At 48.2% G+C, this 70,998-nt stretch overlaps 1 protein-coding gene across 7 annotated transcripts; it reads left to right on the forward strand.

Annotated features, from left to right (window-relative positions):
- The first annotated feature begins 748 nt into the window (after positions 1 to 748).
- RHOBTB3 (Rho related BTB domain containing 3) lies at positions 749 to 29,213 on the forward strand. Of its 7 annotated transcripts, none has more exons than XM_080573723.1 (12): positions 749 to 883; positions 1,355 to 1,547; positions 9,255 to 9,447; positions 11,711 to 11,859; positions 13,406 to 13,517; positions 14,326 to 14,691; positions 17,074 to 17,207; positions 18,304 to 18,415; positions 19,620 to 19,793; positions 20,986 to 21,152; positions 22,475 to 22,571; positions 25,394 to 29,213. In XM_080573723.1, coding segments are annotated over exons 1-12 (1,815 nt in total). In that variant the 5' UTR covers positions 749 to 881; the 3' UTR covers positions 25,510 to 29,213. The 7 variants fall into 7 exon arrangements, with proteins under 7 accessions (XP_080429849.1, XP_080429850.1, XP_080429851.1 ...); XM_080573724.1 differs by lacking the exon at positions 749 to 883 and having other exon boundaries at positions 1,250 to 1,547; positions 19,620 to 19,688; positions 19,764 to 19,793; XM_080573727.1 differs by lacking the exon at positions 749 to 883 and adding an exon at positions 2,876 to 2,973 and having other exon boundaries at positions 1,436 to 1,547.
- The last annotated feature ends 41,785 nt before the right edge of the window (positions 29,214 to 70,998 follow it).

Genomic DNA, 70,998 nt, shown 5'->3' on the forward strand with positions numbered 1-70,998 from the left:
TCTTTTCTTTTCTTTTCTTTTCTTTTCTTTTCTTTTCTTTTCTTTTCTTTTCTTTTCTTTTCTTTTCTTTTCTTTTCTTTTCTTTTCTTTTCTTTTCTTTTCTTTTCTTTTCTTTTCTTTTCTTTTCTTTTCTTTTCTTTTCTTTTCTTTCTCTTCCCTTCCCTTCCCTTCCCTTCCTTTCCTTTCCTTTCTTTGCTTTTTTTCCTTTCCCTTTCCCTTTCCTTCTTTTTTCTTTACTTTTCCTTTTTCTTTTCTTTTTTCTTTCTCTCCCAAGTGGTTTGAGGAAGGAGTGAGAAGAACCAGAGAACATTTTGGGCTGGAAGGGACCTTAAAGCCCACCCAGTGCCACCCCCTGCCATGGGCAGGGCCCCCTGTCCCCAGCCCAGGCTGCCCCCAGCCCCATCCAGCCTGGCCTTGGGCACTGCCAGGGATGGGGCAGCCACAGCTCCTGGGGGCAGCCTGGGCCTGGGCCTCACCACCCTCAGAGGGACAAATTTCTTCCCTATACCTCACCTAAAACTCCCCACCTTTGGTTTCCAGCCCTCACCCCTTGCCCTATCCCTACACCCCCGACACAGAGACCCTCCCCAGCCTTCCTGCAGCCCCTTCAGGACAGGATGACGGGACGCTTTGGGTTGTCATCTTCCATTTTAGGTTAAAAAACCTAAAAACCTGCGCTAACAACCGGGAGAACCACCGCTCCGTGCCGACCACCCCGCCCCCTCCCCACCCCCCGGGCCCCGCCACAGCCCCGGCCCCGCTCCCGCAGCCGCATGCGCGGGGCCCTCACCTCGCCCCCCCCCCCCGCCGCGTGCTGGGCGTGACGTCAGCGTGCGGTGCCCGTGACGTAGTGCGGGAGGGAGGGAGGCAGAGCCGGGAGCATGTAGGGGGCCGCGCGGGGCCGGGGGGGGGGGTCCGGGGGGTACCCGGGGAGATGCCGGGGGGGGGGGTCCGGGGGGTACCGGGGGGTACCCGGGGAGATGCCGGGGGGGTCCGGGGGGGGTCGGGGGGGTCCGGGGGGGTGGATCGGGGGTGCCGGGGGGGTCTGGGGGGTGCCGGGGGGGGATCAGGGGGTCGGGGGGGCCAGGAGGGATGCCGGGGGGGTACCGGGGGGTACCCGGGGAGATGCCGGGGGGGTACCGGGGGGTACCGGGGAGATGCCGGGGAGATGCCGGGGCGGGGTCGGGGGTGCCGGGGGGGTCCGGGGGGTACCCGGGGAGATGCCGGGGGGGGGTCCGGGGGGTGTCGGGGGTGCCGGGGGGTGCCGGGGGTGTGCCGGGGGGGTTACCGGGGTGATGCCGGGGGTGATGCCTCGTGATGTCGGCGCGGGTGCGGACGCGCGGTGCCGTTGCAGGTCGGTGAGCATCGTGGCGCTGGGCACGGAGCGGGAGGCGTCGGCGTCGGGCAGCGCCGGGCAGGCGGGGCTGGTGCGGAGCTACCTGCGGGGCAGCGGCCTGGTGGCCGAGCTGGGCAGCCCCGCTCCCAGCCGGCTCCGGGCTCGCATCCTGGGCGGCGTGCCGCTGGAGGTCCACGAGTGTCCGCGATGGGTACGGCGCGGCGCGGGTCCCCTCGGTTCCCCCCCCCCACCCCGGGGTGTCGTCGCCCCGAAACGCGGGGGCATCCCCGCTGGGGAAAGGCTCTGCTCTGCCCCCGAGGGTCTCCCCGGGACGGCCGATGCCGTGCTGGGGTCTGCACGGCTTGTCCTGACCGACGACAGACGGCTGGTGCTGCGGCACGAGGGCTTATGGCAGAACACCGAAAAAAAAAAAAGCAATCTCAAAATATCGGGAAACAGTGCAGCGGCCCGCAGAGGGATTTTTTTTTTTTTTTTCTCTGTAAGACTGAAAAGGCTCTGAGAAATGGCAGGTTCTGTTACCTGTCCTCTGGCTAAACGCGCTGCATATAAAGTCCTTTAACTTCTGCTGTGATGAATTGTCACGTCCTAACGTGATTTCTCCTGTCGGAAAGTAAATAATGAGGGTCCTGACACTCTACCGTGTTGCTGGAACTTTTGCTAACGGGTGGGATAACTTAATTAGGGGTACGAGCAGGTCGATGATTATGCAAGAAACGACACTGATGCTTTAGAATACGGCATATTTACTAACACCTGATTGCCTTCCAAAAAAAAAAAAAAGCTTTAACAGCTTTAACAAAATAAAACTCTGAGACAGTAATTGGTCTGAACTTAATAATTTTATCCTGAGGGTGATTTTTGCAGCCCTGTAAGGGAAACTTTTTTTTTTTTCTTTTAAGGGAAACTTTTTTTTCTTTCTTTTTCAATCTACAGGAATCCTACCAGTGCAGCAATACATGATCAGGAGCCTGTAATCTTAAAACTTCATTATCCAATTTAGCTATCATTCTGTTCTCTATTTCTCACCGCTTTTCCTTTTTTTTTTTTTTTTTTGATGGGATGTCTGATTTATTTATTTTTTAAATCTTTAAACATGCATTTCATCTGCATGTGTGCTTTGTTCAGTTCGTTGGAGCACAGCAATGAGTAGAAGCCGCTGAATGTAAATTAAAGCTGTAGGACTTCAAAGGGTGGTTCAAAGGACTGGAGCTTGGCAAGGGGGGTTGGAAGGCAGGCAGCGATAGCTGGAGAATGGTAGGAGGAGAAAAGTGTGCAGACCTAGATTAGAGATGCATTTTTCACGTTCTTATGTTGTTTTATGTCCATTTGACCTTGTAGAGAACAAGACTCTTCATTTCTGGACCCCTTATAACTTTTGGCCTTGAAAGACTATCTTGTTATTGTCTGTGGCAATATGTTTTTCGGCATTGGCCTTTTGTTATTCCCATTCTCAGCTAAAGAGGCAGGGGGCCTATTACTGGGAATAATGAGGAACAATGGGCATTTTTTGTTCGGCAGAAGACATCTCGGAGGGTTGGACTGGACTCCTCAGAAGGTTTTTTGTCCGGAGTGAAGCTGGCTGCTTGCTAGGAGGGAGCAGGACAGGACTGTTGTTGGTAGGCTGCATTCTTGAGGTTTGTTAGGTCGTTGTGGTCCGTGCAGGACTATTCTTTGCTAGCCCAGGGAAATACCACGTTACAGCTCACAACAATGACCGGTGGTGCCTCAGGTGTGGTTGTCGCTAATGTATCATATTCCTCACGGGAAAGGGTTCGTACTTCGTGCAGGGTACTGAATCCTAGAGGCAGTGGCGTAGTGGGCTTTGCATTGTTTCATCTAAGCGTAACTTCCATTTCAGCTAGGGTTTGTATCATATCTAGATCGAACCCACACGATCAAAGCAAGCCAGCGCTGCCCATAAGGCTTGGCAAGCGAGCACACTGGTTGCTGCAGGGTGGCAGGCTGCTCTTCACCCCGTGCACGCCTCCCTTCAGCTGTCGTGATGTGCCAGCACCGTGGGGGCAAATTTACCTGGGTCCCATGGCGTGGGTGGGCGCTGCTGTGAGACAGATCATGGCACGGGGTGTGTTTGCTGTCTTAGTGCACGTGTCCTGGCCAGTGTCTTCTGTCTGCAGGAGGGGTCAGCAGCTCGGGTGGGTTTGGCTGAACCCTCAACGCCTTGCTGCATTCCCTAAGTCTCTCTGAACGGGTTGTGTCAGGGTTTTCCAGCAGCTCCCAACGTGCTTTTTGCCGTGATGGGCTGGAGAAATGTGAAAAGTCTGGTCTGCGTGACGAACACCGCTGCAGTGGCATCCTTCTGTGCAGTGGCATCAGCGCTGCCCTGGGGTCCTGGTATTTGGTGGCTGGAGGTGGCCGCCAGACTCCTGAGCGAGTTTGAGCTGTTTTTGGGCAATGCTGCCCATACGAGAAGTATGGGAGCTAGTGACTTGAAAGGAGTAATTTGCAAGAGAAGTTTAAGGTTTGCTCTAGAAGAGGTTGCTTTGTCTGGCAAGCTATGGCTGTATCGGATTTGACAGTCCTGGGAAGCGAGTTGCCATTTTATTGGCTTGTGTGTACTTTGCAACTTGAGTCACTTTATGCTGAATTTTGTTGTTGTTCTGCATGCGTACAGGTAAAAACTGCAGAAAAAGTGCGGACCAAATCTGTAATATCTGATGGCCAGTAAATCTTCAGCTTCAGAATGAAGCATAGCATAGAAACAGCAATTCATATTTTGATTCATTTAGTTGTGATGTTGGAAAATAAATGGCAGGATGAATGGCACTGTGAGTCTACCACCTACCTGTGTTACCTCTGCTGTACTTTCCTCTCTCGCCTGGAGCAGTGCTGTATGGATATTAGAGTGATTCAGTCCTAGGCTGGGGTCTTACTCTCTTTTTTATTTTTTTTTCCCTCCGTAAGCCACCTGTCGTTGCTTTTTTTCCTAGGGAACGATACCTCCAGAAATTTGTTGTTTCCCCCATATTTATAGTCTGCCCAGTTTCTGAAGGATCTCTGACAACATCATGTTCCTAGTAGCAAGTACGTCAAAAAAAAGAGCAGCTGGAGGCTGAGGGGTGCCTTGTGCTTGATGATGCTCTCACAGGGCATCATCAAAAGCGCAGTGGGATGCGCTTTTTTTGCGTCTGCTGACCCACAGCCGAGCTGCAGACCTTCGTGGGGGTCGATGGTGCTCAAATATATCAACTGCAGTTTTGAAAAGGTCTTCTGTGATAATTTTTTAAGAACTGCTTTTCCACAGTCTCTTTCCATGAGTCTAATCACATTTTTATGACACTTTTTTTTTTTTTTTTTTATTCCACCAACAGTACTAATTCCTTGAATTAGTTGTCAGTTCATAATATGTGATCGTATACTGGTAAGTTATTTTTCATTTCTGTGGTCTTTATTTTTGCTTTTTACAAATATTCGTGCATTATTTTGTGAGAGAACCACACAGAGCAACGCTAGTCTTTGTGTTTTCTCTTCTTTTTTTTTTTTTTGGTGGGCTGGTGGGGAACAGGGATACATGTTCCTCCCGACAGCCATGGTGTACCCAGCGTGTGCTGGGGTGCTCGGAGGGAGCTGGGCTGCCCCGCGCCAGCACCGGGCGCTTGGTCCTGCTGGTGCTGGTGCTGCAGTGGGGAGGGTGGTGGTTCCCTAAAGGCGTTCATACATTGTTTTTTGACAAAGCAGCTATTGTCCTCTAAGGGGCCCATGTGATGGTCCGTAGGAGAATCACATCTTCGTTGCCCCCAAAGGCTTGGTTTTCGACTTTGCTGCTTGACAAGTACGATTTACTAGTGGAAAGGGTACCTTATGAGAGAGGTACGTAGCAGAGACAGGTAAGGGGAGAATACAGCTTCTTTTCTAGGAAGTCCTGAGAGGAACAGCAACAGAGCTACGATTATAACTGAAAAGGTCATATTATCATAACGCTAGCTATGCGCTTATTCCTTTTGTCAGTGGCTGTCTTGGGAAGTGGGCTGTGCCAAGAGCAGGAAGCACGATGCTGCTATGCGAGTGTCATAGATGGAGCCTGGAACTGAGGTCATTCCTGCTTCTGAGCAGTTGTCCACCATCTGAGTGAATTCTTCTGCCATTTCTGTAGGAAAGCTTTCCTAAAAGCGATAGTCAAGGAGTGCTTAACATGGCTAAGCCTCCGGAGATGCCCTGTCTCAGTGATGTACTGGGAGAGCAACATTTTGTCAGAGATGTTTTTGAAGAATTTTCCCACCATGGGAGCAGTAATCTGGATGGTCTACTCTGCATTTGATGCAAAATAATTGCCATGAGACCTCTGGGAACATGTCTTTTTGCTCCGTGTTTGTAAAAGTAACATCCATCCCGAAGAACGGACTTTGGGTGTGTGGGAGAGCTTAGGGAAACTGCAGGAGGGCGATACAGATGGGTTGTTGTGATGCTTTGGGTTGGCGCCTCCAGCATTGTTCTAGCTTCTTTGATGCGCTCCACACTGGCTCTCATCCTGGGAAGGTGCACTCCATCCCCACAACTCTGTCAACGTCGCCAAAATCCTTCTTAGGATTAGCAGAGACACACAGTGGTGGCAAGGGGTAGTGGAGGAAACCACAGACTCCCACAAACCTGCTGCAAGATGCAGCTGTGCACACCTAAGAACCTGCTGCAGCCTGCTCTGAGAGCCCGTAGGACTTTTTTCCCTAGCAGTTCGACAAAGACGTGTATTTATGCACCCGTGCAGTTGTTTTCAGTAAGGGTTTCACCAGGTTTCCACACACCTGCAGAGCTGGAGATGTGGCAGGGTACAAAAAGGGCACCTAGTGCATTACCCATAAGCTAATGATTAAGCTTTCTTGTCATTGTTGTTTTGATGTCAAAAACACGTTTTTAGTATCATTTTCAACAGGAAAAGCATATGCATTTTCTTGCTGTATCATACTGACCTCTTCACCACTGTTGTGTTACCTGCACAGGGTTGCAGTCAAACACAAGTCTACAAAGTGCTCTGATGAGATTCTCATCCATGGGAAGAGCCCTAGAGATGCCACTAGTTGGGGTTAGGTCTTGGAGGGTGTTCCAGGATGGTCTTTTACTGGATGATGCTCTCTTTGGAGAGCTGGGATGAGAGCTGAGGCTGGAGCAGTGTGTCCCTGTGTGTTAGATTGTGTTGTGTCCAGAGCTGCCGGTAGGGCTGATGCCCAGTTACGTGCTAGGGTTAGAGATGGTTCTTCCTTGGGCCATGCTGAATTCATATTCACCAAAACCTCATCAACCTTTCCAAAATCTTTCTTTGTGACATGAAATGGTGTCAAAGTGCATTGGAGGTTTAGCTCTATAATGGAGGCAGCTGTACAAACCATATACAGACGTGTGACAACGTGTAAATATTACATATTACATCCAGTATGAAGCTTCCACAAATATTTTTTATTATGAATGCATTCGCTTGTTGCAGAGTTTTTGTATATTTGTGCACCCTTGCTCTAGTCCCCGGTGGTGTTATTGATCCCCAAGATCTTAGTGATAGAAATGTGCAAGCCTGGGCTGAGCTTGAACACAAGCAGACAGAAGGAAATCGCAAAGCAACAGGCATGCTTTCCATCTTCTCTCATACGACAACTAAACATTTTATATTTATTTTGGACTGTATTTTATTTTTCATTAAACCTTTCACGTGGTAAACGTATGCAACCCTACCAAAATGTTTATGTTGAGATTTTCATCAGCTAAAAAGTATTAGAGCTGCCCCTTGAATGTTCTTGATTTTTTTCCTGGCAGTGTGATGATGAGGTGCTGTGAATGCCCATCTAGCTGGCTGTCTCAAAGCACTGTACCTGGTAGTCTCACTGCTACAGGTACTAAACTTGTGTTACTATGTTAACTTTATATATTCATTAGGAAGCAAGTGTGTTCTGGCTACTGATTTGGATGTTTTTGGTTTGGCTGGGCTGAGGTTTGAGGTTTTGCTGGTGCCTGGGAGCAGCCTGTGAGAAAAAGGCGTGGGTTAAATGTCAAACAAGAGGCTCTAGAACCCTCTGCAGTTTCTAGGGGAAATAGATATCTATTTGTTGTGAACCAGGAGGCAGACAGAAGCTGAAACACATAGTTTGAGCCCTTTGATGAGACTACACTATGAAATAGCCGTGTAAGGAAGCTAACCATCATCAATTGAAAGAGGGTAGGTTTAGATTAGCTATAAGGAAGAAATTTGTCCCTCTGAGGGTGGTGAGGCCCAGGCCCAGGCTGCCCCGAGGAGCTGTGGCTGCCCCATCCCTGGCAGTGCCCAAGGCCAGGCTGGATGGGGCTGGGGGCAGCCTGGGCTGCTGGGAGGTGTCCCTGCCCATGGTAGGGGGTGGCACTGGGTGGGCTTTAAGGTCCCTTCCAGCCCAAACCATCCAGTGATCCTGTGAAGTGAATCAGGATTGAAGCTGATACAAAGCTGGATTAGCAGAGCCAAGTTATTTTAGAGTAGAGTAGAACGGAACAGAACAGAAGAGAATAGGATGGAATAGAATAGAATAGAACAAGATTTTGTTAAACCATGGTGAAAGTTTTCCTTAGCCTGGGATTATAATAATCTCTAACATTTGACTTAAGAAAAATCCACCAATAGCAACACTTTTAAAGCTCATGTCAGCACAGTGAATCATTATGCTATAGCTATTCTTTATAACTTGTTAATTGTCTATGGTTCTCTTATTCCAGAACAAGGACACCTACTAAAGAAATCAGTGGGAACGCCTATTAGGCTTAGAGTTTATTTCTCAGCTTAATTATGTGTAGAGAAAAGCTCTGAATTGTGTAGGATGTGTGCTGACAGGCTAGGCAAATATTTGCCAGTTGATAGACTTCCAGCAAGTTCATACTACCTCTTGTACTTAAGAGTACTGCAGCTCATTCAGCACAGATTTGAAACAATGACTCTCTTGGAGTGATCCCATTGATTTCCCCTCACCCAACCCAAACTTTGAGTCACGTTCTTTTGTCTCTTCTTTTATGTCCATTTCCTCCTCTCTTCCACGTCTTCTGCGTTTCATCATTGCTCGTTTCCATTTTTTTTTTTCTCAAGATCATATTTTCTGTTAGCTTTGCTTCATGCTGTATAGTACTGTTCTGAAAGGTTATACTATTTTAGATTTTTTAATTGATTTTTAGTTCTCTGGAAAATTTCCAGATTTCTGTCAAGAGTTTTCAATTGAGCAGATGTGCAAGAGCCGTTGCTATTTCTGAGCTAGTGTTTGGTAAAGCAGAAATTCTGAAATTGGAGATGCCATGCAAGTGACTATATGAGTAATAACTAATATTACATGTAGATGCAGCACAGTTGTGATTTAATTCAATACAAAATAATTTTAGAGTGTAAATCTTACTTTTACAGACCAGAGTAATGACAAATTGAATGAGAAATTGAAAAAGGAAGGTTAGTTATGTAACATAAGTCCTTGTACTGAAGACATCAGCACTTGTTTTTGCTCAGAAGCTTTTGTGAAGCAGATAAAAATTACACTCAAATGATGAAAACTGTATCTAAAGGTTCATAAGTACATAGTATTGTTCTGTGTAACCCTCTACCTAAAATATTATTATGATTAATGGTTTTATATGAACTGCTACAATTTTTTACCACTGAAGTTTCTTTTATTTCCTTAATAGAAACATTTGAAAGTTAAGTATTTTAAACAGCAATGTTTCTTCATGCAAATTATATCCCTAGATAAATACTATCTGAATAACTTGTTTTGCAAACAACAGAATTACAGAGCATCAATTCTGGTCTTTGTTGCATGTCTTCAAATGAGATATTAGACTATCAGTTAAAAGCACTCCTGTAAGGTTTTGCATTAAATTATATTGAATAGTTCGTCTTTTCATTTATAGACAAGGGTTTCGTGACTTTTTTTTTTTTTTTCCTGTTTAGGATATATTTGACAGCGACTGGTACACTTCTCGCAGTCTTATTGGAGGAGCTGATATTATTGTGATTAAATACTCTGTCAACGACAAGACTTTGTTTCAAGAAATAAAAGACAGTTATGTCCCAATGATAAAAAAGGCGTTAAACCACTGTTCAATTCCAGTAATAATTTCTGCTATTGGTGCAAGAAAAAACTGTAAGTATCCGATCTTCTGAAGCAATAGTTAAAACGCCACTTGGAAGTTAGACATGTAGTAATTTCAGTAGAAGCTGATTGTTTTTCCAGGTTGCTAACAGAACAATTAACCTGTCAGAATGACAGTAATGTGCTCGTGTATTGTGGTTCTGTAGACTGGCGTGTGGGCAAGAACCCTTATGGTTAATTAACCCCAACGACAAAAGGCATCCTATCCTGCTTTGACCTCTTCGACGACTCTTCTTGTGGAGTCATCAGAGATGGGGATTAAATCTAGTGTTTAGGATTAAAGAGTCATAAATTTGAGTGTACGAGACGAGCTCTGTAGTTGTGAGCTCTCTCTAGCCCTATTGCAGGTACCACATATCCCCAGCATTAAAACTCAGCGCATCAGCCTGCAGCCACTGCTGAGGTGGTGGAAAAATCCTCTGCATCCTCTAGGGTGTCGTCAGAGGAGCAGAGACACAGCCCTTTGGTACCACACTGGCTGAGCAGGAGGCCCACAGCGAGGGCAGAGCACACTGACTGTACCCTGGATGTGTAGCTAGCAGGGAGGTGCTGCTGTTTCACACTTAAGGAAACCGCAGTCACACAGGTGTGGATTGACACCTCGGTGTCCTGCAGCCGACTGGGGCAGTGCTGGTGAGAAGATGTTTACAGTTTGGGTAGACATGGGTAGCTTTTGTCTGCTTATATCCTGAAGTAAAGTGAAAAAAAATAGCACAGATACTGACAGAATAACCGCACAAACTTCATTCTCTATTTCCAGGTGTTTTGCATTGTGGTTTTGCTGGTTTTCATACAGCCTGCTTAGTCACGGGGTCTGATTTTCTTAAATGTTTTCTTTCCAAGACAATGAGTACCAAACTTGTGACTTGGTTTTACTGTATGAGTTTGACTAAAAGCAATGTTTCTGAGCATCTCTCCAGCTAAGAGTAAGGGATGTGATTTATGAACATATCTATAATAATTTACTTTGTGAAATACATGTCATATTGCTTAATATTTATTTATATCTTCTGTGGACATAATGCTTAGTTTTGCCAGCATCTATTTATGTACCATTTTGCTCAGCGATTGAGGTGGGATTGTTAAAGAACTCTATAAGAGTTAAATCTTTCCCTTCTTTCCCTTTCCCTACTTTCCCTTTCCCTTCTTTCCCATTTTATTTTGTTTTGTTTTGTTTTATTTCCTTTAGTAAGTCACTAACAGCGATAAAATACTTTTAAGCTGTGATCTACAAAAAGGCAATAAGTCTGCCGTTCTAGAGGTAAGGTCCCGTTGAACTAATGCTGGGCTTCCCCGATTCTTTCCCTTCCTTGCGCTTGCTGTCGGAAGCACGGCACGGCCAGACTCCGCCGCTGGCGTTGTCCTTCCCCAGCCTCCCTCTGCCTGCCTCCCCTTGGGGGAGGCCAGGGGAGAGGCCAGGGCTCCCAGCCGCAGCCTGGGGCGAGACCCGGCCACTGGGGCTCGCACTGAGCCCCTTTGTTTGGGGGAGGTATGCGCAGGCCCAGTGGCTTGCTCGTACTCATTACTAAGATTTTAATCCTTTGTAGTAGCAAGTGCCGCTGCCAACAGAAACAAAAACGGCGATGTTAACGCATGTTGCCCGTGGGCCAGAGCAGTGGGAACAAGCGTAGAGCATGTGCGGCGTATCTGGGAGCGTGTTTTTGCAGGCAGCTCTTGCTGGAGTCGAGCAAAGTTGAGCCCGGGTGGCTAACAGGTTTTCATCAGTTAAACAGCACAGTCTTCAAAAATAGCTGCTTTGGCATAAAGATTTATGTAAAACCTGAAAATAAATCGTACTCTACTGTTACGTGTGTGCTCATAGCAGCCAGGACTGTTGGTGGAAATTTTTCCTTTCCTTGTCTGGAGTGCGCGGAGAGGCCGCAGTGCGACAGGCTGGAGGGTGGCAGCGACGCGTGGTGAGGCCTGCAGGCTGGCACAGCACGTGCCAACCCCAAACCAGCGTCCTGAAAGTCCTGCTCAACTTTTCTGCCTTGAATTGAGTTCAAATAGAATCCAAGTGGTATTTAAAGTAATGCTAGTGTAGGATAAACTGAGTTTTGCATAGCAGATGGTGTTTTGAACGGACTGCAAGAAGTTGTTCGTGTCGCTGTGATTACAGATTGCTTACCAGAAAATTGCTGTGTTTGACTGTTTTTTATTTTCTGAGCAGAACATCCTCACAACTGTTTAGGGAGATGAGTAGTCCGGGTGGTTGGACCAAAATGCCTTACACGCACCCCTGTTTTCTCCGCAGTGCCCTGTACCTGCCCGCTATGCACCTCGGACCGGGGGAGCTGTGTTACCACCTCCGAGGGGCTCCAGCTTGCTAAGGAGTTCGGAGCTACTTACCTTGAGCTGCACACTCTTAACGACTTCTATATCCAGAAGTATTTCGGGGGTGTGGTAAGTGATGGGCCGCAGGGCTCCCAGCATGGCGCAGTGTGGGCCTGATGGGCCTAATGGGCCTGACTGGCCATCTGTAACTGCCTCCTGGAGACACGAGGGAGGCCGTGGTGCATGCTGCAGGGACTCCCCGTACCCTTCTGGTGCTTTTTTCCTGCTCTAGCTTGATAGACCCCAGCTGGACAAGGCACCTTTGACAACCCGATGTGTGGGTTTGAAAGAGGAGACCTGCTTGGAGCTGGTGGTTTGAGCGGGTGACCTCCGCAGGTCCCTTCCAACTGTTATTCTGTCATGTCCTCATCTCTTTTTTAAGTTTTACTGTAATTGCTCAATCCCTCTGTTGCCGTGCTCATAAAATGAGGTCAATAAGATTGCTAAAGTGGCTGATTTTTTAGCGTATTCTTGTGGTCTCTCAGCAAACAGTCATGGCACTGTCAGTAATCCTGAGCAGAACCTGGGGTCAGTTGCAGTAAAGTCAAACAAGGCAGAAGCTCAAAAGCTTGTTAAAAATATTTCACCTTTAATTAGCATTTTATTTTTCCTCTATCCTAAATGCAGGGAGGTCCACAGAACAGTTTCAAACCACAGTCTTTCAGACTTCTCCATAAAATTGTTTCACATTTGCATTTAATTTTCAACCTTATGAGACATTTTAAGCTCAGGGTTTTGTTGAACCTTTTATTTACTTCCCTGGTAGCATTTGGATTTGAAGAAAAAAAATGTAGTTCCTTTAGCCCAGTAATTTCACATGGTGTGACAGTTGTCCCTGACGTATAAATGCAGTGTGCTTCCACGGGATTTGATAGTAACTTGAAATATCTGGCACAAGTTAGCCAGTTTTTATTGGATCCATTCATTCCCAACTAAAACCAAGGAATCCTCACAACATCTCATCCAAGCAGAATATTCTTCTAGTTTTCATAAAGCACTGTGCGTGCTACTGGAATGCATTGGGTGCTAAAAGTGTTTAACACATCCATTACCTAGAACCATACCACCATTTATGCCTCTTTGCTCTTTTTAAATGGATCATTTCGCCTGAGGTACATTTTTATTGCAGTGATCACGCTTGCTGTCTCTTGTAGTAAAACACTGTGCTCACACAGGTCATATTTTAACATGGCTTTTCCAGAAGGCACTATAGCATTGTGTGGATTGTAAGCTGCAGAGCTCGTATAGGGTTTGTTGTTTCTATCACTAGCACCTGATCATTAGACATTGAGTCTTATTCTTCTCTGCAATTGTGTAATTAGCATCTAGTAAAGATGATAAACTGAATATCTTTGTGCCTGTCATTTTTGAGAAGTTGAAACACAAGAGAAATAACCATCGCCATGTGAATAAATAGTCTTTTAAATTATGCTGATTTCAACCACCTTTGGTATCTTCTCCTGATAAGGAAGTGCCAGGACTCTGATAACCTGGGTGGCCCTTCCTAATGGCAGTAACTTCAGTCCTGCATGTCAGGTCCACTCATTGTCCTTAGTTTCATGGCTAGTTTGTTCTCAAATTAATAGGATTTGTTAAATTGCATTTCATATTTTAGTTGGAATATTTTATGATCCAAAGTTTGAATCAGAAGTCATCTGAAAAAATGAAGAAAAGAAAAAAGACCCAGAAGTGCCATCGAGTGCAACCTCCTCAGCTTGAACAGCCAGGTGCTCGCTGATGTATGGTCTCTGCTGTATTGTCTGCTATGTGTGTGGTGTTCTTTATGCAATTAATACTTTGTCGTAATTATTCTGAACGGTGCTATCTGTCATCAGCTATGCTGGTTATGATGCTCTGGTTGCATTGTCTCTTAGTGATAGTTTAATTAGTATAGGGAGAATTGTGTAGCAACATGTAACATAGCAATGGGTTTCTAATTTATTTCAGACACAAATAATAAGAGTCATTTTCTGGTGCGCTTGATGAAAAAAGGCCGGTGTACAAACTAATAAATGATTTATGTAAAAGATTAACATACAAATTATAAAAGGAAGTCATTACATAATGCTTTATTGTTCTACAATATCAACAGGTAATATTTCTATTTGCCTTAAATAAAACAAGGAAAAATACTTGAGTTCCTCCTGCATGCGATTTCCAAGCATCTGATGCACATATCCAGAGAAAGGATTATTGAAAAGATTTTGCTTCTAAATATGTAGCTGTCTTGTCTTGCATGTACTAGAAAATGCACTTGGATCCTGTAGCTTTGGGACTTACAGCCAAGATTTATTTCAGTCATAAGTGCCTTAAAAGGTTTTGTAAGTTGGTAGACATGCTTTGCTAAACGAATTCTACTAAATATTTCCATTTTAGGAGTATTTCACTAGGCGTATGCGAACTGCATCAAATATTATCTTTTTTTTTTTTTTTTTTCCAAAAATTGTCCTTGATTGGATCAGATTTCTGGTAAAATAAGTGTTCTACAGTTAATAACTGCTTCAATTTTACAGACCAGCTCCTTAACTTTTGCAGAAAAATTGCCGATCTTAAAAGGAGAGGCCTCGCATTACGACTCTGACATGCACAACTTGCTGTTCTGCTGCCAGTGCGCGGATGTGGCCTTTTACTCAGAAGACTTCAGCAAGGTGATGGAGGCTCACAAGGTCATCCTGTGCTCCGTGAGCCAGGTCTTCATGCTGCTCTTCAACGTGAAGAGCCCCGCGGACGTCCACGACTCCTCCATCGTGCGGACAGCACAGAGCCTCTTTGCAGTGGACACCGGGGCCAGGCTGCTGGTTCCTCGCGGCGCCGCGGAACCCAGCCCCCCAGCCAGGGTGATTGTTAAGGACTCCGTCTTCTGCTCCTGTCTGTTGGACATCCTGCACTTCATCTACTCAGGTACCTGGCTGCCTATTTCTGCCGCAGCACACGCCTTGCTTGGGAGCACGTGCGCTAAAGCAAGGGCCGTCCTTAGGCTGCGTTTGGTGTGCATGCGCTGTGCCACATCGCTACACCTGCTTGGCTCCGAGGAGCAATGGCTGTGGGAGAGAAGCCCATATTTCCGTTAAAAATTAAATTGTCTGTCACTCCAGATCTATTCAGCATGATATTTTACTTGTCTACAGCCATAAGCTAAGATCAGTGATGTTTCAAAGCTTTGCCAACAAAATATAGAACTCATGACAGCTGCAGGGTTCAGGCTTTGAAAGTACTTTAAGTGTCTGCATGCTCCACACATTAAAGAGAATGCAGTGTTACAGAAGTAAATCTTACATGCTTTTTCTCTTCTGGATATGGTGCTGTTCAAAAGAAGGTAGTGACGTCTGGTTTCGGTGCAGAGAACTTCTGTATATTGCATATGATTTGCTGCTAATGAAGTCGAGGCAGTGATCTCATCTAAACAAAATTACCCCTAGCTATTTATTAAAATGGAACTAATTTTTTTTATCTTTAAAAATATTACTTAGGAATCGTCAGATGAAAGAGAATTCTTTTTTTTTATTTCATTTTATTTTTATTTTTTCCAGAGGTACCTGTTATCCTTTACAAAATATTCTGCAACCTGTCAGTACATAAGAATATAGATTTTTTTATCTGTGGAAAGAGTTAGCAGGCTTTTTAGTGATGCATTCTGATGTTAATCGTAATAAAAAAGACCTAAATAAATATATTGTTAGAACTCTATGTATAAGGAAGCTTAGTTGACGTATGTAGATCCATACCTGCTTAACACATGGAAAGGATTTTTCCTCAGTGACTGAGACATGAGTACAGGCTTACAAAGATACAAGGGAGGCTCATTCAGCTTTCAACCTGGAAAATCTCCCCATTAGAGCTTTCAAACAGAGTGTTGAGCATGGAGAACAGATGCAGTTGTTTTTTGGTGTGAATAGATTCATTATTTTATTAATTGGTGGCATGACTAGAGGATAATACTTGGAATTTCAACACATGAAAGATAAGTACAGTGTCTTTATCTGTTTGAGTTGTTAATTTACCATTAGCGTTTGCTGATGTCTGTGTATTTTTTTATTTTTGTTTATGGGAACCAAAGGGGTGAGCAGCTTCGGACAGAGGTGGGTGAAACTCTGCTCAACGTCACAGCTCCCAACCTGAAGGGAATTGCCTTAAGTCTTTGCACAGTTTGGTACAACTGAGCAATGGCAATGACTTCTGAAGACGTTTAAGGCATAAGCTGAGAAGAGATCAGGCCATGAGACAGTGTCATCATTTCAGCCCGTTAGGACTGTGGCATCATGCTCATAAGATTACAGGCACTTACTGTCCTTATGCAGGAGCTGTTAGAGCTGCAGATGCTCCATGCCCTTTCAGCTTCTGAGTGCGCTTTCCACCTTCGGTGAAGCAGAGTGCTGTGAGGGCAGTGCTGACCTGTTCTTTATCCTGAGCTTTTTTCTGTCTCTGGACCTTCCCTGCTGCAGGGCCCTGTGGGTCACAGAGGGAACATACCCAAGAAGTGCCTCCTGTCTTTGAGACTTACCCCAGCATAGTGTTTGAGGATAAACTGTGTTTTTTTGTTTGTTTGTTTTGTTTTGTTTTGTTTTGTTTTCCAATCTGGCTACTGTCACCTGATTTGCATTTACAATTTGGCAATGATGTATAGTATTTCTTTACCATAAAGAAATTTTTGACAGTTGGGGCCAGACTCTGTGCCTAAGCCAACTATGAGCCTTCACAGGTCATCACAAGAAACGCTTTTTTTATCTCTGTCCAACAGTTTTAGTTTTTGAAAGAAAACTATGGAGAGACCTAAGAGCGTATTGTGGTTTTGAGTCTGAAAACAAGAAAGAAAGAAGTTCCACTGCAAACTTCACTCTGTTTTCAGTTACCAGTATTCAGAGTGTAACTGGGCATGGAGCTTTTCTGCTTCAGACACCTACAAAGCAATGCAAACAGTGACGCTGGTTGATTAGACGCTATAGAATCCTAATAAATAGCGAAGCATTCTATATTTTTTTCTGAATATGTATCTTCAATACATAATGGTTGAGCTGAGGGGAATCACAGAAAATCATTCTGAAAGCAAGAGTGCTGCCTAACCCATGCTATCTGTGCCTGGTGGCATTGTTGTAAAAGCCATCTCCAGCTTACCATGAAAGCTTGATTGTAGCAGAATCACATCTTCCAATTTCTGAGCACATCTTGGCAAAAAATATAATTTTTGCAGGATGTGTTTGGTATTGATAACAAGTTTTCTCTGCCTGGTAAGTCCTGGGCCTTAACTATTTATTTATAAGCCAACTTTGCCTGGTTTTGTGACAGGTGCTTGCCAGTGGGAACGACTAGAAGAGGATATAAAAAAGAAGTTGAAGGATTCTGAAAAAACTGAACATGTGCTTGAGAAAGTTAAATGTATCCTGAAAACTCCAGGGAAGGTACACCTAAACCCTCTTGGGGTAACTGGTAGTATTAGTTACTTACATTCTTAGAAAATTCTTCTATAGGCAAGATTTCATTGTCAGCTTTGTTCTATATTTGTTTTAGCTTATGTTTTCTTTTGCTGTTTTGTCAGTAGGTTGTTCATATACGTTTACCTATTTATCTCTGTGTTTAGAAAGACAGAGATGCTGACGTACTGTGCTGGATGAATGTAATCAGTAGAAAGCACATAAGCAGGTCTCCTAACAGGATTACTCATATTTACAGCTTCACAAGTTGTCTAACAATATGATTATGTGTTCCTAATTCTCATGTAATAGAGGCTGCCCAGGAAAGCTTTGCTCTCCTGAAAATGTGCCAAAAGTTATGCTTCTGGAGGAGATTGGGAGAGTTGATTTCCCTTATAAATGATGTGATGCGGAAATCTGTCTATTGCTTAACGTATGTAATTCAGTAACTGACTTCACAGTAAAATGTTATCCATGTCACATTACTTGTGTCAATAAGAATTTACAGTATAAAATTAGTTTTAACAGCCATTTACACGTAGCGCTTATAGATTCCCTGATACTATAGGACTTGCATAAAACATTTCTGTGATGTGTAAATGGGAAATCATCTTGCACCATCTTGAGATAGCATAATATACAGATCAAAAAGTTACCAAGTGTTTTAAGCTTCTGATTTCTCAGTCGTAGCTTGCCAGTCACACGTGTCCACAGCTAAACTATTAGTAGGGTTGGATTTTAGAAGTCTGGAAAGCTTTTAATGTAATAAGCCTGAGCGGCTGTTTTTTTTTTGTTTGTTTATTTGTTGGGAGGAGGGTTGTTTGTTTGTTTTCCTTTGGGGCTTTCATCATGCCTTCAGGCTACTTCTATTTCACATTTCTTCAAAAGCACGAGGGCTAGAAATGAATTGGAACAGGGACTGGAAAGATATGGAGGTTTGCGGAATTGCAGATGCAGCAGATGCCATTGGGTGGGATTAACAGGAAAACATAACGCTGAGAGCGACAGGCTGCTGCTTAGTCTGCCCCCATAAATCATGTCTTGTAGTCATTTATTCTGTGGCCAGCTATACTTGTCAGATTTTTATTAATAGTTTATTTTGCAGCTAAACAATTTGAGGGATGGCAGCTCTCACCAGATAAAACAGTTGTACAATACCTCTCTCAGGCTGTTCTTTAATACGCCTGTCCTGGCGGATGTCATCTTCACAATACAAGGTACAGCACCTCTGCTCCCCCATGTCTCCAGCAATTATCCTCCCTGAAAGGGGATGTGACTGTATTTTCCAGTGCATCCGCATGGAAGTCAGAACTAAGTAAATGTATACACTTTCCTGTCACGGTGGAAAGCGGTTTTTTGCTCAGCTTGTCTGTATGGATGCTTTCGGGCAGTGTCCATGCTCAGCCAGCTCTCCGTTTGTCTATGAACAATGTACTCGGATGCACAATATGCTGGAGTAGCATTCGTGACTTGTTCTGGAAATGAAATGCCTTCACCCTTAAAAAAAAAAAGATTTAAAAGAAAAAGTTGCATACTTTTGTGAGAATAAGAATGAGATTGTTTTTTAAATGCTAATGATTTTCTCAATTTGTCCACACCCACCCTTCATACAGAAATGGCCTTTTAGGGTTAGACAATTGTTTAATTATTTTAGCTTTAAGTCTCAGAGCCAAATATGAAACATTAATCCCTCAAAAATAAGCACGCGTGGACAAGCAGATTCTTTCTAGATGTTCTGTTTAATATGCCATAAAAACAAAAAAATCTTTGAAAACGAGAACAAAATCCTCATGTTGAGTTTAACGACACAAACAATTCAGCTCAGTATCCCATTCCCGAGAGAGGCCCTGTGGGAAGCTGGTGAGACCATACCACCACTGTGTATTACACAGAACAAAAGTTACCAGCAAATGAGTCAACCTGTATTTAAAAAAAACCACATACTTATCCACTAACAAAATGTGGACCTATTTTTAATGGTTGATGAATCTTCCACGATTTTTTTCCTAACTCATCAACCACAATAATTTTATTACAATTTAGTAATTACTAAGGGAAACGAGGGCTCTGGTCTTTTTCAGGCAAACAGATTTTTATTCTGAAACTAATCCTTGAATACTGAGAGTTGCTCTAAGTTTTCTAGCTTACAAACATGCTTTGGCACCACGGGAGCCCATTATGTTTGTGTAAAAACTCATAGTGTGATTGAACCTCTTAATCGGTACGCAAATCTACAACTGCATGCTCATGCGTATCTGTTCAGTATTAATTATCTATTGGCTATTGTCAATTTTAAACACTCTAAAATTGCTTTTAATCGTGCTAAGTGACGTGTAAGCATTCCAAGATAATATAAGATTTAATATTAAGATCTTACTGTGTATATAAATTCATCATCGATTTTTCTCTTGCGTCCTGCAGGTGCAACTGTACCAGCACACAGAGCAGTTCTGGTAGCTCGCTGTGAGGTAATGGCAGCTATGTTTAATGGTAATTATCTAGAAGCAAATAGTATTCTGGTTCCAGTGTATGGGGTTTCCAAAGACACTTTCCTCTCCTTTCTAGAATATCTCTATACCGACTCCTGCTGTCCAGGTAAGAATATTTAAAAATACACATATTTTTCCACACTGAGAATGAAGGGATAGGGAGCAATGTAGCAGCATTTATTTAGTCAGAAAATGCCAGTATTTTTGTCTACAATGTCTCAAGAAAGAAAAATTGTTAACATTTTGCACTAAAAAAAGAAATCCATCTTATTCAAGTAAAATCAATATGCAAATAGAGTGATTATCACTAATAAAATGCTGTAGTAGTTTTATGCTTATGTAGCAAGACTAAAAAAAGTAAAATTTTGTTTCTGGTCCACTACAGCATTTGCAATTATCTTTCTGAATCTAAGGAGTATTGCTTTGAATCTTACTTCAGGGTTTTATTTCAAAATTGTCATTTTGGTTGGCTTACATTTTGCTAAGCTAACGTACCTAAATTAAACTGCAAGAATACCTTATGTATATACACTGATATCTTATTTGTGTATAAAGCCCTCCTAATGTACATGTACATTGGAGTGTTTGTCAAGAAAAAAAGAACTAAAGTATTCTTTGCTTATCTTTTGTCTTTTTTAATGAGAAAAAAAGCAGTCGCAAAAATGAAATGTGATTTATATACAGATAATCTTCCTTTCATAGAATGAATTATGGTGTTATACTTAATTTTGTTTTTTTTGTTCTTCCTAAATAATTCGACTTTGTTGTTATTTTTTTTCACTTTTCTCTTGTCAATCCTTCTAACATTTCACTGTCCATTGGTTTAAATATTCAACCTCTATATCACATTAAAAAAAAAAAAAAAGCTCCCTTCAAAAGCTCTCTTCTTTGGCCTTTTCATTGTGTTTACTCTTACAAGTATTACAGATGTTCTTTTTCAAAAGAGAAGTTAGAAAGCTAAATCCTGTTATTATTCATCATTCAATTTAAAGAGATCAGTAGTATTTGACTTAACATCTTCACGATATGGGATATTGATTACAGTTTATTACACTTGCCTTCTAAAAATTTACTAACTACTTTTTTCTTGGTAATTAAATAGTTTATCAGGAAAAAGAAAGTGATATAGCAAACAATAATAATAATAGTAATAATATTAATAATAATAAATAAAAGGTATCAGCATCTTGATTTTGTGTTCAGCATTAAATGTTTGAAAGATCATTCTGTGAAAAGCAGCTTTGAGTGTCTTCTCAAAAAAGTATAGTACTTGTAACTGACATTCTGTTGTTTTTCAGCTAGTATTCTCCAAGCTATGTCCCTCTTGATCTGTGCAGAGATGTACCAAGTAATGAGACTCCAGCATATCTGTGAGCTTTACATTATCACACAGCTTCAGAGCATGCCTAGCAGAGAACTGGCGACCACAAGTCTGAGTATTGTTAGCTTGCTCAAAAAAGCTAAGGTATGAATTTTATAAATTAAATAAGAATATATATGGTCACCATAGTTAGAGGGGATTTTTTTTTTTAATCCTAACTTATGATTTTTAAGATCTTAATAATTTCACTTTCAAGGACAAGCGTTGATATAATCTGGTGCTTAAGGATTTTTAGTGGCACAAGGGTGGCTCAAATAAGGTCTTCATCAACCTTTTACTGCAGAAAGTACAGTCATATCATATTTTGTGCAATTTTCTTCATCAATGACACACTGCAGTAATTCAGCTTTATTGTTATTCCTGCCAAAAAGGTGCGTTTAAGGCAACTGAAGATGCCGTACCTCCTTTTTTAGTCAAAAAGAAAATTGTATTATATCTAACTGTCACAGAAAATCTCTGTGACAAAATCCAAAGAAGGATTTTATAGAGAAAGAAGAGAGAGCAAAATGCCATGATCATAAAAAGAGAATAAGGCAAATTACATTTATTATATATTGGGAGATACATAAAGAAGCAGCCTGCTGATTTACAGTAATGAAACATTTTTTTCTTTAAAGGTGAACTCAATTCTGAAATGTTACGATTAGTAAAAGAAGCGACATAGCTGCCCTCCTCCTGTTTCTGAGTTGCCACAGGAGATAGGACACCAGTTTATGTACTTACAGGCTTTCTCTCTTTGTGAATGCATGTAATGATGTACATCTTATTAATAATACATCTTCTCAACTGCATTTTTTAAAAAGTGTTTTTTAAAAGTTATTCTCCTTTTGTGCCAATATTTCAGTAAATTAGTAGGGATTTCCATGGCATTTCCTTCACTGTCAGCACCTGAAATGTCTCACTGGATTTTCAGCTCTGCATGTTATGCTAGTGGGCTTTGCTGCTGTTTCAGAATTGACCCAGCTGCAACCAGGACGGATGGTGAACCTCTCACACACCCAGATTTGCTTCTGTCCCCCAGGGGCTCCAGCCACAGGAGCTATGAGAGTACCCCACTCACTGAGGCACAGAGGAGGCAGAGGGTGCTCCTTTATGACTTTTTCTGAAGTTCTGCTAATATGCAGAAGCCAAAAGTTTCAAGATTCATGACCAAAAGACCCATGGATTAGGTCACACAGCTTGAGGAGGGCAGTTTTATCATTCATTCAGGGGTCAACATCTGTTTAAGTATTTCTGCCAGTGACTCTTTTATCTCCTCCTGTAAAAAAATCATCTAATATGCTGCTGTGTGTGTGTGACAGTGGTAATCTGATATATTTTGGCATGGGAGGTGTGGTTGTTTTTTTCCTATACTTTTAGACCTGGTAGTATTAAAAGCGTTGGTTGTATCTCCTTTCTTCTTGCAGTTTCACAATTCCGATTGCCTTTCAACTTGGCTTCTTCATTTTATCGCCACTAACTACCTCATCTTCAGTCAAAAGCCTGAATTTCAAGATCTTTCAGGTAGCCCTTACCAATTATTTTGAAAAAAAAGAAATGTTTTTCAGTTCTTTTTAGATTAGAAGTGTGATGTTGAAGAATGCTACTTCTGCATAGGAAGGTTAGGACTTCTCTAGCTGTATAATCTAGAGCAATCCGAAGCCTGTGGGACCCTTTTGGTTCACCACCCTGGTGTGGAACAAGCACGAGGCACATGGAGGGCAGCACAGCCAGCACCCCGCACCCTTGTCTTTGATCCCTGTGCTGATGATTAGCACAGCTGGTCCCACGCAGAGCTGAACTGACGAGGGCAATTTGGTCATCACATCTCAGCCCTTGCACACGCTTACGCCTGTAAGTTTGTTTGGTTTGTAATGAGTCACTTCCAGTACCTGCTGTTTAAGGGTGGGGATTTTTGTCGGTGGAAAATAGGATCCCTGTCGTACTCCCCAGCAGATCTTTTGAAATCAAGTGACTAACTAACATCCTTTCAAGTAATTAAATCCAGGTTCTTCCAGGGAATTGAGATTTATTTTTCAACCCTGACTATGTTTGTTTCCTGACATGTAACTCCAGAAAGTTTTCTCTGTTGCCTACGGGACTTTTTGTCACTCAGGTGAAGGTGGTCTTGGCAGGTGCAGCTCTTAGGCCTGGTGATCATATTCAGGCTGTTTGTAGGGGGTCAGTGTCTTCAGAAGGGAATTCTTAGTGCACTGCAGCTCTCTTTGGCCCCAAATTGTTTAAAAGTCTTATTTCCTCATTTGTATGGCTTGTATCTGTATGTGTGATGACAGACGACTTGTGATTGTTATGAACAAAGGGAGGAGGGCTGGCTCCTCCCTGCTTTGTTTGCACGTGGGCTTTGTCCTCCATCGGGCCATCTGCCCACCTTCGAAAGACCCATTTTGTGCAGCCAGAGATGGATCATGTCTGGGAGCAGGACACCTGTGCTGGTGGGTGTCATCCACCTGGGGGTTCATCCTCAGCAGGCTTGGTTCGCTCTCCTTCCTGCTGGTTGGGGCGGCAGAGTGTGCATGTCTGAACCTCCCTCGCTGCGGGGCTTCAGCCTTCCTGAGCTTCTCCTCCTATCTGGAAGGGTGCTACCACCGCCCTCAGGACACTGTCTGAGACTCAGGCTTTCACAGGCAGCCCCTGAGGTTTCCTCGAGCACAGCAGGTCTCTTCACACTCACCGTAAATTATTTCTTAGTGCTGCACGAGCTCCGTCAAGAGGCTGAGCTCCGGATAGCTATGCTAAAGCTTTAACGTCTGATGCTGCTTCTCACTATCAACGTCAGCAGGAGATATCTTATTTTACCTGTACGGATGCAGAATTTCTACGAAATTTGTTTATTAAGTGATGTTTTTCTGCTGTGGGAAGTTGTAAGTGTGCTTCTGCCTGCATCTGCAGTTACACAAACGGATGTCAGTCTGCGTACGAGCCTGCTGTGGGACTTGTGCAAGTGAAACTTAGGAGACTTCTGCTAACGGTCAGGACATGCTCTGACAGCGCCCGAGTAGCTCGGGGATAAGCTGTACGATATTACCACACCAAATGTTTGCTGTGCTATCACCTGGAGTGTCCTCTGTGCCCTCATCCCTCGTGAAGCACCTGAGGCCGATGCGGCTGTTGGCTGTTTGACGAGGTGTCTGAAATCTCAGCGGTGATGGACACCCAGTTTTGGGGCCAGCCCCTGGTGGAAAGCACTCATATTCACTCAAGGGAAAAGGGTGCCAGATTGGTATTCTTTGAGGTTTGGTAGCCTGCCCTTTGCTGTTCTCTTTCCTCCCAGTCTCTACCAGATGATTTGTTGAGGGATTGACACGCTCTGCTCCGTTGAACTTGCACTGGGCAAGGTGAGGGAAAGAAAGAAAAGTGCAAATGTAAATACAGGTGGATCGGGTGAAAAAGTCTTGTTCTGACCTGCCAGGGCACAAGAGCTCTCACAGGTACAGCTCTGGTGGGGAGCTCACTCCTCAGAAAGCAGCAGTTACTGGTAGTCGACCTGTATTGTTCAGAACATCACAATGTAGCATCACCTCCGGTTTCAAGAACAATTGACCACGGAGTAGCTGATTTCTAGTTACTTTCCTACAGCTGAACCCTTGAAATCATCAAAAGCAGCTCTGCATTTTGCCGAAGACAAACGAAAGGTGCTGCCCGTCGCCCATTATCAACATAACTTGCCTGGCCTTGCTGCTCTTCGGGTACCTGCTGTGCTTGGGTCTCTGTCCTGCCTGGCTGGGCAGCTGCTGCTGCGGGGCAATCCAGGAGCTATAGGCGTGGGCTTCAGGGGTGAAAAGGCATTGTTCTGCAAAGGCAAAGCAAATTCACCTAAGCAATGTGTCTAATATCTGTTACGTGATTTTATATAGTCAGTGACAGAAAACATGGCATAAAAGACAAAAATCTTGATAAATTCTTAGTTGCCCTCTTTACCTTGCTTTTTGTAATCTCAAAATAAACAATTGGCATAAGGATTGAAATACTCTCCCTTGCAATGTTACGGTATGGAAAAGCTCTTGCAGTTTAGTTTGTCTTCTAAGAATAAAGAGTATCGATCTTTAGGATGATCTCTCTGCTCTCTGAATGAGTGTTGTATCCATTTTATTAAGTAACATATTTACTGCTGACTTATTAACAATGGAACGTCATGTGCAAAGTTTTGTATCATGGGTCCTAGACTAAGATCTAGACAAAATGTATGCAGTCATTCATTCCAACTTTACTTTTTATATTGTATTTATATCCATGATGTTTTTAAACCAGTTTTAAGAAACTTGGTGCAGCCTGTGCACTCATACCTGTACGTATATTACATTTAATTCATTTTTTGCTTTGTTTAGTGGAGGAGCGCAATTTTGTAGAGATGCACAGGTGGCCGTCCAACATGTACCTGAAGCAACTTGCCGAATACAGGAATTACATCCACTCTCAGAAATGTCATTGCGCAGTAATGTAAGGAGACTGGACACAGTCGAAGTGCAGCTCGACTGGGAAATCTCTGAGTGGGGATTACATGGAGCATAAAAATCATATTAACAGCAAAAAATAAACACTGATGTTCCCTAGAACATTGTATGCAATACTATAGTGCACTTACTAATGTTATTTGCTTTGATAATAAATGATTCTACTTTCTTCCTTAAAGCTGTAAGAACTGTATCATGAATAATTATTTCAAGCATAAGGATTTCACGTTCATGGGAATTAAACCAGGCCATGTCAAGACTGACATCTGCTCCCCCTTTTAAGTTCTTTATTGTTTATTTTTAGTGGTTTTCATGGTTATTTTCAGCTGTAAAGTTGTTGAAAACAAATCTTTTTTTCTAAATCTGTATACAATAAGAGTACAGTAGCAGAGTAAGGAAGCTGAGAAGCCAACTCTTAAGTCCTTTAAATATCTGAAAACACAAAAATTTACTGCAGCATTTATTGGTTTGCAAAATAAAGGGTAAGCTTAATTCATATTTTAGTAAGCATTCATTTTCTACTTCAGATTTGTTTTTCTTTTCAGTGGAACTCTTATAGGCGGGGAGCCAGCAGTCATTCAAACGTTTTGTGGGAGAAAACTCACTGGCAGTAGTGACTTTTTATGGGAAAAGTGGGTCTCATTGTCAGAAGTCCCCAGTGGTAGCTGATAGCGTCAATGTTTGAAATTGATGTCCTGATGGTGGAGGGAGGTGGCCTACAGCTAGGTACACTGGTCCTATGAGGAACATCATCTGTTGTAATGCGATGTTCAGCTTGACCCTCTCCAGTGGGGAGTCAGTTAAAATGGAATTATCACAGTATGTTCATAAGCTACTATGTATGATAGAAATCTGATTGTATTTTCTGAATGCATGGATTCTTTCTCAGATATAGGAAGTAAATCCTGAATGCTATGCATAGGATGACCCTTCAATAGCAGACAGTCTTTAAGAATATTCTTCAGGTCACAGGCCAAAATCATTCACTTCTCTTGCCATTAAGTTATATGTATGTATTAATACTAATGACAAAATTAACACAGCATTTATGTTGAGGGTACCTATCAGAGGATAGTTTCTCTAAGTGAAATCCTAGCAAGGAAGTAAACTCTTCACTATCAGTCTTCTTGTACTTTTATTTCAATTCTGGTTTGCCAGCTGCCTTTAATTTTGTTACGTGTTTTCTGAGCCCAGAAAGACCAAGAAAGGACACTGAAAAAAATATTTAGTGTTTCTCTAAATTTCACAGCAGATTATCTCAAAAGTACTTGGAAATTAACTAAACCTGTGAGATGAAGATGGAACTGCAAATTACTGGAGATGAATCTTTTTGCTTATATGGATTATTTTTATATTTCAATAAAATTTCATAAGTAAATTGTTTTTTTTTATTCCTAGAATCATTTTTTTTTCTGGTGATATTTTGCTGCGGTTTTTTTTTTGTCCTATTCTGGGACAAAAAAATAAAATAAAAGAGAGAGAAATTATGACTCAGCTGGCTGCTGCAGGCTCAAAGTTCTAAAGTTAGTTTTATATTAGATAAGAATGGCAAATCATTCTTATTTTTAACTTGTCAACTGGAGATCTTAAAGTTCTTTAAAGATGAAATATAACAATCCACATGTTGCATATAAGCAGTTAGAAATGCAGAACATTGTCACTTTTTCAAGATCACTAAATAAAACTGAAAATAGCAAAGAAAAATGATTAGAAAAGTAGTATGTATTGAATTGAAATTTAAAGAAGTTTTTTCCTCCCTAAAATGATGGTATCATTTTAGTAGAAAATAAAAATTCTAGGCATAAATTAATAGGTAAAACTTACATTTTCTTGGACGATAAAGCCATGAGCAAAAACGAGCACACAGCTGAACCATAGCTTTCCTGGGTACCTGAGACATGCTTGGTCAAAAATGCGCTTCCGTCAGTTGCCACTGACAGAAGATACGTTTATATGCCTCACAAGGACTTCTTGTACAAAACTGAGACAAAAGTTGTGTGAATGTTTGTGTTGCATGCAGTCCTAAATTTTCAATGTCTTGAAAGCTTTCCCAGTTTGTTTTTTTTTTCCGTTAAAAGATAATATGTTGCCGATAACGTAAGTAGATAAGATATAACAAAATGCTATTTTAACTTTATGTAAATGTTTTATAGACATTTAAAATAGGCTTAATGGAAATATGACCTTTGTATCCAACCAAGAGAAATATTTTGGTATTATGTGTTACAGTCAGTGGTAATTACACATTTTATACTGAGAAGCCAGGCAGTGTGAAAGTATTTATTATGTATTCATACATATACTGCATATTACTCTTCAGACATTAAAACAGTTTTTCATCTTATAGAGTATCCCCATAATGCCACCTGTATCAGGTGGAGATATGCTAACTTTGCACACATAGAGCATCTGATAAATTTAAATTCTTAGAAGAAGTGTAACTATAAATTCTTATTTTTATTCCGTATGATGTTTTTCTGTAGAAATGTATTTATCTTAAAGCTATTTTTAAACCTGATAGTTTAACGTTCTAAAATACAACTGAGAGTAGGTCATGATGCTTGGTTAGTTGCTGTTGGCAAATTTTTTTAGTATTTTGATACCTGTAGGAACATACAGATCATGGATAGTCATGAATTAAGGCACTACTGAGTTTGATATTTGTGAATAACTTTGCATAACATGTTAGGATCTTTGCTATAGTATAAAGTAAAAATTATGAAGAAGCTGAAAAGAATTATTCAAACTAGTGGCTTTGAAAAGAGTAAAATGTGGGAGGAGGAAAATTTATGTGCTAGAGTAGGAAATGTACTCTCTCAGATGTTTTACACAGAGTTATCTTGCTAGCAACATCCACTTCTCTTTAAAACAGACTTGCCACGTTCTGAAAAACGGTTTAATGTATTGTTGACAGATCCAGTTTTCAGTTCTCATAACCGCCCACAAGAACATTTTTGCTCTGTGAGAATTAGGATTTGCCTCTAAATAGAGTCCGGAGAACCAGTGGTGGCCTTGGTCTGATGGGGTTCAAACCTACATTTCTTACATAGCCCCCAGGGCAGCAGAGAGCCCCCTGTGCCCCTGGTGGGGAGACCCAAACGTCACGGTGCCAAGCCACGGGGCTTGCACAGGTCTCAGCATCTCCTGACTCTGAGAGCATCGGGCACCTTGGGCTCAAAGGAGGGGGCAGGTGGTGAATTTGGGTACTTAGGCAGGAGCTTAGCAGGTTTTAGAGGGTTTGGGATGACATTTTTGGACTGACATTTAAGTGGAAATTTGACTTCAGAGTCCCTCATTAGAGCTAAGTCTAAAAATCCACTTTTAGAAGACAATTTGTTGAGTAAGAGCTTGCACCGTATCATTCTCGCTGTACTGGTACATGTGTAGGCTTCTTCCAAGCTAGCACGGAGCTCTACAGAGACTAACATGGAAAGTTTCTGCGCTAACAGTTTTCCTTATTATAGTCCTTATTATAGTTAAGAATCTCTGCTATAGGTCTTGGTGCATTTGTTTTCAAAAAAATAAAAATAAAAAAATAATTTTAATAATTAGAAGGAAGAGAAGTTATTTTATCAGGCATGTACTGGAACTCACCATTTCCTATGTTTTTTCTTTTAACATACTGTGATTAAATGTACATGTTATTAGATTTAATATTTAATTTTTTTGTTACAAAATAAAAAGATTTTCTCTAGTCGGCCTTGTGGTTATTTTCCCATTTGTATTAGAATATTTGAGCATTACAATGGAAGTATTTTTGTAGCTCATTAACTTATCATTTGTGTGCAATGTGATAAGTGAGGGAACAGATACGGAATTATTTGTACTGCAGTGTATCCCCAGACCTTAAGATGCGCTGCATTCGATGGCATTTTAACATTTTTTGCTTTCTTCACGTGGCTGCGAGATGAAAGAGTCTGAAAATTTTAGTGAATGGTCCTGTGTCAAACAAAGGGGATTTAGCTGCTTATTCATATCTGAAATTAGAATCGCATTGTCATTTGGGTTGTTAGCTGTCCTTTAACAAGCCCAGGCAGTCTTCATTGAATCACACAAAGGGTAGAAGAAATGTGTAAGGTACTTCAAATAGCTTTTCTTGTTAGTGATGCAGCAAAGAACAGCTAATCTGTGTCTTGTCAGCTCCCAGCAATGCTTATTATTCACAGATAATGAGGCAAGACGAAGCTGACTAATTGTAAGAGACAACTAGCAGCAATATGTCATGCTTTTCCAGCCAGCAAGCAAGGCTGATGTTGTCGGTGCAGCACGTATTTGCTTACCACGAAGTACAGCAAGGCACTGCACAACAAGGAAAACGATGACTGGAGCCCTGCACCACGGGTGAAATTGCACCATGTCACATGTAATCTCCTCGGACAGGTTGCTGCTGGGACGTTTTGCTCGGGTGGGCACTGTTTGCTGACCAGCACTGATGGGAGGCATTTGGGTGGTCTCCGGGCACCTCTGCCCTCCAGTGGTGGTCTGCCCCAGCTGCTCCAGCAAGGATTGCGTTTGGTTTTCTGACCCTTAGCATGCCCTGCTAGTTGATTTTTTAGGATTTCTTGTAAAACGGAAATAGATGGGCCTGGAAAATGGGAGAGACTGTACTTTTCCAACAGCTCTGCAGGTTTGAATGCACCCATTTGGTAAGTTTAACACAAAACTCTCCACACCCTGCAATTCATGTCATGACATTCTCCTTTCCTGGCTTATGTTCTCTGCATACTTTTATCATTTGAAGTGCTGTTTCAGCTTTGTATTTGAACTTTGGCAAAATTTCAAGAATTTCTGTAAAAATCGTAGTTCAGCTTTCCCTCTCTACCTTATTTGTTATGTTAGGAGTTTTGCCTATATAGTACAGCAAAAGGTTTTAAAATAGGAATATGTCTCAACGCACTCTAATCCTAGCATGAAATCCATATCAGATAATGCATCCTAAGATCTGGCAAACTGCTTAAATATATCTTTGACCTTTCTGGAAAGAGGATGACACAAGTGCAGATTTATGTTAAGTTTCATCTGCCCATTCACCACTGTTTTGTTCGTTCCTGTCTATTAGGAATTCTGATTAATGTCTTGGTTGCCCCATTTGCAATAAATGCTCTAGAAACTGACTGAATATCCAGGAAAGACAGATGGATGTTTCGACAGTTACAGCTTAACATAATCTGTGTGCATTTGTCGTGCACCTGAGCAAACCTCACGTTCCAGCTCCTCTGAGAAACCCCAGCTGATAATGTGAATCCTATCAGTGTGAATTTGTTACTTACGTGTAAAAATGGTGAAAACCAGAATTGTGTCCAAGTCGAACCCTGTGGTTCTCGGAAAGTGGATGGGTGTCTTAGCCAGAAACTGTTCATATCCATCTGATTATTCAGCTGAGTTGTCCTATTTCCTCTCTTCACTGATTCATTTTGAACACACTTTTCTTGAAAAGAAGAGCTGGGCATTAGGCAGCGTGTTGCTGTGCACCACCACTGGGGAGCTTTGGGGGAGGTAAAATTGCTCAAATTCTATATTTAGCTTTTTCTGAATTCCTCTCACAGTTCAGCTTGCAATAATGATGTGGTTACAGAGCCGCATGAATAAGCTCTGCTCTTTCCTTTTTTTTAAATTAAAAAATAAAAAATAAAAAAACAAGACCAATCAAAAAACACAGAAGGTGCCATTGTTGACCAAATGCTCTTTGCTGATGCCCATCAGTACCAAAGTACTCAATTTACAGCACGTAATTTCACTTCTGCAAATGTGCCCTAAAATAACTCCCCTCAGAAGTGTTAAGCAAGAAGGGAAGCAATGTGACTTTCTCAAGCACTAAAAATAGGAAATCATTGCTGTAACTTTAACACCTTTTCAGCAGCTGCTCTCAGCAGCAGCGTTTGCAACTGACCATCACCTAAGATTCTGTAAAATGCACCCTCCAGCAGTGGCTCTGACGTACCTGTGGACGTGTGTGAACACAGAGAAAAAATTCCTACAGCTGCATAAAAGGACTGGGAACAGTGAATACAAGCACACTTCTAAAAAACAAAACTGTCATGTAATCTAGGAAATGTCTGTGTTGAACTTATGTTCGCGGACTGTTCGTTGCTTGGGAGAATGTTAAAGTTTGCTGAACAAATCTGCACAAATTTGCGTAAGTCATCATAAGTTGTTCAAGTTCCACTCTGAATCAGAGGGCTGGAGCACCTCTCTTACAAAGCCAGGCTGAGGGAACTGCGGCTGTTCAGCCTGGAGAAAGCTCCAGGGAGAACTCACAGCGGCCTGCCAGTGCCTAAAGGGGGGCTACAGGAAAGCTGGGGAGGGACTCTGTGTCAGGGGGTGTATGGATAGGACAAGGGGTGATGGCTTTAAAAGAGGGGAGATTTACATTAGATATAACAAAGAAATTCTTTACTCAGAGGGCGGTGAGGCCCAGGCCCAGGCTGCCCAGAGGAGCTGCGGCTGCCCCATCCCTGGCAGTGCCCAAGGCCAGGCTGGATGGGGCTGGGGGCAGCCTGGGCTGCTGGCAGGTGTCCCTGCCTATGGAAGTGAGGTGGGAAGTGGGTGGTCTATAAGGTCTCTTCCAACCCAAACCATTCCATGATTTCTTAAAAGCAATCTTCCCTGTACAATCTTTCTCATGCCAAATAATCTTAGATATTTCTTTCTCCTTTGGACAAAAGACATGTGATTTCCTTAGCTGCCACTGATGAGGCCAGAGAAGAGCAATCTTTGAGACTGTTCCCCAAGAAAACACAACAAAAAAAAAAAGAAGCAGAGCAGTATGTGATGGGATGGTTTTGTCAAGACAGGAGAAAGAGCCATGCAGAGCCAAAGAGGCTGATCATATTTGCAAAGGGTATTTAACTCCCAACAAGCTAAAGTTAACTGCAGTGACAGCTGAAACCATTAAGCATCTTCCAGGATGATGGTGTCTATCCACAGGTAAAATCATGCTTTCTGGGGAGCACACTCAAGAGAGTATCATTAGAAAGGGAGATAAAAAAGGTTACCAAAATAAAATAAACACTTGTTTCATCTTGAAAATGTAGATAGTGTTTACTAAACCCTCTTCTCGGAAATAGACCATTATGGACTGCCCGTTTTTCTAAGCTGTTTCCCATCTCCCCATCTTCTTTTTCTTCTGTCTTTTGTTGTCTGTGCTGTATTTGAACTGGACTCTTTATGAAGGTTTATTTAAACAAAGTAGAGAGAAAGACATTTCAACCACAAGAATGTGTTTCCACTTAGATTCCAGTTGCTTTGGTTTTGTATTTTGCCACTTGAATCATTCTATTTAGTAACATTTCCACCTAATACTGATATTAGTGTTCTTTCTAGATGAAGTTATCCCAAAGAATTTTGCATTTCTTTCCCCTTTTATTTTTTTTTTACAACAGCAATAGGTTTCTCTGTATTTTTTTTATATAACTATCATGAAGTCCTGCTGCGAAGCAGGAAACAAAATCAATATAGAAGGCAAGCCATACCACCTCACCTTTGAACTGCTGTACACTTTTCACTTTTTTTTTCTAAACTCTTTCCATTTAACAGCTTTCTTCTGTTAATTTCTGATATGACCTTGTGACTAGTATTTTGTATTTCAACGTATTTCTAGATCGCAGGTCACCTCAACAGGAGAGGCACCTGGCTCTCCAGAAAACTTGAGGCTGGTTTGTTCAAACAGGGCAAATTCCTCTCTGGCCTTTCTTGTTTCCGTTTGAAACACTTAACTGGGGCTTGGATTAGGTCAACGAAGAATAACTCTAAATCTAACCATTCTTAAACTGAAATCAAAATGCCCACATGTTGCTTTGACCAACTTAGCCAAAGCAGCCCCAGTCTGCAGATAGTTGAGGCTTGTGCCTGCCCTCTGCTCCTCCTCAGGGCAGCCTTCAGATGCCTGTGCTATCTGACCGTATTGCCGAGTGACATTAAGCCACACAGACTGCTTCTGGCCGCTTTCAAGGGCTACCTGTCTAATAGGTCAAATGCTGATTTATATCAAATGAATAGCTGGAAAGGTACTGCAGTGTGAGTTACTAGAACAGCACTCGCTGCTGGAAAAGAGTTTTAGAACATTGTTTGAGCTGAGGTTCTGCTATGATAAAGCAATGGCATTTCAAAGCACATTAATCAGCCGTGACCAAAGGGACAGTGGGGGCCAGCAGGGCACGGGGACGGCACCAGGAAAAGGGAGGGAAGGCAGCAGCATGCACGGGGCTGTGCCAGCTCTGGTTTGAATCACACCGAGACTTTTTCTGTGGTATATTCAATCTATTTTATTGTTCTTTATTTCACCACCCGCAAGAGCCCTTCTAGAGGCGCCGGGGGGGCGGCCTCTTGCAGGGCTGGGGAGAGTCTTGGGCACTGCCTGCCCGGGTGCGCTTCCTGGGGCGCCGGGACCCCCGAGTGGAGCGGTGAGGAGCGGAGGGTCTGCGCCTGCAGGCCCGGGCAGAGGGACCTGCTGCTGCCTCCTGCCCCAGCTCTTCACGGGGCTCTTCGTGCTCCCTGGGGCTGTCTGCAGCTGGGACTTCGCCAGGACCCCCACGCTGGAAAGCGCTGGATGTGCCGGGAATCTCGTCTGTGTCAGGGTCTGCAGAGCTGCTGGAGGGTGCGGGGCTGGTGCTGAAGGCTCCCTGCGCTGGAGCAGCGTGCCCAGAAGCAGCTGCAGGTCTGGCCTCCTGCGCCCTGGCAGGGCGGCTGCTCTCGAGGCCCAGCAGCCTCCGTGCGTCCTCGCCGCAGAGAGCCACGATGGTGCCGACGAGCCCGTCGATGAGCGGCACGGTGAGGGGCCCCAAGGCGGGCTGTGTGTGCTGAATGATGGCGTCCCTGTCCAGCCCCATCACACACAGGGAGTGCAGGAGGAAGCTCTCTGCAGCTCTCGCCTGCCACCAGCGTGTCCCATAGATGGCTGAGAGCTGGCGGCGAAGCCAGGGCAGCACAGGGTCGAGGATGTCCCTGCGCTCCCTGAACAGCACGGCCCAGTCCTCGGGCAGGAGGCCGCCCACAGCAGCGCGGGGATCGGGCTCCGCATCCCTCTCCTCGGCTGGCACAGAGGACGCAGCCGGCGCTGCAGGGCTGTGGGGGGCGGTGGCGCTGCCTGCCTGGAAGCCAACAGGTACGGGCACTGCGGGAGGGGAGACGATGCATTCCAGGTAGTCTTCGTCTCCCCGCACGGAAACCTTGATGGTCCTCATGCCCGTCCTGCAGAGTGGGCAGCTCGCCTTCAGTTTTGCCCAGCGCTGGATGCAGCCCAGGCAGAACCGGTGGTTACATGGTGTCGCGTAGGCCACGTCCTTTCGCCCCTCCCGGCACACGGGACACGTCCACGCCTCCTCCGTGGCCATGATCCTCTCGTTAAGGTGCTCTGGGGAGAGCTGATGCTGATGAGCTGCTCCCCTGCACCGGCACTGCAGCAGCGGGTATCGCGCACGCTGCGAGGAAGAGAGAAGGTCACTGGCTGTGCCCCGGCCCCTCAGCAGGAACCCCCCCGGCCCCAGCCCCACGGCTGGGTGGTCCCACGTCCCCCGCGGGCCGCCCCGGGGCACGTGTCCCCACACAGCTCACCTGCGCTGCTGCAAGTGCTCCTCACAGGGCCCCGGCTGCCTGAGCCAGGCAGGGCCGGGGAAACACAGGCACTGCCTGCGGGGACGGGCACTGAGAACAGCTGCCGACGGCCCCACAGCACAGCTCCAACAAATCCTTGCTCGGCGCTCCAAGCCTCGCACAAACGCTCAGCGGGAGTCCAGGCACGAGCCAGGCTGGGGCGGGCTCTGCCTGCGCCCCAATATGAGCAGCGAGGGCCGTGAGGTCACAGTCCGTTGCTGGCTGACCTCAGAGCCCATGGCTCTGGGTGACCCCCACAAACCAAAGCACGTGTCTGAGAGCATTGCCCAGACGTTTTTGGGCTGAGGTCAACTGTATGAAGTTCAACAAGGCCAAGTGCTGGGTCCTGCATCTGGGGCGTAACAACCCCAAGCAGAGCTACAGGCTGGGAGATGAGTTTTTGGAAAACTCCCTGGCCGAGAAGGACCTGGGAGTACTGGTTGATAGTTGGCTGAATATGAGCCAGCAGTGTGCTCAGGTGGCCAAGAAGGCCAACAGCATCCTGGCCTGTATAAGAAGCAGTGTGGCCAGCAGGTCTAGGGAGGTGATTGTCCTCCTGTACTTGGCTCTGGTGAGGCCGCACCTCGAGTACTGTGTTCAGTTTTGGGCCCCTCGCTACAAAAAGACATGGAGGTGCTCGAGAGAGTCCAGAGAAGGGCAACGAAGCTGGTGAGGGGAATAGTTCAGATGTGCTTCACTGAACCCAGCCCCTCGCTGGGCACACTGAAGGGTCTTGCCAGCACATGGTCCCTCCGCTTTTGGTGTGCAGTCCATGGCTTATCGCTGGCAGGCCTGGCTTTGTCCCTTTCTGCCTCTGAATCTAAGTTTAAAGCCCTGACAATCAGCCTTCCTTACTCCAGGGCAAAAATCCTTTTCCTCCTCTGAGCAAGGTGCTTCCCACCAGGGCCCAAGTGGCTTGGTGTCATGTAGACCTTCCCAACAGCAAGGAACCCAAAACCGTGTTGGTGGCACCAGCCTCGCAGCCGCTTGTTCATCTGCTGGGTCTGCGTGTTCCTTTCGGTATTGATACCTGCTACTGGAAAGACGGAGGAAAACACTGCTCGTGCACCTAATCCTGCAACCAGTTGCCGCAAAGCCGTAAAGTCCCTTTTGATCACTCTTGGATTTCTCTTTGCTACCTCATTACTGTCAACGTGAAAAACCAATGCGATGTGTGAGGGGCTTGCCATGGAGAGCAGGACCTAACCAGGGACACTATTGCACGGGTTATGCCAGCACTTGTCTGCCAGCAAAGAGACTTGCGGTGCACAAGGAGCTGGGAGGGGACAGCAGCAGGACACCTGAGCTGAAGTAGCCAGAAGGATATTCCATAACCTAGGGCATCGTGCTGAACTATTGCTATGAAGTGCTTGGCCAGGCTGGAATGAGGGCTGCTCTTTGGGGATGGGATAGGCATCAGGAAGAGGTTCTTCACTGAGAGGGTTGTCGCACACTGGAGCAGGCTCCGCAGGGAAGTAGTCACTGCACCAAGCCTGTTGGAGTTTAAGAAGCGTTTGGACTGTGCACTTAGTCACGTGGTCGGAATTTTGGGGTAGACCTGTGTGGTGCCAGGAGTTGGACTCGATGATCCTCCTGGGTCCCTTCCAACTCAGGATATTCTGTGATTCAGTGATTCAGTGATTCTATGCCACCAGAAATGGGCAGCATCCAGGCACCGAGTGCCAAGTGTAATTGTGGAGGACGCTGGCTTCCTTAAGCATGAGGCTTAGTAGTTGAGTCCATGCAGCCCAGTTTCCCTCCATTCGGACTCTCCTTCGTGAAAATTCACCCAGTGACAGGGAGCGACCTGGAAGCTTCGCAGCATCTGTATGCAGATGCTGTATACAAGGAAAGCATAACCCTAACAAGCAATGGAAACAGCAAACGCTGCGTGCAAAACTGCTCTTCTGCTCTCTTCATGACTATGAGAGCTATTGTGTCAGGGATCTCTCCCATGGTTTAGGAATGGGTTCTCTTTTTAAAGTCTGTTTTGCGCAGAGACTGCTGCTGTCCTTGCCATCGTGTGTGTAAGCAGAGGCTGCAACTTTCAACCCTACTCCAGCCAGGGATGGGTTTGCCACTTCACTCTGTGGGTATTTCTTCTTCCTCTGGACAGCCCTAATCTTCCCCCGATGTTGTGCTTAGGTTTTAGGATTTCTGTCTGTTGTGTTTTAACCCGGCTGGCAGCTAAACACCACACAGCCGTTCGCTCACCCTCCCCCCTCCCTCTCTTGGATGGGAGAGAGAAACGGGAAAGTGAAGCCAGTGAGTTGAGATAAAGACAGTTTATTAAGACAGGAATATAATAATAACAATAATAATAATAATAGTGATAATGATAATAGTATTAACTATTTAACTTTATTCTGTTTTATGGCAAAACCGGCCTTCAGAAGGATTTGGACTATTTTCTTCCCTTTCTCGAAAACTTCTTCTGCAGTGTCACCCCACACAATGATGTCGTCGATGTACTGCAGGTGTTCAGGAGCTTCCCCCTGCTCCAGCGCAGACTGGATCAGTCCATGGCAAATGGTAGGGCTGTGTTTCCACCCCTGGGGCAGCCGATTCCAAATATATTGGACTCCCCTCCAAGTGAAAGCAAACTGTGGCCTGCACTGTGCTGCTAGAGGGATGGAGAAAAATGCATTAGCGATATCAGTTGTGGCATACCACTTGGCTGCCTTTGATTCCAGTTCATAGTGGAGTTCTAGCATGTCCGGCACTGCAGCACTCAGTGGTGGCGTGACTTCGTTCAGGCCACGATAGTCCACTGTTAGTCTCCACTCACCATTAGACTTTCGCACTGGCCATATGGGACTATTAAAAGGTGAATGAGTCTTGCTGATCACTCCTTGGCTCTCCAGTTGACGAATTAGCTTATGGATGGGACTCAGGGAGTCTCGGTTGGTGCGATATTGCCGCCGGTGCACAGTTGTGGTAGCGATCGGCACTTGCTGTTCTTCAACCCTCAGCAACCCCACAACAGAAGGGTCCTCTGAGAGACCAGGCAAGGTAGACAACTGTTTAATGTCCTCTGTCTCCAAGGCAGCTATGCCAAAAGCCCAGCGGAACCCTTTTGGGTCCTTGAAATATCCTCTTCTAAGTCTATGCCAAGGATGCACGGAGCATCTGGGCCAGTCACAATACGGTGCTTTTGCCACTCATTACCGGTTAGACTCACTTCAGCCTCCAATACAGTTAACTGCTGGGATCCCCCCGTCACACCATAAATACAGATGGGCTCTGGCCCTTTATAGCTTGATGGCATTAGAGTACGTTGTGCACCGGTGTCTACCAAAGCCTTATACTTCTGTGCGTCTGACGTGCCAGGCCATCGAATCCACACAGTCCAATAAACTCGATTGTCCCTTTCCTTCCCCTGGCTGGAGGCAGGGCCCCTCTAGTCCTGCTCAGAATCTTCGTTTCTGTGTTTAAAGGACTGCCTGCTGGAAGTTGGAGCAGCAAACTTTTCAGAGAACTCCTTTTTCCCAATTGTTTTCCTTTGCAATTCACGTACCCGTGCCTCTAGGGTCGCCGTAGATTTTCCATCCCATTTTCTCATGTCCTCTCCATGGTCACGTAGGTAAAACCACAGGGTGGCGCGGGGTGTGTGCCCACCATATTGTCTTCCTTGCATAGATGAACGTTTACCCCTAATAGCTGAGACACTGGTTTGTACAGGTGGGGAGGAAAATAATCTCTCTTCAAGTTGGTGGATCTTTTCAGAAAGTTTCTCCAAAGTATTCTCTTTTAGCTGGTGGACACTGGTTCGTTCAGGTGGAGGGGAAGATAATCTTTCTTCAAGTTGGTGGATCTTTTCAGAAATTTTCTCCAAAGCATTCTCTTTTAGCTGGTGGACACTGGTTCGTTCAGGTGGAGGGGAAGATAAATTCTCTTGAAGTTGGTGGAACTCTTCAGAGAGTTTCTCCACAGCCGAGACGCAGGCCTGTAGGGAAGAGGAGAGATTTCCTTCGTACTGCCGGAGTAATTTAGCCACTTCATTCACTGGGGGATTCTCCTCCGCTTTCCAGGCTAGTATTGCCAATGAGCTGGCATATGATGATGGTGCACTCCGTACAAACTTCCGCAACATGGGTGGTGTACACCGGACTGCATCTGGTTTTGCGGATGTTTGTGCGTCGTCTAGGTCCTTAGAAATGACTTCCCGTATGGCTAATTCCCTCAGGTACTGAATTCCCTTCTCCGTGGTGGTCCATTTGCCTGGTAGACATACAAGTTCTTCCTTGAAGGGATACCTTTCCTGCACAGCTGACAGGAGACGCCTCCAGAGGCTGCGAGGTCGTGCTCCATCTCCAATTGCTTTGTCAATGCATGTGTCCCTAGCAAGGGATCCCAGCCGCCTGGCTTCCCTGCCCTCTAATTCCACACAATTGGCTCCAGTGTCCCAGCACCGGAGCAGCCAGGTGACAAGCTGCTCACCTATACAGCGACCAAAATCTTTTCGCACATCTCGTAGCTCACGCTGGTATAGAGTCCGGGTAGTTACTGTTGATTTTTCGACATCCCCATCCTCATCTTCAGTCTCCTGCACCTTTGATGGCCCAGCCTCATCTTCACTATGCCCAGACCTAGCAGAAGACTGTCTGCGTTCTAAACGACCTGAGCCTCTATACCATTTTTTCACCTTGTCTACAGGGGCAACTTGCACTGCTACAGCTCGTTTCTCTGACCCAGACACAGGGTCTGCCACAGGGGTTGGAATACCCTCTGCGGGGTCAACTTGCACTGCTACAGCTCGTTTCTCTGACCCAGACACAGGAGTGGGAGCAGCTGCAGGAGCCGGAGCTGCTGCAGGGGCTGGAGCGGCTGCAGGAGCTGGAGCTGGAGCGGCTGCAGGAGCTGGAGCTGGAGTGGCTGCAGGAGCTGGAGCTGGAGCTAGGTTGCTAGTAGCATCAATTGCAGCTCGATAGGCACAAGCCAGACCCCAGCACGCTACAGTGATTTATGTCACTTTGGCACTGCCAGAGTCATGACACCTTTTTTTCAAGCATTCTGCCAGCTTTTTAGGATTTTGCACTTGTTCAGGGGTGAATGTCCAAAACACTGGAGGTGCCTTCTGCTCTAGAAACATGCCCATATCCTCCCACACTCCCTGCCACTCGCAACTATCCCGCCTCAAGACAGATCTCCGGATGAGATTCCTAAGTAGTTGTTTAACCCTCAACAAAACCTGAAGCGCATTCAGGAGACATAACAACAAGAGCAGGCTTGCCTGAGTATCCCAAGGATATTCAACATCTCGGAGAACCACCGTAACTAGCTCGGGGGATAAGAGGGTGGTGGTGAAGGAGAAAGGGAGAGTGAACAGGTAGGGAAACATGTCTTCCCCTGTCCCCTTCACAGATTGGCTCCCTAACGAAAACAGGCAATAGGTGTAATTGCTAATAGTTTCCGAGATATGGGTTCCAAAGTATAGAGTCGACGTCAGTGCTGAGTACAAGTACCAAGTTAGAGTCATGACCAGAAATTTCATCATTTCATAAGCCATTGTTACACTGCACAGTACCATAACAATCTTAAACCAGGGCCCGGAAAGGATAAACAGTGCAACAGGGAGCACATACAGAAAGTAACGCGCTATAAAACTCAATTTGGAATACAGGTACAGCAGACTGGAGACTAAGGCAAGCAACATGGTGACTAGCAACTATTAAGCAGGTCCACTACTTATACCAATTTTAGTTTAACACACTCTGGTCAAATCTGTCGATATCTCAACCCTTCGAGCCCCACGTTGGGCGCCAAAAGGACTGTTGTGGTTTAACCCGGCTGGCAGCTAAACAGCACACAGCCGTTCGCTCACGCTCCCCCCTCCCTCTCTGGGATGGGGGAGAGAAACGGGAAAGTGAAGCCGGTGAGTTGAGATAAAGACAGTTTATTAAGACAGGAATATAATAATAACAATAATAATAATAATAGTGATAATGATAATAGTATTAATAATAATAATGTGTAAGAAAACAAGTGATGCACAATGCAATTGCTCACCACCCGCTGACCGATGCCCAGCCTATCCCTGAGTAGCCGGCCCCCCACCCCGGCCAGCCACCCCTATATATTGTTTAGCATGACGCCAGATGGTATGGAATACCCCTTTGGCCAGTTTGGGTCAGCTGTCCTGGGTCTGTCCCCTCCCAGCTCCTGCTGCACCCCCAGCCTGCTCGCTGGCAGGACAGAGCGAGAAGCTGAAAAGTCCCTGGCTTAGTGTAAGCACTGCTCTGCAACAATTAAAACATCAGTATGTTATCAGCGCTCTTCTCATCCTAATCCAAAACATAGCACCCTACCAGCTACTAGGAGGGAAAATTAACTCTGTCCTGATTGGAACCAGGACAGTGACAATGGGGTTTAGAGCCGCTGGGTAAGGACCTAGGGACAGGCAACTGAAAGGGATGTCGTTGTGGGAGTCTGCTATAGACGAGCCGGCCGGGATGACAGCAATGATGAATCACGCTTTAAGGAAGTGAGAAAACTTCTAGATCGTCTGCCCTTGTCCTTATGGGGCACTTCAGCCTGCCAGACATCAACCCGGAATATCACATCGCTGAGACAAAGAGGTCCAGGAGATTCCCGAAGCGCCTTGATGCTTCTTGGCTTCTTGGTACAGGTCCTAGGAGAGCTGACTAGGAAAGGTGCCCTCCTAGACCTGCTGCTTGGAAAGAGGGGGGGTCTTGTGGGTGAAGTGGAAACGGGAACACTTCAATCTGAGCAGCCTGGACTGGTTGTTTTGCTGTTCTTCTGCGGCCCTGCTCAGGTCCGTGAGCATCCCCGTGGTGCACTTTCCAACCAGCTTCTCTACCTGGGCAGCAAGATCTTGCCCCAGTGCAGCAGCCCACATGGGTTGGCCCCTGTGCTGCCAGCAGCCCTGCTTCCATTGCTTGAACCTCCTGCACAGGGCCTTTGCCACCATCCACGAGTCAGGAGAAAGAGCGAGCGTTTTTCCCAGTCTGCCGTATCTAAAGGCAGCTGGAAGAGGGGAAACATAACCCCCGTTTTTAAAAAGGGAAAAAGGAAGAGCCAGGCAACTACAGGCCTCAGCTCTGTGCCCAGTCAGATCATGGAACAGATCCTCCTGGAAACTATTCTAAGGCACATGGAAAAGAAAGAGGTGAGTGGTGAACAGCCAGCATGGCTTCACTAAAGGTTTGCCTGGACTGACAAACCTGGCGGCCTTCTACAGGGGGCCTACAGCATTGGTGCGTAGGGGAAGAGCAACTGACATCATCTACCTGGACTTGTGCAAAGCCTTGGCACTGGCCTGCACCATATCCTTGTCTCCAAGTTAGAGAGACAGGGATTTGATGGATGGACCACTCGGTGGGTAAGGAATTGGCTGGATGTCCACACTCAAAGAGTTGTGGTCAATGGCTCAGGGTCTAGGGTGAGGCCAGTGAGGAGTGGTGCTCCTGAGGGGTCGCTCTAGGGACCGGTGCTGTTTAACATCTTTGTCGCTGACATGAGCAGTGGGATTGAGTGCCCCCTCAGCAAGCTTGCAGGCACCAAGCTGTGTGGTGCTGTCAAGATGCTGAAGGGAAGGGATGGCATGCAGGAGCACTTAGAAAAGCCGGGGAGGTGGGCTTGTGTGAATCTCCTGAGGTTCAACAAGGCCAAATGGAAGGCCCTGCATCTGAATTAGAGCAATCCAAAGCACAAATACAGGCTGGGCAGGGAATGGATTGAGAGCAGCCCTGAGCAGAGGGTTCTGGGGGTGCTGGTTGCTGAGCAGCTCGACATGAGCTGGCAACGTGTGCTTGCAGCTCAGAAAGCCACTCGCACCCTGGGCTGCACCGACAGCATGGTGGCCAGCAGGGCGAGGGAGGGGATTGTTCCCCTCTGCTCTGCTCTCGGGAGACCCCACCTGGAGCCCCATGTTCAGCTCTGGGCCTCCAACACAAGGAGAACACAGAAGTATTAGAATGAGTCCAGTGGAGACTATGGGGATGATGAAAGAACTGGAGAACCTCTCCTATGGAGACAGGCTGGAGGAGTTGGGGTTGTTCAACCTGGAGAAGAGAAGGCTCTAGGGAGACCTTACAGTGGACTTCCTGTGCCTCAGGTGGGCTACAGGAAGGCTGGGGAGGGACTCTATGTCAGGGGGTGGAGGGATAGGGCAATGGTTAAGGGTTTGAAACTAAAAGTGGGTAGATTAGGTGATCTAGAAAGAAGAACTTCTCTACTCTGAGGCACCAGCACAGGCTGCCCCGAGGAGCTGGGGCTGTCCCATCCCTGGCGGTGCCCAAGGCCAGGCTGGATGGGGCTGGGGGCAGCCTGGGCTGCTGGGAGGTGTCCCTGCCCATGGCAGGGGGGTGGGAAGTGGGTGGTCTATAAGGTCTCTTCCAACCCAAACCATTCCATGATTTCTTAAAAACAATCTTCCCTGTACAATCTTTCTCCTACCAAATAATCTTAGATATTTATTTCTCCTTTGGACAAAAGACCCGTGATTTCCTTAGCTGCCACTGATGAGTCCAGAGAAGAGCAATCTTTGAGAATGTTCCCCAAGAAAACACAATTCAGGCAGAGCACAAGGTGGTGGGATGGTTTTGTTAAGACAGGAGAGAGAGACACGCAGAGCAAAAGAGGCTGATCATATTTGCAAAGGGTATTTAACTCCCAACAAGCTAAAGTTAACTGCAGTGACAGCTGAAACCATTAAGCATCTTCCAGGATGATGGTGTCTATCCACAGGTAAAATCATGCTTTCTGGGGAGCACACTCAAGAGACTATCATTAGAAAGGGAGATAAAAAAGGTTACCAAAATAAAATAAACACTTGTTTCATCTTGAAAATGTAGATAGTGTTTACTAAACCCTCTTCTCGGAAATAGACCATTATGGACTGCCCGTTTTTCTAAGCTGTTTCCCATCTCCCCATCTTCTTTTTCTTCTGTCTTCTGTTGTCTGTGCTGTATTTGAACTGGACTCTGCATGAAGGTTTATTTAAACAAACTAGAGACAAAGACATTTCAACCACAAGAATGTGTTTCCACTTAGATTCCAGTTGCTTTGGTTTTGTATTTTGCCACTTGAATCGTTCTATTTAGTAACATTTCCACCTAAGACCGATATTAGTGTTCTTTCTAGATGAAGTTATCCCAAAGAATTTTGCATTTTTTTTACCTCTTCAGTTCAGTTTCTTTTTTTTTTTTTTTTTTTAACAACAGCAAGAGGTTTCTCTGTATTTTTTTTATATAACTGTCATGAAGTCCTGTTGCGAAGCAGGAAACAAAATCAATGTAGAAGGCAAGCCATACCACCTCACCTTTGAACTGCTGTACACTTTTCACTTTTCTCTTTTCATTTAACAGTTTTCTTCAGTTAATTTCTGATATGACCTTGTGAGTAGTGCTTTGTATTTCAACATATTTCTAGATCGCAGGTCACCTCAACAGGAGAGGCACTTGGCTCTCCAGAAATCTTGTGAGGAATCAGGCTGGTTTGTTCAAACAGGGCAAATTCCTCTCTGACCTTTCTTGTTTCCGTTTGAAACACTTAACTGGGGCTTGGATTAGGTCACTGAAGAATAAATCTTAATCTGACCATTCTTAAAGTGAAATCAAAATGCCCACGTGTTGCTTTGACCAACTTAGCCAAAGCAGCACCAGTCTGCGGATAGGCGAGGCTTGTGCCTGCCCTCTGCTCCTCCTCAGGGCAGCCTTCAGATGCCTGTGCTATCTGACCGTATTGCCGAGTGACATTAAGCCACACAGACTGCTTCTGAACGCTTTCAAGGGCTACCTGTCTAATAGGTCAAATGCTGATTTATATCAAACGAATAAAATGCAGCTGGAAAGGTACTGCAGTGTGAGTTACTAGAACAGCACTCGCTGCTGGAAAAGAGTTTTAGAACATTGTTTGAGCTGAGGTTCTGCTATGATAAAGCAATGGCATTTCAAAGCACATTAATCAGCCATGACCAAAGGGACAGTGGGGGCCAGCAGGGCACGGGGACGGCACCAGGAAAAGGGAGGGAAGGCAGCAGCATGCACGGGGCTGTGCCAGCTCTGGTTTGAATCACACCGAGACTTTTTCTATGCTATAATTAATCTGTTTTATTGTTTTTTATTTCACCACCCGCAGGAGCCCTTCTAGAGGCGCCGGTGGTGGCCTCTTGCAGGGCTGGGGAGAGTCTTGGGCACTGCTCGCCCGGGTGCGCTTCCTGGGGCGCCGGGACCCCCGAGTGGAGCGGTGAGGAGCGGAGGGTCTGCGCCTGCAGGCCCGGGCAGAGGGACCTGCTGCTGCCTCCTGCCCCAGCTCTTCACGGGGCTCTCCCTGCTCCCTGGGGCTGTCTGCAGCTGGGACTTCGCCAGGATCCCCATGCTGGAAAGCGCTGGATGTGCCGGGGATCTCCTCGATGTCAGGGTCTGCAGAGCTGCTGGAGGGCGCGGGGCTGGTCCTGAAGGCTCCCTGCGCTGGAGCAGCGTGCCCAGAAGCAGCTGCAGGTCTGGCCTCCTGCGCCCTGGCAGGGCGGCTGCTCTCGAGGCCCAGCAGCCTCCGTGCGTCCTCGCCGCAGAGAGCCACGATGGTGCCGACGAGCCCGTCGATGAGCGGCACGGTGAGGGGCCCCAAGGCGGGCTGTGTGTGCTGAATGATGGCGTCCCTGTCCAGCCCCATCACACACAGGGAGTGCAGGAGGAAGCTCTCTGCAGCTCTCGCCTGCCACCAGCGTGTCCCATAGATGGCTGAGAGCTGGCGGCGAAGCCAGGGCAGCACAGGGTCGAGGATGTCCCTGCGCTCCCTGAACAGCACGGCCCAGTCCTCGGGCAGGAGGCCGCCCACAGCAGCGTGGGGATCGGGCTCCGCATCCCTCTCCTCGGCTGGCACAGAGGACGCAGCCGGCGCTGCAGGGCTGTGGGGGGCGGTGGCGCTGCCTGCCTGGAAGCCAACAGGTACGGGCACTGCGGGAGGGGAGACGATGCATTCCAGGTAGTCTTCGTCTCCCCGCACGGAAACCTTGATGGTCCTCATGCCCGTCCTGCAGAGTGGGCAGCTCGCCTTCAGTTTTGCCCAGCGCTGGATGCAGCCCAGGCAGAACCGGTGGTTACATGGTGTCGCGTAAGCCACGTCCTTACGCCCCTCCCGGTACACGGGACACGTCCACGCCTCCTCCGTGGCCATGATCCTCTTGTTAAGGTGCGCTGGGGAGAGCTGATGGTGATGAGCTGCTCCCCTGCACCGGCACTGCAGCAGCGGGTATCGCGCACGCTGCGAGGAAGAGAGAAGGTCACTGGCTGTGCCCCGGCCCCTCAGCAGGAACCCCCCCGGCCCCAGCCCCACGGCTGGGTGGTCCCACGTCCCCCGCGGGCCGCCCCGGGGCACGTGTCCCCACACAGCTCACCTGCGCTGCTGCAAGTGCTCCTCACAGGGCCCCGGCTGCCTGAGCCAGGCAGGGCCGGGGAAACACAGGCACTGCCTGCGGGGACGGGCACCGAGAACAGCTGCCGACGGCCCCACAGCACAGCTCCAACAAATCCTTGCTCGGCGCTCCAAGCCTCGCACAAACGCTCAGCGGGAGTCCAGGCACGAGCCAGGCTGGGGCGGGCTCTGCCTGCGCCCCAATATGAGCAGCGAGGGCCGTGAAGTCACAGCCCGTTGCTGGCTGACCTCAGAGACCATGGCTCTGGGTGACCTCAGAGCCCATGGCTCTGGGTGACCCCCACAAACCAAAGCACGTGTCTGAGAGCATTGCCCAGACGTTTTGTGAACTCCAGCAGGCTTGCTGCCCTGACCACTTCACTGGGAGGCCTGGTTCAGTGGCCAAGCCCCGTGTCAGTGAAAAATCTTGTCCTCACCTCCAGGCGGACCCTCCCCTGTCACAGCTCCATGCCATTCCCTCGAGTTTTGTCAGCATCCCCAGAGAGCAGAGCTTAGCGCCGGGCCCTCCGCTCCCCTCGTGAGGAAGCTGCAGGCCGCCATCAGGCCTCTCCTCAGTCTCCTGCAGGCTGAACAAACGCAGGCACCTCAGCCGCTCCTCATCTGTCCTGCCCTCCAGACCCCTCACCACTTTGAAGCGCTCCTTTGGATGCTCTCTCTCGAAGAGTTTTACGGCCTTCTGATAGTGCCGTGCCCAAAAGTGCACACAGGACTCGAGCTGATGCTGAAAGAGCGCAGAGCAGAGCACAGCAATCCCTGCCCGCGACCGCCTAGCCATGCTGTGCTGGAGGCACCCCACGATGCCGTTGCCCCTCCTGCCTGCCAGGGCCCACGGCTGACTCACGTTCAACTTGCCGTCGACCAAAAGCCCCAGAGCCCTCTCTGCAGGGCTGCGCTCCAGCCTCTCCTCCCCCCAGACTGCCCGGACAGCCAGGGTTGCCCGTTGCCAGGTGCGCAATCCCTCACTCGCTCTCGCTGAACCTCATCTTGTTGGGGATTGCCCAGCTCTCTGGTTTGTCAGGATCTCTCTGCAAGGCCTTCCTCCCCTCCATCGAGTCAGACGCTCCTCCCAATTTAGCATCGTGCCTAAATGGACTCAAGACGCCCTCGAGTCCTACATGCAAGTCACTTAGGACAACATTGAAGAGAACTGGCCCTAAAATGGAGGCCTGCAGAAGCCCCCTAGCGACTGGCCGCCAGCCCGATGCAACCCCATTTACCATAACTCTTGGAGCCCGACCCTTCAGCCACTTGTTCACCCATGGCATTATGCATTGCTCTAGCTGTGTGCTGCTCAATTTGTCCAGAAGGAGACAGTGAGAAACAGTATTGAAACTGTGCTGAAGTCCAAACAGGTGCCATCAGCTGGCTTCCCTTGGCCAACTAGACGGTTGACCACTTCCTAAAAGGAAATCAAGTGCATTAAGCAGCACTTTCCCCTCGTGAACGTGCGTTGGCTGTGATCAATGACTGCATTGTCCTTCAGGTGATATTAAGAACTCCCAGAATATTTTCACCATATTTTTACCACTTTTCCCTCCCAATCGATTGGGGGGAGTTAAATAATCATAAAATAATAATAATAATAATAATAATAATAATAAAGAGAAAATCATATTCATGTTCCTAAGAAGAACAGGAATAAAAGAATAGGGAAGGTAAGCGAGGCAAAGTGCAACCGCTGCCCAGTTCTGGCGGCAGAGAATCACTGAATCACAGAATATCCTGAGTTGGAAGGGACCCATAAGGATCATCGAGTCCAACTCCTGGCACCACACAGGTCTGCCCCCAAATTCCGACCACGTTGTTATAAATTACTCCTTTAGCCAGAAAGAATTAGTTTATTGAGTAAGCGATCAACAAGCAAAACAGCGCTGGGCGGCCGGGGAGTCCGTGCTCCTCCAAACGGCGTGCATCCCCCCCCTTTTCACAGTCCCTTATATCACCGAGTTCTTCCGGGCTTACGTAGCCCCCTTCCTGGTACTGCGGCTGTGTCGACTGTTGCTAGGGGGTCGTCTCCCGTCCCTCTGGTGGTTGCACGGATGAAGGCTGTAGTCTTCCTCCGCTTGGTATGTGGTGTTTTTCCCTCCTTAACCGGTCACGTTGGTTTGTCTTAAGATAGGACAGTGGGTTATCAATTTTGCAGTTATAGTATTTACACAAAGTTCTCTCAACTGTCCGTCCGAGACAGCAACAGGCAGGGAGCCTCCAGGTCCTTACAGCCACCTGGCGACTCCCTTTGTTCCTTCTTAATATAGCCATGGGAAATAATGAACAAACATGCTTCATACACCACAGTCCCTCCTTTTTCTTTTAGTTAGTTATTTTGTTCATTAATTCCTGGTATGCCTGTCTGCTGAGCGTTAGAGTTTCAGCACCCTCACTCGTGGTTATGGGTTCATATTTGGCACTGATATGCATCAAATGTGCTGCCTCTAAACGTTTTTTTACAATCGCGATTACTCGATTAAGAATACATGGTCCAAAAGTTAGACTCAACATTAATAACAACAAAGGTCCCGCTATTGTCGACAGTAAAGTTGTAAGCCAGGGTGAATAATTAAACCAAGATTCGTACCAATTCTGCTTAGCCTCATTTTCTCGCTTTCTTTTTGCTAATCCTTCTCTGAGCTTCATCATTGTATCCCTCACTACTCCAGTGTGGTCTGCATATACACAGCATTCTTCTTTCAAGGCGGCACATAAGCCACCGTGTTGTAAATACACCAGATCTAATCCTCTACGATTTTGCAAAACAACTTCCGATAATGACCTTGCCGATTTTTCCAGGGCAATAATTGACTATTCAACTCGAGTTAAGTCTTCATCTACAGCCACATGTAGGGAGGTGAACTCCTGACTTTGTCTGACCAGAGAGGCAACTCCAGTGCCCACCCCGGTGCCTCCCAGAATTATCAACGTTGCCAATGTTATAGCCGTGTTTGGTTCTCTTTTTCTTAAGTGGTTCTCTGCTACCGTGTGCCGTGTATATACGTACTCTTCAGAATGGTATAGAATTCTTGGTACAATTATCACCTGTATACAGAAATCTTGAGATACATTAAAGAGTTCAAGTGATAAACAAGGGGTAACACCTATCGATGAGCAGACCCATCTAGCGTTGTTTGCGGGAATTAACCAGTTTTCTTTACCTCCTGGCGTAACCTTCTCCGTGATACCGCATAGATGGAGCTTCTCACTAGGGATTGTACCTACACACCTGCCATTCCCAGTTACTTCCGTCAATGTTATTCCTACATCCCTCCCCCAATTGCATTGTGGAGGGTTGGGGTTACGTGAATGGGTGGCCTCTCCCAGATCCCCAGTGGCGTCATAATATGGAGGCCTTATATCAAGACATAACCAGCAAGGTTTAGGGATGTTGGGATTTGTTTGATTCAATAGGTAATAACTAGCATCCATGATCTTACACATGTTATTCTCAGTCATCCCTTCATTTTTTTCATATTTTTGGCCTACTGATTTATTAATGACCTTCAGTGGTTTTGGGCTATTTGGAGTTCGTATTTCAGAAGCTTGTGTAGGTTGAATTCTTAAAACATTTCCTGACAGTTCTTGGTTTGGTCCTACCCGTTGGGGGTTCTTAATCTCTTCTTTCCATATATATATTATCCCTCCCCTATCAGCTCCGGATTCATGCAACCTAATTCCCCAGCGTTGTCCTAGGGTCCACCTTTGATCTCCCGGTTGGGTTACATTGATGTATATGAATTTGCAATCTGACCTGGAGAGGGTGGCGTAATGCTGTAGTTCGCCCTTATCGTTACATCCTGGTGGCCCGTACACACCTTCACATATTTGTCCGCTCCAGCTCCGGGATTCCAGTCTGTGGCAATAGTCTCACAACCCCAATAGGCACAAAAGTATTCATGTGGATAGTTACAATACGGTCTTCCCGGGTTAGAACTTGGGCACATATAGAAGCTCAATTGACCACAACATATGTTAGGTACATTTTTGCCCCATGTCACAAGGTCACACAGTAAGACCTTAAAACTAGGGCCCCCAGCGGTGATTATTTGCTGCACAACATGGTAATCTTCCCATCTAATTAGGCTCCAAATAAAAGGTTGATGAGGGTGCGCAGACCCAGGAACAGTGTAAACACACCTATTGCTATGTATCGCAAAAAGTGGATAGGGCCCATTTTCGGAAGTTTTTTTTTCTTTTTCTTTTTTTCTTTTTTACCTGGTCACGCAGTACCCCGCCGTTTCACTCTCTGCCTCGCTTGTCAGTTCGGTTGCGGCGAACTACAAGGTGCGCGTTCTTCTCGGCAGCAGTAGTGCTCTTCAGGGGTGTTTCTTGGTTAGCTGCAACCTCTTGCCTGTTACCGATCACACAGAGCCCCCCTCCTCCCCCTTTTTACGATACATAGACAGTGACAGTATATATTATACTTATCGAGGCCGTTTCAGAGTGAGCTTTAAGTCATCAGGGCCTGCGACCGCTTCCCATTCACTTGTCTGGATTGGTCCCTTCACACGACTGGCATGCGCCCACCCCTTCTCAGCCGTCCGGATAGCTGTCTCTGTGGTAAGTAAAACAACATAGGGGCCTTCCCACCGTGGTGTTAAAGATGTTTCTTTCCATGTCTTAATTAGAACCTTATCTCCAGGCTGTATTCTATGGATTGCTATATCTAACGGGGGACGCTATGCCACCAAGCCTTTCGCTTGTAATTCCCTCCGTCTATTCATAAGCTGTATTAAATAAGGTGTTAATTGAATGTCCTGTATCTGGGGGTGATCAGATGGCATCTCTAGATCATAAGGCATACCGTATAGCATTTCAAAAGGTGAGATTCCGACATCGGCTCGAGGCTGTGTTCGAATATTCAATAGTGCAAGCGGTAAACATTTCACCCAGGAGGATTTTGTCTCCAACATAAGCTTTGTTAGTTGCTTTTTAATTTCCCCATTCATTCGTTCTACCTTTCCAGAGCTTTGAGGGTGCCACGGAGTATGATATTCCCAACTTGTCCCCAAGGCTTTCATAGTTTCTTGGGACACTTTTGATATAAAGTGCGGGCCTCGGTCAGAATCAATTGTTCCTACAATCCCGTACCTCGGGATAATGTTTTCTAATAGTATTTTTACCACAGCTTGGGCCGTTGTTCTCGTTGTCGGGAAAGCTTCCACAAAGTGCGTGAGATGGTCTGCAATTACTAAGAAATATTTGTACCTTCCTACTTCTGGAAGTTCTGTGAAATCCAATTGAATTCTGGCAAAAGGCCGGTGCGCTAATTCCCGACCTCCTAACACTCTTTTCCTCATTTGCCGGGCATTCACTCTCTTACAGACAAGACAATCATGCACAACTCCTTTTGCTACATTGTATATTCCAATACACATATATTTTGTAGCGAATTGATCCACTAGTGCTTGAGCTCCCCAGTGGGTGTTCTCATGAAACCTCCGTAGCACTCGCACAGCTGCAGACTTAGGAAGAATTTCCCGTCCATCAGGCAATACCCATTTACCCCCATCTATTTCTTTTATGCCCATTGGAGCCATTTTATCCTTTTCTGGCTGCGTAAAACAGAGTAATGCATATATGGGTCCATGTAAATAACAACATGACTAAGTGCACAGTCCAAACACTTCTTAAACTCCAACAGGCTTGGTGCAGTCACTACTTCCCTGCGGAGCCTGTTCCAGTGTGCGAGAACCCTCTCAGTGAAGAACCTCTTCCTGATGCGTATCCCATCCCCAAGGAGCAGCCCTCATTCCAGCCTGGCCAAGCACGTCATAGCAATAGTTCAGCACGATGCCCTAGGTTATGGAATATCCTTCTGGCTACTTCAGCTCAGCGTCCTGCTGCTGTCCCCTCCCAGCTCCTTGTGCACCGCAAGTCTCTGCTGGCAGACAAGTGCTGGCATAACCCGTGCAATAGTGTCCCTGGTTAGGTCCTGCTCTCCATGGCAAGCCCCTCAAACATCGCATTGGTTTTTCACGTTGACAGTAATGAGGTAGCAAAGAGAAATCCAAGAGTGATCAAAAGGGACTTTACGGCTTTGTGGCAACTGGTTGCAGGATTAGGTGCACGAGCAGTGTTTTCCTCCGTCTTTCCAGTAGCAGGTATCAATACCGAAAGGAACACGCAGACCCAGCAGAGGAACAAGTGGCTGCGAGGCTGGTGCCACCAACACGGTTTTGGGTTCCTTGCTGCTGGGAAGGTCTACATGACACCAAGCCACCTGGGCCCTGGTGGGAAGCACCTTGCTCAGAGGAGGAAAAGGATTTTTGTCCTGGAGTAAGCAAGGCTGATTGTCAGGGCTTTAAACTTAGATTCAGAGGCGGAAAGGGACAAAGCCAGGCCTGCCAGCGATAAGCCATGGACTGCACACCAAAAGCGGAGGGACCATGTGCTGGCAAGACCCTTCAGTGTGCCCAGCGAGGGGCTGGGTTCAGTGAAGCACATCTGAACTATTCCCCTCACCAGCTTCGTTGCCCTTCTCTGGACTCTCTCGAGCACCTCCATGTCCTTCTTGTAGCGAGGGGCCCAAAACTGAACACAGTACTCGAGGTGCGGCCTCACCAGAGCCAAGTACAGGGGGACAATCACCTCCCTAGACCTGCTGGCCACACTGCTTCTTATACAGGCCACGATGCTGTTGGCCTTCTTGGCCACCTGAGCACACTGCTGGCTCATATTCAGCCAACTATCAACCAGTACTCCCAGGTCCTTCTCGGCCAGGGAGTTTTCCAAAAACTCATCTCCCAGCCTGTAGCTCTGCTTGGGGTTGTTACGCCCCAGGTGCAGGACCCGGCACTTGGCCTTGTTGAACTTCATACAGTTGACCTCAGCCCAAAAACATCTGGGCAATGCTCTCAGACACGTGCTTTGGTTTGTGGGGGTCACCCAGAGCCATGGGCTCTGAGGTCACCCAGAGCGATGGGCTCTGAGGTCACCCAGCAATGGTCTGTGACTTCATGGCCCTCGCTGCTCATATTGGGGCGCAGGCAGAGCCCGCCCCAGCCTGGCTCGTGCCTGGACTCCCGCTGAGCGTTTGTGCGAGGCTTGGAGCGCCGAGCAAGGATTTGTTGGAGCTGTGCTGTGGGGCCGTCGGCAGCTGTTCTCAGTGCCCGTCCCCGCAGGCAGTGCCTGTGTTTCCCCGGCCCTGCCTGGCTCAGGCAGCCGGGGCCCTGTGAGGAGCACTTGCAGCAGCGCAGGTGAGCTGTGTGGGGACACGTGCCCCGGGGCGGCCCGCGGGGGACGTGGGACCACCCAGCCGTGGGGCTGGGGCCGGGGGGGTTCCTGCTGAGGGGCCGGGGCACAGCCAGTGACCTTCTCTCTTCCTCGCAGCGTGCGCGATACCCGCTGCTGCAGTGCCGGTGCAGGGGAGCAGCTCATCACCATCAGCTCTCCCCAGCGCACCTTAACGAGAAGATCATGGCCACGGAGGAGGCGTGGACGTGTCCCGTGTGCCAGGATGGGCGAAAGGACGTGGCCTACGCGACACCATGTAACCACCGGTTCTGCCTGGGCTGCATCCAGCGCTGGGCAAAACTGAAGGCGAGCTGCCCACTCTGCAGGACGGGCATGAGGACCATCAAGGTTTCCGTGCGGGGAGACGAAGACTACCTGGAATGCATCGTCTCCCCTCCCGCAGTGCCCGTACCTGTTGGCTTCCAGGCAGGCAGCGCCACCGCCCCCCACAGCCCTGCAGCGCCGGCTGCGTCCTCTGTGCCAGCCGAGGAGAGGGATGCGGAGCCCGATCCCCGCGCTGCTGTGGGCGGCCTCCTGCCCGAGGACTGGGCCGTGCTGTTCAGGGAGCGCAGGGACATCCTCGACCCTGTGCTGCCCTGGCTTCGCCGCCAGCTCTCAGCCATCTATGGGACACGCTGGTGGCAGGCGAGAGCTGCAGAGAGCTTCCTCCTGCACTCCCTGTGTGTGATGGGGCTGGACAGGGACGCCATCATTCAGCACACACAGCCCGCCTTGGGGCCCCTCACCGTGCCGCTCATCGACGGGCTCGTCGGCACCATCGTGGCTCTCTGCGGCGAGGACGCACGGAGGCTGCTGGGCCTCGAGAGCAGCCGCCCTGCCAGGGCGCAGGAGGCCAGACCTGCAGCTGCTTCTGGGCACGCTGCTCCAGCGCAGGGAGCCTTCAGGACCAGCCCCGCGCCCTCCAGCAGCTCTGCAGACCCTGACGTCGAGGAGATCCCCGGCACATCCAGCGCTTTCCAGCATGGGGGTCCTGGCGAAGTCCCAGCTGCAGACAGCCCCAGGGAGCACGAAGAGCCCCGTGAAGAGCTGGGGCAGGAGGCAGCAGCAGGTCCCTCTGCCCGGGGCTGCAGGCGCAGACCCTCCACTCCTCACCGCTCGACTCGGGGGTCCCGGCGCCCCAGGAAGCGCACCCGGGCGAGCAGTGCCCAAGACTCTCCCCAGCCCTGCAAGAGGCCGCCCCCCCGGCGCTTCTAGCAGGGCTCCTGCGGGTGGTGAAATAAAAAACAATAAAACAGATTAAATATAGCATAGTAAAAGTCTCGGTGTGATTCGACCCAGAGCTGGCACAGCCCCGTGCATGCTGCTGCCTTCCCTCCCTTTTCCTGGTGCCGTCCCCGTGCCCTGCTGGCCCCCACTGTCCCTTTGGTCACGGGTGATTAATGCTCCAGGTGGGGTCTCCCGAGAGCAGAGCAGAGGGGAACAATCCCCTCCCTCGCCCTGCTGGCCACAGTGCGGTCGGTGCAGCCCAGGCTACGAGTGGCTTTCTGAGCTGCAAGCACACGTTGCCAGCTCATGTCGAGGTGATCAGCAACCAGCACCCCCAGAACCCTCTGCTCAGGGCTGCTCTCAATCCATTCCCTGCCCAGCCTGTATTTGTGCTTGGGATTGCTCTAATTCAGATGCAGGGCCTTCCATTTGGCCTTGTTGAACCTCAGGAGATTCACACAAGCCCACCTCCACGGCTTTTCAAAGTGCTCCTGGATGGCATCCCTTCCCTTCAGCATCTTGACAGCACCACCCAGCTTGGTGTCTGCAAGCTTGCTGAGGGGGCACTCAATCCCACTGCTCATGTCAGTGACAAAGATGTTAAACAGCACCGGTCCCTAGAGCGACCCCTCAGGAACACCGCTCCTCAATGGCCTCCCCCGAGACACTGAGCCATTGACCACAACTCTTTGAGTGTGGACATCCAGCCAATTCCTTACCCACCGAGTGGTCCATCCATCAAATCCCTGTCTCTCTAACTTGGAGACAAGGATATGGTGCAGGCCAGTGCCAAAGGCTTTGCACAAGTCCAGGTAGGTGATGTCAGTTGCTCTTCCCCTACGCACCAATGCCGTAGCCCCACTGTAGAAGGCCACCAGGTTTGTCAGTCAAGGCAAACCTTTAGTGAAGCCATGCTGGCTGTTCACCACTCACCTCTTTCTTTTCCCTGTGCCTTAGAATAGTTTCCAGGAGGATCTGTTCCATGATCTGACTGGGCACAGAGCTGAGGCCTGCAGTTCCCCGGGTCTTCCTTTTTCCCTTTTGAAAAATGGGGGTTATGTTTCCCCTCTTCCAGCTGGCTTTAGATATGGCAGACTGGGAAAAATGCTCACTCTTTCTCCTGATTTGTGGATGGTGGCTGTCCTGGTTCCAGTTAGGAAACAGTTAATTTCCCTCCTAGTAGCTGGTAGGGTGCTATGTTTTGGATTAGGATGAGAAGAGCGCTGATAACATGCTGATGTTTTAATTGTTGCAGAGCAGTGTTTACACCAGGCCAAGGACTTTTCGGCTTCTCGCTCTGTCCTGCCAGTGAGCAGGCTGGGGGTGCAGCAGGAGCTGGGAGGGGACAGACCCAGGACAGCTGACCCAAACTGGCCAAAGGGGTATTCCATACCATCTGACGTCATGCTAAACAATATATAGGGGTGGCTGGCCGGGGTGGGGGGCCGGCTGCTCGGGGATAGGCTGGGCATCGGTCAGCGGGTGGTGAGCAATTGCATTGTGCATCACTTGTTTCATACACATTATTATTATTAATACTATTATCATTAACACTATTATTATTATCACTATTATTATTATTGTTATTATTTTTTTCCTGTCTTAATAAACTGTCTTTATCTCAACTCTCAGGCTTCACTTTCCCATTTCTCTCCCCCATCCCAGAGAGGGAGGGGGGAGGGTGAGCAAACGGCTGTGTGGTGTTTAGCTGCCGGCAGGGTTAAACCACAACAGTCCTTTTGGCACCCAATGTGGGGCTCGAAGTGTTGAGATATCGACAAATCTGACCAGAGTGTGTTAAACTAAAATTGGTATAAGTATTGGACCTGCTTAATAGTTGCTAGTCACCATGTTGATTGCCTTAATCTCCAGTCTGCTGTGCCTGTTTTCCAATTTGAGTTTTATAGTGTGTTACATTCTGTATGTGCTCCCTGTCGCTCTGTTTATCCTTTCCGGGCCCTGGTTTAAGATTGTTGTGGTACTGTGCGGTGTAACAATGGCTTATGAAATGATGAAATTTCTGGTCATGACTCTAACCTGGTACTTGTACTCAGCACTGACGTCGACTCTATACTTTGGAAACCATATCTCAGAAACTATTAGCAATTACACCTATTGCCTTTTTTCGTCAGGGAGCCAATCTGTGAAGGGGACAGGGGAAGACATGTTTCCCTACCTGTTCACTCTCCCTTTCTCCTTCACCACCACCCTCTTATCCCCCGAGCTAGTTACGGTGGTTCTCCAAGATGTTGAATATCCTTGGGATACTCAGGCAAGCCTGCTCTTGTTGTTATGTCTCCTGAATGCGCTTCAGGTTTTGTTGAGGGTTAAACAACTACTTAGGAATCTCATCCGGAGATCTGTCTTGAGGCGGGATAGTTGCAAGTGGCAGGGAGTGTGGGAGGATATGGGCATGTTTCTAGAGCAGTAGGCACCTCCAGTGTTTTGGACATTCACTCCTGAACAAGTGCAAAATCCTAAAAAGCTGGCAGAATGTTTGAAAAAAAGGTGTCATGACTCTGGCAGTTCCAAAGTGACATAAATCACTGTAGCATGCTGGGGTCTGGTTTGTGCCTATCGAGCTGTAATTGATCACAGTATCACAGTATCACAGATTTCTAGGTTGGAAGAGACCTCAAGATCATCGAGTCCAACCTCCGACCTAACACTAAGTACTCCACTAAACCATATCGCTAAGCTCTACATCTAAACGTCTTTTAAAGACCTCCAGGGATGGTGACTCCACCACCTCCCTGGGCAGCCCGTTCCAATGCTTAATAACCCTTTCAGTAAAGAAGTTCTTCCTAACATCCAACCTAAACCTCCCCTGGCGCAACTTTAGCCCATTCCCCCTCGTCCTGTCACCAGGCACGTGGGAGAATAGACCAACCCCCACCTCTCTACAGCCTCCTTTAAGGTACCTATAGAGAGCGATGAGGTCTCCCCTGAGCCTCCTCTTCTCCAGGCTGAACAACCCCAGCTCCCTCAGCCGCTCCTCGTAACGCTTGTTCTCCAGACCCCTCACCAGCTTGGTCGCCCTTCTCTGGACTCTCTCGAGCACCTCCATGTCCTTCTTGTAGCGAGGGGCCCAAAACTGAACACAGTACTCGAGGTGCGGCCTCACCAGAGCTGAGTACAGGAGGACAATCACCTCCCTACACCTGCTGGCCACACTGCTTCTTATACAGACCAGGATGCCGTTGGCCTTCTTGGCCACCTGAGCACACTGCTGGCTCATATTCAGCCAACTATCAACCAGTACTCCCAGGTCCTTCTCGGCCAGGCAGCTTTCCAGCCACTCATCTCCCAGCCTGTATCTCTGCTTGGGGTTGTTACGCCCCAGATGCAGGACCCGGCACTTGGCCTTGTTGAACTTCATACAGTTGACCTCAGCCCATCGGTCCAGCCTATCCAGATCCTCCTGCAGAGCCTTCCTTCCCTCGAGCAGATCGACACACGCACCTAACTTGGTGTCATCTGCAAACTTACTGAGGGTGCACTCGATCCCCTCATCCAGGTCATTGATAAAGATATTGAAGAGGACTGGCCCCAGCACTGAGCCCTGCGGGACTCCACTAGTAACCGGCCTCCAACTGGATTTGGCTCCATTCACCACTACTCTTTGGGCCCGGCCATCCAGCCAGTTTTTAACCCAACAAAGCGTATGCCAGTCCAAGCCACGAGCAGCCAGTTTCTTGAGGAGAATGCTGTGGGAAACGGTGTCAAAAGCCTTACTGAAGTCAAGGTAGATCACATCCACAGCCTTCCCCTCATCCACCAAGCGCGTCACTTGGTCATAGAAGGAGATCAGGTTCGTTAAGCAAGACCTACCTTTCATAAACCCATGCTGACTGGGCCTGATCGCCTGGTTGCCCTGCAAGTGCCGTGTGATGACATTCAAGATAATCTGCTCCATGAGCTTCCCTGGCACTGAGGTCAAACTAACAGGCCTATAGTTCCCCGGCTCTACCCTCCGACCCTTCTTATAGATGGGCGTCACGTTTGCTAGCCGCCAGTCGACTGGGACCTCCCCTGATAGCCAGGACTGCCAATAAATGATGGAAAGCGGCTTGGCCAGCTCCTCCGCCAGTTCGCTCAGTACCCTCGGGTGGATCCCATCCGGCCCCATCGACTTGCGTACATCCAAGTGCTGTAGCAGGTCGCCAACCATTTCCTCATGGATAGCGAGGGCCACATCCTGTTCCCCATCCCCTTCCACCAGCTCAGGGTACCGGGTATCCAGAGAACAACCGGTCTTGCCGCTGAAGATTGAGGCAAAGAAGACACTGAGCACCTCAGCCTTTTCCTCATCTCTTGTCACTAAGTTTCCCCCCGCATCCGGTAAAGGATGGAGATTCTCCTTAGTCCTCCTTTTTGCGTTGATGTATTTGTAAAAACGTTTTTTGTTATCTTTAACGGCAGTAGCCAGATTGAGCTCCAGATGAGCTTTGGCCTTTCTAATTTTGTCCCTGCACAGCCTCGCAACATCCTTAAAGTCCTCTTGAGTAGACCGCCCTCTTTTCCAAAGATTATAAACCCTCCTTTTTCTCCTAAGCTCGAGCCACAACTCTCTGTTCAGCCAGGCTGGTCTAGTTCCGCGTCGGCTCGTCTTTGGGCACGTGGGGACAGACCACTCCTGAGCCATTAAGATGTCCTTCTTGAAGAGTGCCCAGCCTTCCTGGACTCCTTTGCCCTTCAGAACCTCCTCCCAAGGGACTCTGCCAACCAGTGTCCTGAACAGCTCAAAGTCAGCCCCCTGGAAGTCCAAGACAGCGGTTTTACTCGTCCCCTTCCTGACATCGCCAAGAATAGAGAACTCTACCATTTCGTGGTCACTCTGCCCAAGACAGCTCTCGACCACCACATCTCCCACCAGTCCGTCACTGTTCGTGAACAGAAGGTCTAGCGGGGCACCTCCCCTGGTAGGCTTTCTAACCAGCTGCGTCAGGAAGCTATCTTCCACGCTCTCCAGAAGCCTCTTAGACTGCTTTCTCTGGGCTGTGTTGTACTTCCAGGATATGTCTGGGAAGTTGAAGTCCCCCACGAGAACAAGCGCTGACGATTTCGCGGCTTCTGCCAGCTGCCTGTAGAACTCCACATCAGTCTCCTCAGCCTGGTTTGGCGGTCTATAACAGACCCCCACCGGGATGCTTGCCTTGTTGGCCTTCCTTCTGATCCTAACCCACAGGGACTCAACCTTATCATTCCCAGCCTCAAGTTCCTCAACATCTAAACACTCTCTAATATAGACAGCCACGCCACCACCCCTTCTGTGCTGCCTGTCCCTTCTGAAGAGCCTATAGCCAGGCATTGCAGCACTCCAGTCATGAGAGTGGTCCCACCACGTTTCTGTGATGGCAACCAAGTCATAGCCTGCCTGCTGCACGATGGCTTCCAGCTCCTCTTGTTTGTTACCCATGCTGCGTGCATTAGTGTAGATGCACTTCAGCTGGGCCATCGCCTTCTTCCCCAGCTTTGCCATTGTTCCCCCCGGCACAGCTCCAACAAGCCTAATTTCAGCCCCATCCCCCTTCTTTCCTAGTTTAAAGCCCTCTCAACGAGCCCTGCCAGCTCCTGGGCTAGGATCCGTTTTCCCCTTAGAGAAAGGGACCCGTCTGCGGTCACCAGGCCGGGTGCCGAGTAAAGCGCCCCATGGTCAAAAGAAACAAAATTTCTGTGTTGGCACCAGCCTCTGAGCCACGTGTTAATCAGGTGGGCTTTCCGTGTCCGCTCGGTACTCCTCCCTGCCACTGCAGGGATAGACGAAAACACCACCTGTACTCCCGCTCCATCCACTAACCTTCCCAGTCCCCTAAAGTCCCGTTTGATAGCCTTCAGGCTTCTCTCTTCAATATCATCACTGCCAGCCTGGACTATCAAAAGAGCATAGTAGTCAGAGGGGCGAACCAGGTTGGGAAGCTTCCTGGCAACATCCCTGACCCTGGCCCCAGGGAGGCAGCAGAATTCCCTACGGGTAGGGTCAGGTCGACAAACAGGGCCCTCTGTTCCCCTGAGAAGGGAGTCACCTACTATGATCACCCTTCTGTCTTTCTTGGTGGAGGCAGTCTTGAGGTGTGGAGTCAGCTTCCTCGCCCTAGGCATCCTCCTGGGTAGACTTTCTACCTCGTCCTCACCCACCGGCCTCTCAAGCTCCAGCGCCTCAAATCTGTTACGTAAGGGCACGTGGGAAAATGGAACTTCCCTGACCGGGAATCGAACCCAGGCCGCGGCGGTGAGAGCGCCGAATCCTAACCACTAGACCACCAGGGAGGGCTAAAATTGACAAGTTATGGACTGCACACCAAAAGCGGAGGGACCATGTGCTAGCAAGACCCTTCAGTGTGCCCAGCGAGGGGCTGGGTTCAGTGAAGCACATCTGAACTATTTCTCCACAAGCGCATGCAGCAGGAGAAACAAGCAAGAGGAGCTAGAAGCCTTGGCCCCATGCCAGAGCTACGACACTCTTGGCATGAGTGAAACCCGGTGGGAAGAGGCCTGTGACTGCTGCGTTGTCATGTATGTTTCCAGGCTCGTCAGAAGGGACGGGCAGGGCAGGTGAGGCTGGGGGGACCACGCGCTGTGTAACGGAGGCACTGGGCTGTACGGAGCTCCCAGTCGGTGACAATGGGGTTTAGAGCCACTGAGTAAGGACCTAGGGACAGGCAGCTGAAAGGGATGTCGTTGTGGGAGTCTGCTATAGACGAGCCGGCCGGGATGACGGCACTGATGAATCATGCTTTAAGGAAGTGAGAAAACTTCTAGATCGTCTGCCCTTGTCCTTATGGGGCACTTCAGCCTGCCAGACATCAACCCGGAATATCACATCGCTGAGACAAAGAGGTCCAGGAGATTCCCGAAGCGCCTTGATGCTATCTTCTTGGTACAGGTCCTAGGAGAGCTGACTAGGAAAGGTGCCCTCCTAGACCTGCTGCTTGGAAAGAGGGGGGGTCTTGTGGGTGAAGTGGAAACGGGAACACTTCAATCTGAGCAGCCTGGACTGGTTGTTTTGCTGTTTTTCTGCGGCCCTGCTCAGGTCCGTGAGCATCCCCGTGGTGCACTTTCCAACCAGCTTCTCTACCTGGGCAGCAAGATCTTGCCCCAGTGCAGCAGCCCACATGGGTTGGCCCCTGTGCTGCCAGCAGCTCTGCTTCCATTGCTTGAACCTCCTGCACAGGGTCTTTGCCACCATCCACGAGTCAGGAGAAAGAGCGAGCGTTTTTCCCAGTCTGCCATATCTAAAGGCAGCTGGAAGAGGGGAAACATAACCCCCATTTTTAAAAAGGGAAAAAGGAAGAGCCAGGCAACTACAGGCCTCAGCTCTGTGCCCAGTCAGATCATGGAACAGATCCTCCTGGAAACTATTCTAAGGCACATGGAAAAGAAAGAGGTGAGTGGTGAACAGCCAGCATGGCTTCACTAAAGGTTTGCCTTGACTGACAAACCTGGTGGCCTTCTACAGGGGGGTTACAGCATTGGTGCGTAGGGGAAGAGCAACTGACATCATCTACCTGGACTTGTGCAAAGCCTTTGGCACTGGCCTGCACCATATCCTTGTCTCCAAGTTAGAGAGACAGGGATTTGATGGATGGACCACTCGGTGGGTAAGGAATTGGCTGGATGTCCACACTCAAAGAGTTGTGGTCAATGGCTCAGTGTCTCGGGGGAGGCCAGTGAGGAGTGGTGTTCCTGAGGGGTAGCTCTAGGGACCGGTGCTGTTTAACATCTTTGTCGCTGACATGACCAGTGGGATTGAGTGCCCCCTCAGCAAGCTTGCAGACACCAAGCTGGGTGGTGCTGTCAAGATGCTGAAGGGAAGGGATGCCATCCAGGAGCACTTTGAAAAGCCGGGGAGGTGGGCTTGCGTGAATCTCCTGAGGTTCAAAAAGGCCAAATGGAAGGCCCTGCATCTGAATTAGAGCAAACCAAAGCACAAATACAGGCTGGGCAGGGAATGGATTGACAGTAGCCCTGAGCAGAGGGTTCTGGGGGTGGTGGTTGCTGATCACCTCTACATGAGCTGGCGAGGTGTGCTTGCAGCTCAGAAAGCCACTCGTAGCCTGAGCTGCACTGACAGCATGGTGGCCAGCAGGGCGAGGGAGGGGATTGTTCCCCTCTGCTCTGCTCTCGGGAGACCCCACCTGGAGCATTAATCACCCGTGACCAAAGGGACAGTGGGGGCCAGCACGGGGGCACGGGGACGGCACCAGGGAAAGGGAGGGAAGGCAGCAGCATGCACGGGGCTGTGCCAGCTCTGGTTTGAATCACACCGAGACTTTTTCTGTGGTGTATTCAATCTATTTTATTGTTCTTTTTCATAAACTGCAAGAGCCCTGCTAGAAGCGCCGGGGGGGGGGCCTCTTGCAGGGCTGGGGAGAGTCTTGGGCACTGCTCGCCCGGGTGCGCTTCCTGGGGCGCCGGGACCCCCGAGTCGAGCGGTGAGGAGCGGAGGGTCTGCGCCTGCAGGCCCGGGCAGAGGGACCTGCTGCTGCCTCCTGCCCCAGCTCTTCACGGGGCTCTTCGTGCTCCCTGGGGCTGTCTGCAGCTGGGACTTCATCAGGATCCCCATGTTGGAAAGCGCTGGATGTGCCGGGGATCTCCTCGACGTCAGGGTCTGCAGAGCTGCTGGAGGGCGCAGAGCTGGTACTGAAGGCTCCCTGCGCTGGAGCAGCGTGCCCAGAAGCAGCTGCAGGTCTGGCCTCCTGCGCCCTGGCAGGGCGGCTGCTCTCGAGGCCCAGCAGCCTCCGTGCGTCCTCGCCGCAGAGGCCCACGATGGTGCCGACGAGCCCGTCGATGAGCGGCACGGTGAGGGGCCCCAAGGCGGGCTGTGTGTGCTGAATGATGGCGTCCCTGTCCAGCCCCATCACACACAGGGAGTGCAGGAGGAAGCTCTCTGCAGCTCGCGCCTGCCACCAGCGTGTCCCATAGATGGCTGAGAGCTGGCGGCGAAGCCAGGGCAGCACAGGGTCGAGGATGTCCCTGCGCTCCCTGAACAGCACGGCCCAGTCCTCGGGCAGGAGGCCGCCCACAGCAGCGCGGGGATCGGGCTCCGCATCCCTCTCCTCGGCTGGCACAGAGGACGCAGCCGGCGCTGCAGGGCTGTGGGGGGCGGTGGCGCTGCCTGCCTGGAAGCCAACAGGTACGGGCACTGCGGGAGGGGAGACGATGCATTCCAGGTAGTCTTCGTCTCCCCGCACGGAAACCTTGATGGTCCTCATGCCCGTCCTGCAGAGTGGGCAGCTCGCCTTCAGTTTTGCCCAGCGCTGGATGCAGCCCAGGCAGAACCGGTGGTTACATGGTGTCGCGTAGGCCACGTCCTTTCGCCCCTCCCGGCACACGGGACACGTCCACGCCTCCTCCGTGGCCATGATCCTCTCGTTAAGGTGCTCTGGGGAGAGCTGATGCTGATGAGCTGCTCCCCTGCACCGGCACTGCAGCAGCGGGTATCGCGCACGCTGCGAGGAAGAGAGAAGGTCACTGGCTGTGCCCCGGCCCCTCAGCAGGAACCCCCCCGGCCCCAGCCCCACGGCTGGGTGGTCCCACGTCCCCCGCGGGCCGCCCCGGGGCACGTGTCCCCACACAGCTCACCTGCGCTGCTGCAAGTGCTCCTCACAGGGCCCCGGCTGCCTGAGCCAGGCAGGGCCGGGGAAACACAGGCACTGCCTGCGGGGACGGGCACTGAGAACAGCTGCCGACGGCCCCACAGCACAGCTCCAACAAATCCTTGCTCGGCGCTCCAAGCCTCGCACAAACGCTCAGCGGGAGTCCAGGCACGAGCCAGGCTGGGGCGGGCTCTGCCTGCGCCCCAATATGAGCAGCGAGGGCCGTGAAGTCACAGTCCGTTGCTGGCTGACATCAGAGCCCATGGCTCTGGGTGACCTCAGAGCCCATCGCTCTGGGTGACCCCCACAAACCAAAGCACGTGTCTGAGAGCATTGCCCGGACGTTTTGTGAACTCCAGCAGGCTTGCTGCCCTGACCACTTCACCGGGAGGCCTGGTTCAGTGGCCAAGCCCCGTGTCAGTGACAAATCTTGTCCTCACCTCCAGGCGGACCCTCCCCTGTCACAGCTCCATGCCATTCCCTCGAGTTTTGTCACCGTCCCCAGAGAGCAGAGCTTAGCGCCGGGCCCTCCGCTCCCCTCGTGAGGAAGCTGCAGGCCGCCATCAGGCCTCTCCTCAGTCTCCTGCAGGCTGAACAAACGCAGGCACCTCAGCCGCTCCTCATCTGTCCTGCCCTCCAGACCCCTCACCACTTTGAAGCGCTCCTTTGGATGCTCTCTCTCGAAGAATTTTATGGCCTTCTGATAGTGCCGTGCCCAAAAGTGCACACAGGACTCGAGCTGATGCTGAAAGAGCGCAGAGCAGAGCACAGCAATCCCTGCCCGCGACCGCCTAGCCATGCTGTGCTGGAGGCACCCCACGATGCCGTTGCCCCTCCTGCCTGCCAGGGCCCACGGCTGACTCACGTTCAACTTGCCGTCGACCAAAAGCCCCAGAGCCCTCTCTGCAGGGCTGCGCTCCAGCCTCTCCTCCCCCCAGACTGCCCGGACAGCCAGGGTTGCCCGTTGCCAGGTGCGCAATCCCTCACTCGCTCTCGCTGAACCTCATCTTGTTGGGGATTGCCCAGCTCTCTGATTTGTCAGGATCTCTCTGCAAGGCCTTCCTCCCCTCCATGGAGTCAGACGCTCCTCCCAATTTAGCATCGTGCCTAAATGGACTCAAGACGCCCTCCAGTCCTCCGTGCAAGTCACTTAAGACAACATTGAAGAGAACTGGCCCTAAAATGGAGGCCTGCGGAAGCCCCCTAGCGACTGGCCGCCAGCCCGATGCAAACCCATTTACGATAACCCTTGGAGCCCAACCCGTCAGCCACTTGTTCAGCCATCGCACTATGCATTGCTCTAGCTGTGTGCTGCTCAATTTGTCCAGAAGGAGACAGTGAGAAACAGTATTGAAGCTGTGCTGAAATCCAAACAGGTGCCATCAGCTGGCTTCCCTTGGCCAACTAGACGGTTGACCACTTCCTAAAAGGAAATCAAGTGCGTTAAGCAGCACTTTCCCCTCGTGAACGTGCGTTGGCTGTGATCAATGGCTGCATTGTCCTTCAGGTGATATTAAGAACTCCCAGAATACTTTTCACCATATTTTTAACATTTTTCCCTCCCAATTGATTGGGGGGAGTTGAAAAACCATAAAATAATAATAATAAAAATAATAATAATAATAATAAAGAGAAAATCATATTCATGTTCCTAAGAAGAACAGGAATAAAAGAATAGGGAAGGTAAGCGAGGCAAAGTGCAACCGCTGACCAGCTGCTGACAGATGTCCATCCCATCCCCAAGTAGCAGCCCTCATACCAGCCTGGCCTAGCAGTTCCTAGGAATAATTCAGCACCATGCCCTGTGTTGTGCAATATCCCTTTGGCCTTTTGCACTGTCCCTGCGTGAAGAATTTTGTACACAACAGATGCAAATCTGCTCCCATCCACTGCTTTCTCTGTTGAATGTAGAAGGGCAACATTGCTGACTAATGCTCTCTTGCAGCCCCCAGTCTTACATCTCGATCCTTAAGCAAGCTGCATTTGAAAAGGAAAGGGGAAAGGGGAAAGGGGAAAGGGGAAAGGGGAAGGGGAAAGGGAAAGGGAAAGGGAAAGGGAAAGGGAAATGGAAAGGGAAAGGGAAAGGGAAAGGGAAAGGGAAAGGGAAAGGGAAAGGGAAAGGGAAAGGGAAAGGGAAAGGGAAAGGGAAAGGAGAAAGAAAAATTTATGAATTTATGAAAAAAAATTTATGAAAATTTATTAGTGTTCCGGACGGTGGCATGGGGCACAGGATATGTTTCCAGCCATCCGGTGGTTGCTTCCACCATTGTAAGTACGTGGCGCTTGCCGTTGCGGGTTTGCGGGAGTGTGATGTAATCAATCTGCCAGGCCTCTCCATATTTATATTTCAGCCATCGTCCTCCATACCAAAGAGGCTTTGACCGTTTGGCTTGCTTGATTGCAGCACATGTTTCACAGTTATGAATAACCTGTGCTATAGGGTCCATGGTCAGGTCCACCCCTCGATCACGAGCCCATCTGTATGTTGCATCTCTACCTTGATGGCCTGAGGTGTCATGGGCCCATCGGGCTATAAATAATTCACTTTTATGTTGCCAGTCCAGGTCCACCTGAGCCACTTCAGTCTTAGCAGCCTGATCCACCTGCTGGTTGTTTTGATGTTCTTCAGTAGCCCGATTCTTGGGCACATGAGCATCTACGTGGCGTACCTTTACAACCAGGTTCTCTACCCGGGCAGCAATATCTTGCTACAATGCAGCAGCCCAGATGGGTTGGCCCCTGCGCTCCCAGTTGTTCTGCTTCCATCGTTGTAACCACCCCCACAGGGCATTTGCTACCATCCATGAATCAGTATAGAGATAGAGGACTGGCCACTTTTCTCGTTCACCAATATCTAAAGCCAGCTGAATGGCTTTCACTTCTGCAAACTGACTCGATTCACCTTCTCCCTCAGCAGCTTCTGCAACTCGTCGTGTAGGACTCCATACAGCAGCTTTCCATCTCCGATGCTTTCCCACAATACGACAGGACCCGTCAGTGAACAAGGCATATTTCTTCTCATTTTCCGGTAGCTTGTTGTACAGTGGGGCTTCTTCAGCACAGACCACCTCCTCCTCTGATGATATCCCAAAGTATTTGCCTTCTGGCCAGTCCATAATCACCTCCAAGATTCCTGGGCGACTGGGGTTTCCTATTCGAGCCCGCTGAGTAATCAGTGCAACCCACTTGCTCCATGTAGCATCAGTTGCATGATGTGTAGAGGGGACCCTTCCTTTGAACATCCAGCCTAGTACCGGCAGTCGGGGTGCCAGGAGGAGCTGCGCTTCAGTACCGACCACTTCCGAAGCAGATCGAACTCCTTCATATGCTGCCAATATCTCCTTTTCAGTTGGAGTGTAGCGGGCCTCAGATCCTCTGTATCCCCGACTCCAAAACCCCAGGGGTCGACCTCGAATTTCCCCAGGTTCTTTCTGCCAGAGGCTCCAGGTGGGGCCATTCTCCCCGGCTGCGGTGTAGAGCACATTCTATACATCTGGTCCTGTTCGGACTGGCCCAAGGGCTACTGCATGAACTATTTCCTGCTTAATTTTTTCAAAGGCTTGTCGTTGCTCAGGGCCCCATTCAAAAGCATTCTTCTTACGGGTTACTTGGTAGAGCGGGTTTACAATCAGACTGTAATTTGGAATATGCATTCTCCAAAACCCCACGACACCTAGGAAAGTTTGTGTTTCTTTTTTGCTAGTTGGTGGAGACATAGCTGTTATTTTGTTGATCACATCCATTGGGATTTGACGACGTCCATCTTGCCATTTTATTCCTAAGAACTGGATCTCTCGTGCAGGTCCTTTAACTTTATTCTGTTTTATGGCAAAACCGGCCTTCAGAGGGATTTGGGCTATTTTCTTCCCTTTCTCGAAAACTTCCTCTGCAGTGTCACCCCACACAATGATGTCATCGATGTACTGCAGGTGTTCAAGAGCTTCCCCCTGCTCCAGCGCAGACTGGATCAGTCCATGGCAAATGGTGGGGCTATATTTCCACCCCTGGGGCAGCCGATTCCAAATATATTGGACTCCCCTCCAAGTGAAAGCAAACTGTGGCCTGCACTGTGCTGCTAGAGGGATGGAGAAAAATGCATTAGCGATAGCAATTGTGGCATACCACTTGGCTGCCTTTGATTCCAGTTCATACTGGAGTTCTAGCATGTCCGGCACTGCAGCACTCAGTGGTGGCGTGACTTCGTTCAGGCCACGATAGTCCTGTGCATGCTGCATTTAAAAATGAAAGGGAAAGGGGAAAGGGGAAAGGAGAAAGGGGAAAGAGAAAGGGAGAGGGAGAGGGAAAGGGAAAGGGAAAGGGAAAGGGAAAGGGAAAGGGAAAGGGAAAGGGAAAGGGAAAGGGAAAGGGAAAGGGAAAGGGAAAAGGAAAGGGAAAGGGAAAGGGAAAGGGAAAGGGAAAGGGAAAGGGAAAGGGAAAGGGAAAGGGAAAGGGAAAGGGAAAGGGAAAGGGAAAGGGAAAGGGAAAGGGAAAGGGAAAGGGAAAGGGAAAGAAAGGGAAAGGGAAAGGGAAAGGGAAAGGGAAAGGGAAAGGGAAAGGGAAAGGGAAAGGGAAAGGGAAAGGGAAAGGGAAAGGGAAAGGGAAAGGGAAAGGAGAAAGGGAAAGGGAAAGGGAAAGGGAAAGGGAAAGGGAAAGGGAAAGGAGAAATAAAAAATTAGGAATGTTTTTTCTGTATGGTATTGAGGAGAGCATGACTCCTCTTGTGTAGAATAATGAATATAGTAAGAACGTTGGCTATACAGAAGGAGAAGCGTCTTTCCTCCACATTGCGTATGGGGAACAAGACTGAAGCAAAGGAACCTTTGTGGCTGAAACAGAAGAATTGGAGGTTAATTTAAAAATGTTATTTCTCTAGGCCAAAGGAAAAATGCACTGAACACTAGGCCAAGGCAAGAAATAGAAAGCTCTTCTTGAGGACAGAAATCTCAAAACCTAAGCACAACATCGGGGGAAGATTAGGGCTGTCCAGAGGAAGAAGAAATACCCTCAGAGTGAAGCGGCAAACCCATCCCTGGCTGGAGTAGGGTTGAAAGTTGCAGCCTCTGCTTACACACACAATGGCAAGGACAGCAGCAGTCTCTGCGCAAAGCAGACTTTAAAAAGAGAACCCATTCCTAAACCATGGGAGAGATCCCTGACACGATAGCTCTCAAAGTCATGAAGAGAGCAGAAGAGCAGTTTTGCACGCAGCGTTTGCTCTTTCCATTGCTTGTTAGGGTTATGCTTTCCTTGTATACAGCATCTGCATACAGATGCTGCGAAGCTTCCAGGCCGCTCCCTGTCTCTGGGTGAATTTTCACGAAGGAGAGTCCGAATGGAGGGAAACTGGGCTGCATGGACTCAACTACTAAGCCTCATGCTTAAGGAAGCCAGCGTCCTCCACAATTACACTTGGCAGTCGGTGCCTGGACGCTGCCCAGTTCTGGGGGCATAGAATCACTGAATCACTGAATCACAGAATATCCTGAGTTGGAAGGGACCCAGGAGGATCATCGAGTCCAACTCCTGGCACCACACAGGTCTACCCCAAAATTCAGACCACGTGACTAAGTGCACAGTCCAAACACTTGTTAAACTCCAACAGGCTTGGTGCAGTCACTACTTCCCTGCGGAGTCTATTCCAGTGTGCGACAACCCTCTCAGTGAAGAACCTCTTCCTGATGCCTATCCCATCCCCAAGGAGCAGCCCTCATTCCAGCCTGGCCAAGCACTTTATAGCAATAGTTCAGCACGATGCCCTAGGTTATGGAATATCCTTCTGGCTACTTCAGCTCAGCTGTCCTGCTGCTGTCCCCTCCCAGCTCCTTGTGCACCGCAAGTCTCTTTGCTGGCAGACAAGTGCTGGCATAACCCGTGCAATAGTGTCCCTGGTTAGGTCCTGCTCTCCATGGCAAGCCCCTCAAACATCGCATTGGTTTTTCACGTTGACAGAAATGAGGTAGCAAAGAGAAATCCAAGAGTGATCAAAAGGGACTTTACGGCTTTGTGTCAACTGGTTGCAGGATTAGGTGCACGAGCAGTGTTTTCCTCCGTCTTTCCAGTAGCAGGTATCAATACCGAAAGGAACACGCAGACCCAGCAGAGGAACAAGTGGCTGCGAGGCTGGTGCCACCAACACGGTGTTGGGTTCCTTGCTGATGGGAAGGTCTACATGACACCAAGCCACCTGGGTCGTGATGGGAAGCACCTTGCTCAGAGGAGGAAAAGGATTTTTGCCCTGGAGTAAGGAAGGCTGATTGTCAGGGCTTTAAACTTAGATTCAAAGGCGGAAAGGGACGAAGCCAGGCCTGCCAGCGATAAGCTATTGACTGCACACCAAAAGCGGAGGGACCATGTGCTAGCAAGACCCTTCAGTGTGCCCAGCGAGGGGCTGGGTTCAGTGAAGCATATCTGAACTATTTCTCCACTCACTGATGAATC

Source organism: Anser brachyrhynchus (assembly GCF_964034855.1).
Source record: "Anser brachyrhynchus genome assembly, chromosome: Z".
NCBI classification, from domain to species: Eukaryota; Metazoa; Chordata; class Aves; order Anseriformes; family Anatidae; genus Anser; species Anser brachyrhynchus.

Coding starts and splice junctions, on each gene's coding strand:
- RHOBTB3 (XM_080573721.1), top strand. CDS start 1,296: ATGCCGGGGGTGATGCCTCGTGATGTCGGCGCGGGTGCGGACGCGCGG. Junction 11,860..13,405: donor AGAAGTATTTCGGGGGTGTG/GTAAGTGATGGG, acceptor TTCATATTTTAG/TTGGAATATTTTATGATCCA. Junction 19,794..20,985: donor TACCGACTCCTGCTGTCCAG/GTAAGAATATTT, acceptor GTTGTTTTTCAG/CTAGTATTCTCCAAGCTATG.